This window comes from Hydra vulgaris, chromosome 09, assembly GCF_038396675.1.
Source record: "Hydra vulgaris chromosome 09, alternate assembly HydraT2T_AEP".
NCBI lineage: Eukaryota > Metazoa > Cnidaria > Hydrozoa > Anthoathecata > Hydridae > Hydra > Hydra vulgaris.
In genome coordinates this window covers 7,183,059-7,244,006 of record NC_088928.1, presented here as the reverse complement: position 1 = coordinate 7,244,006, position 60,948 = coordinate 7,183,059, and the positions used below count along the sequence as shown (strand labels likewise).

At 27.7% G+C, this 60,948-nt stretch overlaps 2 protein-coding genes across 3 annotated transcripts; both read right to left on the bottom strand.

Annotated features, from left to right (window-relative positions):
* Window positions 1–13,366: 13,366 nt before the first annotated feature.
* Window positions 13,367–36,680, bottom strand: LOC136084524 (uncharacterized). Of its 2 annotated transcripts, XM_065804615.1 has the most exons (5): window positions 36,115–36,680; window positions 26,147–26,236; window positions 25,698–25,820; window positions 24,860–25,198; window positions 22,809–24,731 (listed from the first exon to the last, which is right to left on the bottom strand). In XM_065804615.1, the coding sequence occupies exons 4-5, from the start codon at window positions 25,048–25,050 to the stop codon at window positions 24,218–24,220; spliced, it is 705 nt and encodes a 234-aa protein (XP_065660687.1). In that variant the 5' UTR covers window positions 25,051–25,198; window positions 25,698–25,820; window positions 26,147–26,236; window positions 36,115–36,680; the 3' UTR covers window positions 22,809–24,217. The 2 variants fall into 2 exon arrangements, with proteins under 2 accessions (XP_065660688.1, XP_065660687.1); XM_065804616.1 differs by lacking the exons at window positions 22,809–24,731; window positions 24,860–25,198 and adding an exon at window positions 13,367–13,800 and having other exon boundaries at window positions 36,115–36,515.
* Window positions 36,681–50,681: 14,001 nt separating this feature from the next.
* Window positions 50,682–54,796, bottom strand: LOC136084523 (uncharacterized). The gene is made up of 2 exons (XM_065804614.1): window positions 54,284–54,796; window positions 50,682–54,111 (listed from the first exon to the last, which is right to left on the bottom strand). The coding sequence occupies exon 2, from the start codon at window positions 53,227–53,229 to the stop codon at window positions 50,914–50,916; it is 2,316 nt and encodes a 771-aa protein (XP_065660686.1). The 5' UTR covers window positions 53,230–54,111; window positions 54,284–54,796; the 3' UTR covers window positions 50,682–50,913.
* Window positions 54,797–60,948: the final 6,152 nt, after the last annotated feature.

Below are 60,948 nucleotides of genomic sequence, written 5' to 3'. Positions count from 1 at the left end.
AACTTTGTTTTTAGTTTATAGCTGTTTTTTTAACGGTAACATTTTAAACTATTAAATTTACTTTTTAATAAGTTAAAAAAAATCAAAAAACTACCCACCAAAACCTGCTTTACTTGTGAATTTTTTTTTCTCATCAAACTTTGCTAATGTATCTATTGGTTCTCTTAAAGTATCATTAGTTGTGAGCCTATTGGGTCCTGCATCAAATCTACTGTATTTAAACAACAATATCAATCTAATATTTCAAATATTAGTGTAAATGTTAACATTTAAAAATATCATTTGTTATGTTTGTTGTTTTCATGTACCACATTAAATAAACATGGTTGATATCGGCAAAACAAACAAACCAAAAACGTCTCGTTTTGCCCCGCAACATGTTGGCATCAAAATTTAGTAATTTTCTGGCAATAAGTGTATAGAAATGAAATATCAATGTATGGAAATGATAGAGCAATGTCTACAGGTGATAGTAAAGCACAAACTTTAAATTTTTTTCCACGGCATGAGATCAAAAACTACTAAGAAAAATAATAACAACAACGCATCGAAATTCATAATTGTCACATAGCCAAGAGATGAAATGGTTGTCCTACTTTTCATCTTCTTTATTTCAACTTGACTCAAAATATTTTTTGTAACAATAAATGATTTTAGAACACTACTAAACTTTTAAAAATCATTAAAACAATAAATTATGAGGTTAGGATCATTATAAATACAATCTGTCTCATTTTGCACCGCTGTCTCATTTTGCCCGTCTTACCTTATATGCTTTTGACATTTACTTATAGTATTGCTTATACTATTAGTATAAGTAATACTGTAGTCTTAATCTTATTATATGCCTTTGACTAAAGCTTAGTCATCATCATTGTGTCATTCTTCAATGAATTTTATTTATTCGTGGAACAAAAAGATGCTAATACAGTGAGATTGTAGAAATGGCAGCCTAAACAGATTGAAACACTTGGTACAGTGCACTTACAGTTTTGTTTACTTAGCGTATTTTATTTTTAAAAATGTAGCACAAAAAAAAATTACTCCGAGTTGGCAAACCATAAATCAAAATAACACCATACGTACCTTTAATCAATCATTTTAGAACTGAATAATTCTGCGACAATTACATTTAGATATTTTGTGTCAAAGTCTTAAAGTCTTTTCTAAACGCAATAAAAGATTAGTAATTCCCTTACTAAATTAACAAAATACACAATTAACAAAGTTTATTAAAAATTACTAAAAAGTTGTTAACAAATTTTCTTATCCAACTGCTAATCTCTCATATATTTTTTCATTAGCAATAAGCATATATACACACACTAATATTTTTTTTCTATTTGTGTATTGATGATTATAGTTTACTATAATTTTTTTTTTTTTTTTCACAACTTTTTTCAAATGTGCATAAAACTACTTTTATTAATTTTCATTGTTAATTTATTAAAGCACAGGAGTGAGCATTTTTAAAAGTTAGTTTATATCTAATCTTAATTTAACTTTTTTTTTTTTTTTGTATCTTGGAATTAGTTACAAATAGTTTCTTTTTTTAGCATCACAGACAGATAAATTGAACGACCCTAAAAGAAGTAAAAAATGAGTTATATGCATTAAACATCTAATATGAAAAAGACCGATTGACCAATAGTAATATGCAAAATTTAAATAGTTAAATAATTCTACAACTGACTTTATGACTGTTGATAAATTTGTTCAAAAAAATTTAAGACAAAAGGAGTCATTATGAAAAATGAATAAGAATAATCAAGAAATAGTTACAAAAAAAACTCTGCTTTATGTCATGGCATTTTTATCAGGCAAAAAATCTCTCGCATTATTTCAATATAATTAAGTTTATTTTTTTTATATTTGTTGTTATCACATACAAATATTCCACTTTTACACGTAATAGAAACTGTATGTATAGTGTGTATGTTCATATTTTAAAACTTTAGTTTTATATACAGTTATTTTATCTCATGTTTGTATTAAGCTTATATATATGTCATACAATTTTTAATTTATATATATATAGTTTTTTGTTTGTTTCATGCATATAGCACTTGTATATATAGTGTACTATAAACAAAATAGTTATATTTGAGTTTTTTCTCAAGTGCAACCCAACCCTCAGCTAGACCTTCATGTTTAGCTCATTCCATATATTTAATTTCCGTATGAGTTTTCTTTTTATACAAACCAATTAGATTTGTGTTTACAAAGTTATATTCGGAGTGTACAAACATCAATTTTTTCAAAAGAAAATGACTTTATGTAATCTTCTTTTAAAACCTTTTAGCAAAAAGTAGTACCAAGAGTTATGCGTGGTAAGTTGCATGGTACTACTTTTCTGTTATTTTTAAAACAAATTTAGTAAATATGTTTTCGCTACGTCCGTAACTAAATGAATTTTAAAACCTTGTAAAACTTAGCAAGTGGGAAAAAAATTTTCAAAAATAACCGCTGCACAGTGGAAAATAGTACTACAAAATCGTACCATAAATGTTTTTTGTTCAAATTTCAATTTCACTTCTAAAATTTTTTTTTATTTTTTTTTAATAGTTTAATAGTCAATCTTTACTATAATGTAGGAATTTTACCTAGTTTTATGTAAAAAGATTATTTTTGAAGCCCTACCGTTTCATATTTTTGAAAATTTTCAATTTAAACTTATTTGCTTCATAACTTTAAAAGTTATTTTCTATAAAACTTTTTATGAATAAGTATATACATACATACATACATACATACATACATACATACATACATACATACATACATACATACATACATACATACATACATACATACATACATACATACATACATACATACATACATACATACATACATACATACATACATACATACATACATACATACATACATACATACATACATATACACACAAACATATACACATAGATGTACATACGCATACACGCACATACACATATTCTTTTCTTTTAAAGTAAATATTTCTTTTAAAATAAAGATATTTTATTGTCCAAATTTTTTATGTGGTTTTTCCATGAGAGATTTTCATCAATATAAACGCCTAAAAGTTTGGTAAAGCTTACTTTTTTTTATTAGAGTATTGTCAATAAAAAGAAAAGGCATGTCGTTTGGCAGTAAGTGTTTTTTAAAATGAGGGTGGAAGAAAATCCACTTGGTTTTATCGATATAGAGAGATAATTTATTTGTCTTGAACCAATCAGAGATTTTAATTAGTTCGTTGTTCATGTTTTCAAATAGATAATTTATGTTGTAGTGAGATAAAAACAGATTAGTGTCATCTGCGAACATAATGGTCATTAAATTTGAGGCTTTATAGAGATCATTGATGTAAATAAGAAGTAGTAAGGGTTCCTAAAATTAATCCATGTGGTACTCCGCATGTTATTTCAAGCAAATTTCTATGCCAATTTAAATCAACGTAGACATATTGCTTGCGATTACTGAGATAGTTTGTATTCCATTTTAGAACACGATCAGTTATTCCATAACATTGCAACTTTTTTATGAGAATTTCATGATCTGTGGTCCAAATGCTTTTGCTGAATTTATGAAAACTCCTAAAGTATATTGGGAATTTTCCAATGATTTAGTTATACTTCTTGAAAACTGGATAACTGCAAGTTCCGTTGAATTTTTTTTTTCAAAACCATATTGATTGTTATATATGAGATTATTATTTAATAGGTGATTATATATTCTATTATAAAAAATTCTTTCTAAAACTTTAAGAAAACGGAAAGAATGGATATAGGACGGTAATTGTTAGTATTAGTTAAATCTCCTCCTTAAAATATTGGCATAACCTTTGCTATTTTTAATTGGTTAGGAAAAATTCCTTGTCTGATGGATTATAAAAATATCTTAAAAAGAATATTTTTTTAAGACATCATATGAATAACAATGTTTCCATTTATATCATCATGGCCAACGGCTTTGTTAGGTTTGAGCTTTTTAAAAGCACATTCAAGTTCATCAAAACTAAGATCAAAGGAGTTAAGATGTGATGTTAGGAAGAAAGAAAGATATTTTCTAAAATTATTAATTGGTTGAATTTTTTTTGGCTAGGTTTTGGCCAACAGATATAAAATATTTATTTTGTTTAGCAGCCATCCTTTCTTGATTAATTAAGAACTCTTTGATTATTTTAATCGCTTTGGGCAAAGACATTTTTGTTTTGTTACTGCCTGTAATTTCTTGAAGGAATTTCCCAAGTGCGTTTAGAATTTGGTTTATATTTTTCTAGAAAATTAGTATCGTATTTATATTTAAGATTTTTTCTTTGTCGCTCAAAGGTTTTAGCGTAGTCTTTATGAACAGTTTTACTTTTTTGATTTTAAATATTTAATATATAGTTTTTGATTTTAAATATTTTATATATCGTTTAAATATTTTAAATATTTAATATATAGTTTTTATGAACAGTTTTACTTTTTTGATTTTTAAATACTTAATATATAGTTTTTGTTTAATTTTCGAAGATTTTCTTAGTTCCTAGGTGATCCATGGTGGTCCACGTTTTTTGGCTTAAGATTAATCTTTATTTGTGGGAAATTTGATTCGAATATTTCAAAGAATGTTTAAAAAAAAGTATTGCAGACTAAGTTTACATCATCTAGAATATTAATATGTTCCCAATGTAGTAAAGTTAGTTGTTCCTTAAATGATGTTAAATTTACTTCATTAAAATACGTTTAATACGAAGAATATTGGAAAAATGATCTGAGATATCGCTTTTTTTTTAATTATTTTATATATATATATATATATATATATATATATATATATATATATATATATATATATATATATATATATATATATATATATAAACTATGTTAGTGTATTCTACAGAGTGCTCAATGTTCTAAAAGAACAGAGCAATAATAAATTAGTAAAAACACTTATCTTTTTATATTTTTTTTATATTTTTTTTTTTTTAGCTGACATATATATTTAGACAGCATAGTCTCTTTTGAGTATTTTTTATGTTTAAAAGATTGTTTGTGATTGGCATAACGTTTTTTCCATTTGCCCTCGGTTAAGCCAATATAATGTTTATCAGGGTTGTTTTGCGAGGAAACAATGCATTTGTAAATAATATTTTTTGATAACCATTTGCCATTCATAGGGCAGTCAAGTTTTTGCTTGCAGTTACAATTTTCAGTATTTTTTCTTTGGGAAATTCATTTTTATTAATCAATGCAAAATTATGGCCTTATAAATTATAATTCTTTCAATATTTTTTGTACAGCTATAGCTTACTTTAATAGTGTTTCTGTTAAAAACTTTGTGCAATTTAGAGGGAGGGAAATTTTTGTCAGCTAATTTTGAAAACGCTTTTCCAATGTTTGTTGAAACATTTTTGCTGTACGGAGGGTTGAACCAAATTATGTTTCTATTTCTATTTCGCATTTTTGCAATTTTTGTTTCAAATTTAAGCTCGAAATTTTTAAATCCGCTTTTTATAAGAGCATCTTCATACACGCGTTTGGACGAGTTAAAAATATTTTCATTAGAGGAGTTTTGATTAAGCCTATTATTAATCGAAATGGGAATTTATTTTAAGATTTGAGGGGGATGATTCGAATTTATATTAATATACGATAATTCATCATTAGGTTTTTTATAAGGCCTATAAGAATTTTCCGAGAGGTTAAATGTGACATCAAGAAAACTCACAATTTTTAAATTAATGTTTATTTAAATTTGGAAGCCAATGTTTTCGAAAAATTCTAAATGTTTTTTCTGACTTTGTCAAGTTGAGGCCCTGATTTTTTTTTGCATTATTATTAGGCCATCATCGCGGTACAAGCCTAATTGATTAAAATGAACTATTTTAGCTAGGGAATTTAAAATATATAAGCCTACAAATTCGCAAATTTCTGCTCTGTCGTAACTTCCCATTGTTACATCAAAGCATTCGTGCGTGGTTTTTTTCTTCCACGTTACGTTATTAAAATAGAGTAAAATTTTTCTGCAATGTTTAATTAGACGAATAGTTTCGTCTGGAATTTCGGTGTGAGTTTTTCCAAATTCTATTGTTTTATCTAAAATTTCTGCAGTAAAATTTCTGCTGCCCTATGAATGGCAAATGGTTATCAAAAAATATTATTTACAAATGCATTGTTTCTTCGCAAACAACCCTGATAAACATTATATTGGCTTAACCGAGGGCAAATGGAAAAAACGTTATGCCAATCACAAACAATCTTTTAAACATAAAAAATACTCAAAAGAGACTATGCTGTCTAAATATATATATCAGCTAAAAAAAAATAATATTAATTTTAAGTTAAACTGGTCTATCCTAAAAACTGCGCCTGCCTATAATAACATTTCCAAAAAATATATTCTATGTTTACAAGAAAAATTTGAAATTGTTACTCATTTAGATCAAGAAAATTTACTGAATAAAAAATCAGAATTAATTTCTAAATGCAAACATGAAAATAAGTTCCTTTTAAAAAATTATAAAAACAAATGACTAGTCCAAATTTATCCTAATTCTAAAGAATTCTTTTCATGATTTTTTAATTATCTAATAAAGCAACTTCCTGGTTGCAAAATACTGCAATTATTACATAATTAATTATAACAATTCCCAACTTCCTGTGAAATAATTTTTCGATAATTTGAAAACTTTTTTTATGTTTAGACACTATTCCTTATGAACCTACTGATGGTGAAACACAGGGTAGAAGAAATCAAAAATTAGATTAGTGTTTTTACTAATTTATAAGGGGCTATTATATTAAAGGGGCTATTCTAGACCGTTTTCGACTGCGCCGACCGTTTTTGGGTGCCGTCCAAACTCAGAAATTAAGCCTTTTTTTTCCCCGGCAGATATTTTTTTTTTGCGAAAAAAATGCACATAACGCAAATTTTCTAACGGTAGACGCCGGCACGGAGGTTACCGTCGCCCAATTTATTTTCCTAGAATAGCCCCTATGTATAATAAATTCGTAAGAAGAAGTAACTTTTTTTTTTTTGTAATTTAGGTATTGCAAGGCTATACTTGACAACAACCGCAACAGTCTCCAACTATAAGCCAATATAAAATATATTTTATAGCAGCATGTTCTAAGAAGAATTTTTTTTATATTTTTAATTTGTTTCTTTTCAGTTTACATTCTTTACACGTCGTGCAATATAAACATATAAACTTGGAATCTGGAAGAAGATCATATTCGATCTTGTCGCCAGAGTCATATAAAAATTACAATATAAATATAATATAAAATAATACAGGTAGTTTGTAACAAAATAACAATCCAAAACATTTGAAAAAATAAATGGTTAAAATAATATATCAAAAATATTTCAATATATTATCTGTTAAAAAAATAATATTCTTTAACTTGTTTTTAAAAACAGAAAAAGAGATCGATGAATCTAAATTAGGCCGGACAATTTTATTCCAGAGATAAGGTGCTCAATAATCTATAGAAAATTGATTAAACTTTGTTTGACAAAAGGGTTCTTTTAAATAGCTATTATTTCGCAAACTATATTTATTCTTTACTTTAAATGTAAATAGATCTTTAAAAAATTTAATAATGGGTTGTTCATACAACAAAACGTAAAACATAAAGTATTATACGAGTTAAGTTCATAAACGTTTAATAAATATAAATCTTTGAATAAAGGTTTTGTGTTTGAAAAACGATTTAAAAAATATACTATTCGCATTGCATGTTTCTGACGGCGGTAAAGACGTTGCAACTTACTTCTACCTGTGATTCCCCAGGCAATATTTGCATAGTTTATATAGCTATGAATAAATGAGAAGTATTGTTGTTTTAAATTATTTTTATCTGAATAATTTCTGGGTTTATAGAGGATTTCAATACTTTTTGCAACTTTTTTTGGTATATAATCAATATGAGTTTTCCATGTCATTTTTTCGCCAAGATAAATAGATAAAATAATCAAGGAATTTTAAGACGAAATCTTTTTTAATTTCTATTTTATCAATATAAAATTTAGGTAATTCATTAGACAAATATCGTTTTTTTGTTGAGAAGTGGAAAGAAACCACTTTGTTTTGTCAATATTTAAGGTTAGTTTATTGCATTTAAACCAAGTAGAAATTTGTATAAGTTCTTTATTCATATTTAAAAAAAGTTTGTTAATGTCTTTGTTTGATAAAAATAAATTGATATCGTCTGCAAACACGATGCTCATAAGGTTCGAGGCGTTATTTAGATCGTTGATGTATGCTAAAAAGAGAAGTGGACCAAGGATAGAACCCTGTGAAACATCACATTTTATTTCCATTAATGTTTTATTTTGAAGATCAATAGGAAACAATTCTTCTCCGTGGTAGACGAATTGCTTTCTATTTGACAAGTAGCTTTTATACCATTTGATCAATTTACCTGTTATTCCGTAGAACTCAAGTTTTTTATGTGACAATTTATCAAAAGCCTTTGATAAATTGATAAAAACACCAAGTGTATATTGCAATTTAGCAAAAGAATTTGATACTTCACGTGTAAACTGAATGATGGCTTGTTCAGTTGAACTATTTTTTTGAAATCCAAATTGATTTTTATATAGTAAATTATTTGAAATTAGGTAGTTGTATGTCTTTTCGAAGATGATTTTTTCTAATATTTTTGAAAACGTAGGAAGGATAGAAATAAGGCGATAATTATTGATGTTTGATTTTTCTCCGTCTTTATAAATCGGGATAACTTTGGCAATTTTTAATAGAATTATATTTGCTAATTAGATTACTTATATTTCAAAATTTAAAAAAATCATTTTTAGAATTGTTTAATGCTGGTTTTTACTAAATCTTAAGTTTAAAAAATTAATTTACATAAAGGTTTTTTGTTTTTAATAATAGGAATGTCCATTTTTTTAAATAATTTTTTGGTAAATATCAATTTGATATTATTTTATCATTTTGAGAGTATAATCTCAAGATATAACTGAAAAATGGAAGGATGAGCCATGCAGACCTACTATGATCCATACACTTGTTATATTATTATGTATTCTTTTAAATCAATACAAGTTTAGTGCAAAATGTCTGTACCGATAGAAACCACACGCAGACAACCTTCGATATTGATTGGTATATTAAAATTTCATTTTTACATGGTTTCCACTTACTATGACTGTGAGTTTGAAAACACGCTCAAACTGGCAATCGGGAGATTTTTGATCAAAAATTAATGCCTTGAAACGGGTTCTACAAGCGCCCCTGAATTTAATAACTACTAATTATACATAATATATATATAAACAACATTAAAATATATTCTACAAAATAGAGTGCTTAATTTTCTTAAAAAAACAGCAATTATAAATTAGTAGAAAATCACTTAACAAAACTTTTTTTCATTTAACACTGTGTTTCATTAATAAAGACTCATCAGAAATGAATGGTCAAATTAATAAAACTTTAATTTGTACCAAAAATTAAATTACAGGAAGTCGCAAATGTCTTAACTACTGTAAATTTTCTCACATTTGTGGAATTTGCTGACACTATTATAAAAAGAATTCTTTAGAAATGATTACTTATGCTTTTTTTTAAATAGGTATTTTTTAAAAGGGGGATTTAATGTAAATATTATTTGAGCTCATTTATTTTTATAGTTTTTTAGGAGAAACTTATTTTCGTGCCTACATTTAGAAATCAGTTCCGATTTTTTTTAATATGCATTCTTGGTTTGCATGTGTAATTATTTCAAATTTTTCTTGTATACATAGTATGCATTTTTTGGAAATATTGTTATATGCAGGCGCTGTTTTAAGGATGGACCAATTCAGTATAAAATCATCAATACTTTTACCTTTTAATTCCCATATATATTTTGAGAGCATGGTGTCTTTTGAATACTTTTTGTTTTTAAAAGATTACTTTTGATTGACAAAACGTTTTTTCCATTCACCCTCTGTTATGCCAACATATTGTTTATCAGGTACATTCTTAGAGGAAACAATACATTTATATACCACATTTTTTGATAAACAACTTCCAGTCATTGGACAATTGTTGTTTTGTTTACAATTACAATTTTGTGTACTTTTTTCATTTAGGATTTCTTTTTTGTTTAACAAAGCATTATTGTGACCTTTTATAATTATTTCCATATTTTTTGTACAACTGTAGCTAACTTTAATTATATTTCGATTAAAAATTTTATGTAATTTATTAGAGGGCGGGAAATGCTTACCGGCCAATTTTAAAAATACTTTTCCAATGTTGGTGGAAAGATTTTTGCTATATGGGGGATTGAACCAAATTGCATTTCTAGTTCTATTTCGCTTTTTTTTATTCTTTTTTTCAGAGTTAAATTATAGTTCAAAATTTTCAAAGCCACTTTTTTTAAGGGCATCTTCAAATATTCGTTTAGAGGAATTGAATACATTTTCATTAGAGGAATTTTGGTTTAGCATGTTATTAATTGAAAGCGGGATTTGTTTTAGAATTTGGGGTGGATGATTTGAGTTAATATTAATATACAATGATTCATCGTATGGTTTTTTGAAAGGCTTATATGAGTTTTCAGAGAGGTTAAATGTGACGCCAAGAAAGTTCTAAATTTGACGCCAAGAAATTTTTAAATTTATGTTTATTTTGATTCGAAAGCCAATTTTTTTAAAAATTTTTATATCTTTTTTAACTTTATAATAGTGTCAGCAAATTCCACAAATGAGTGAAAATTTACAGTAGTTAAGACATTTGCGAATTTAATTTTTGGTATAAATTGAAGTTTTATTAATTTGATCATTCATTTCTGATGAGTCTTTTTTTATAAAACATAGTGTTAAATGAAAAAATAAATTTGTTAAGTGATTTTCTACTAATTTATGAATGTATATATATATATATATATATATATATATATATATATATATATATATATACTTCTTTAGCATTCCTGGCTTTACTTCACTTCTTATAATAACGACAAAGTTACTTTTTAAAGACTTTATATCATGTGACTTTGTCGACGTACATTAATAAAGTGACTTAGTTAACGGTATTATTGCACCTTCTAACATCGTGTGCAATTCCTGTCCGCTTTCTCTATGCAACCTTTCTAACTCGACTACTTCTGTCTTTCACTCTAATATATCTTCGCTCTTCCTAAACTCACCTTACTCTCGGTCCGTAGAGCGGGTTATGACGCTTTTTTGGTAGTATGGCAATTAGCCGGAGGAGGATAAACCATAAGACCACATCTTAAAATAAATATACTTTATAATTGTAAATGTCTGGTAAAAATGGGCGCAACTGATTTTACTTGTGCCTAAATAATAACAAATGCGTGGAAAAAAAATCTTGATACATTAAAATACAATAGCTTTTGGACCTTGAAATAGTGATACAATACACCACAATAGTTGTTGTAATTGTTTTTCATCAAAACAATATAATAGTTAATGTAATCACATAGCGTAATTACATCACAGCAATAAAATACAATAGTTTCAAGATTTTAATGTATTGTTAGATCAAAAACAATACATTAACTATTGTAACTGTTTTTTATCACAACTATACAATAAAAATAATTATTGCTTTAATTACTTCTCTAGTATTACAATACAATATTAATATTTTGTAGTGTGTTATTGTATTTAATTTTTACAACTACAACAGTCTTAACTCTAAATCTACATAGAACTGGGTTGCAGGTTTGAACCCTCCTTATTTAGATTATTTTCTAGTTCTAGTGTTTTACTTCTAAGTAGCTTTATGTTTTTTAAATTATTGTTTATTTGTAATAATGTTTATTATTCAAATTTTCATCGAAAGAGCGCATCAATGCGTACACAAATCGACTGATGTAATCACAGTGGAGTGTACATACATCGCTTGAATTAAATTAGGAATATGCGCAGTTGAGTGTATTTACATCGACTAACTTAAATGGGACTAGGCGCAATGGAGTATACATACATCGACTGACTTATATAATAGAGTAATAGAGGCGCAGTGCAGAGTACAACCATTGACTGAGGGTTTAGATTTGGACAGGCATTCTTTTAAATATAAGAAAAGTATCTCAATATTTATTTAATTAGGGTTTATAATTTAAGTTACAAAAAAAAATTATTAAAGTAAATTAAACAGTAGATTTTTAGGTGAATAGTCAAAATAATTAATATCTTATGTTTAAATAAACACGTACAAATAAGAAAAAATTAGTTGTACGTGCATTCCAATAACGCCTACCTAATTAAAAATGGTAAAAACTAACTTTAGACCATACAGGAATTTTTTAAATAATACAATTTAAAAAAAAATAGTCAAAAAATAAAATTTTCATTAAGAATTTTTCTTCATGAATTTAAAAAATATTGCCGAATAATAGATACGACCTATCAATCCTTAACCTTATTGGTTAGAATCATTTCTATGAGATGAGTTAGCAACTTGCGACCTATAAAAGTAGCGGGCATATGATAAGTATTTAGCAATATTATACATTACAAAAGTAATAAAAATTTATAAATTTTTAATATAAAATTAATTTCCAAAAACGAGTAAAAAATATACAATGTAAAATTAAAATATAAAAATCAAAAACGAATCGTCAAAAAATTTACAAAAATACCATAAATAATGTAAAAACGTTTTTTCGAGGTTATAATAAATAAATAAATAAACTGATTAAAAAATTTGTTATATCAAAGGCTTCTAAGATACACAAAGTAAAACTTTTTTGTCTATAATGTTTTATGAAATAAACAAATAAATGAAAAGTGCAACAAGAAATTTCATTAATAAAATTTCTTGTTGTACTTGACTTTTAATAGGATATAAAAATATTTTTTATTTTTTTATCTGAATAATATTTTCATACCCTATTGTAAATAAATATATAAAATCGTTTTTTTATATATATATATATATATATATATATATATATATATATTTATATCGATTTTATATGTATGCGCGTGTTTTAATAATTTTCTATATATTACATTTTTAAAAAATAAAACGTCAAATCAAGTTTAATTTGAATAAATATGTCAAAATATAACGGTATTATAAAAACAAAATGCTATTTATATATAGTACTTCTAAGTGTTAACCAGCCTCTATACAGTCCATTTAACGGACCATTACTAATGGTATATAATAAAGGACTTTCTTACATGTAAAAATACTACTTTTTTTTAGAGCTAAAACTCTAGCTAAGGCACTAAATAGTTTCCCAATTCAAGAAAAACAGCTGTAAAATTTATATCCCGGTTAACACACTTTACTATTAATGAGTAGTTAATTAAGTTAAAAATCAATATCTATGTAATTAATAATAAGTACTATTAATGTATTTAGTTTTTAGATTAATGTTGAATAAATGTAAAAAAATGCAAAATATATATATCTTTACTTGTACAATAGTAATATATTTTGTAGCAACTAAACAAAGAGAAACAAATAATGTAATAAATAATCAAAATTTTGATCCACATAATCAAACATGTGATCCACTAAAAATCCACATAAATAAGTAAGTTATCCTCTAAAAATCCACAGGAGCAAACATATAACCCGCTAATGATTAGAAGATAACTGGAACAAAATCTGTCAAAAAATTGATTTTTGATATCTTTTAACTCAACGTCAAATTTAATGACGCTTTTTTTTACGACAGTAATGCTTCATATAAAGCATACATTAAATAAATAAGAATACATATCAAACATTTGTTTCCTTTTTAAGGAATGCTATATTTTCCACAGTGACGGCTTTCGACTCTCTACGACCTTCACAATCTGTAGTAACATTTGAAGTATGAATATCTATAACAATGAAAATCGAAGTCATTGGTAAATATTATAATTTATTATGCAAAATATGGTTATATTTATTTAAAAATATATTCACATGCAGCTTACTACATGCTACACCCTATCTATATCCATGCGATATCTATATATACCTTTTAAGCTATTTATACAGGAGTATGTTCCAGAGAATTCTGAACTTCCACTTTCAGAAACTAGAACATTCTGTTTTCAGACATTACAATACTAAAATACTTTATATAATCTAGAGCCAACAAGATTATGATTAAACATTCTTATTTACTATTTACTTATTACTATTTCAATTATTGAATGTTTAAAAATCGAGAATAAAAAAAATAAATAAAACTGCTTAAGGTAGGCATTATCTTAAAATTTGAAAAAAGAAACAGCATTTTACCACTTTGTAAAGAATCTAAATACAGATATGTAAACGTAATAAAAATGTCATTTAAAATTACACAAATGTAAAAATTCCATTTGTGTAACAAACGTCTGTAAGTGCATAGCAATAAGTTGAGTTTGTGAGCGGTATATGGAACGATCGTGTATAATATACTTTAAATAATATAAAAATTACGTTAAGGGGCGGATTTGAACCCTTGGCAAACGACTGATGACAGTACACTAAACTACTGAGCTATTAAAGATATGCAGGTGGTCAGCTAGTATTTAAATAAAATATAGTTTTGTTTTGTTTTTATTTTAATTATTTTATTAAAAATTAGAATAAGGCGCTGACTTTTTGTTGTTGACTTTTCCTGTTTTTTTATTATTTTATTTAGAATTTAATTAGTAGGTTTGCTTTTATTTTACTTATTATATATATTTAAATTCTAAATAATTTATTTAAATCATTCATTTTATTGTTTTTATTTCAATTTTAGCATTTAAAATTTAAGTAAAAGGTTATTATTTCTGTTTTTATTTAGAATTTAAATAAAATGTGATTTGCAGCTTATTATTTTATTTATTTTATTCAAAATATAAAAAAAAGTGTTTTGTCTTTCTAAGTTAGGTCGACATGGCCGAATGCCAACCTAACTGCCTTTTATATATATATATATATATATATATATATATATATATATATATATATATATATATATATATATATATATATATATATATATATAGATATATATATATAATTTTTAATCTTTGGGCTCGTGGTTGTCAAGCAAGAACTTGTTTTTGTGACGGCACTTAGAAATAATTTCTGCTTTTTTATTTAATAAAGTTTGCGTACCTTTGTATGATATTGTGCAAAGTTTTTCATGAAGGCAAAGTAAGCATTTTTTTGTTAGGTTGCTGTAGGTGGGGACTTGTTTAATTATTGACTAAGTTAATTTTGGTGTTATTTTCAAGTTTTCTTTTATCTGCTATATATATTTTGATAGGGTGGTTGAGTTTTTCATCTTTTTATTTGTGAATGAGTGTTTGTGGTTAGCCCATCTTTTCTTCCATTCACCTTCTGCTAGGCCAATATATACTTTTTCTGGGGTGTTAGGGGGGGATACTATACATTTATAAATAACATTAGAGGCTCTACATTTTCCTATTATAGGGTAGTTTTACTTCTTTATGCAATTGCAGGGTGGGTATTCTTTTGGTCTTTCTGAACTAATTTTCTTGTTGTGGCTTGTAATAATGCTCTGTGGAACACAACCTCTTGGTTGGATGTGGACTGTATTGATGTAATGAAACACTTGTTGTATTTCACTTCTTGTATTGATGTTCTTCAATAAAACACTTTGATAAAACTCACTTCGATAAACTGTCTTGATAATACTGACTGATTGACTTCCATATACTGACTGAATTACATTGTCTGAATTACATTGTCGATTTACATGTCTCTTATATAGTAAAATGAACCTGTGTGAACCTGTTCTGGAAAATTCTAGATGCTTCTTTTTGATGCTTCTGGATGCTACTGAATGCTTCCAGATGCTTCTTCTGGAAACTTCTGGAAGCTTCTGCATGCTTCTAGAAAATTCTGGAAACTTCCTTTAATTATTAAAAAACTTCCGTGAAGTTGACACGGACAGACTTAAGAAAATGAAACAAACCAAAAAAGTTGCACTTGTTTTGTCCGCTGCAAAATGGCACTTGTCAACGAAATTCTGCCTGTGTGCTGTCACCTGTCAGCTGATTGCTTATGTCATGACATGCTATGACTCCAGACTCCTGAACTGTTTGCTGTGGTAGTATAGTTTGTTTTGTTTTTAAAACATGTAAAATTAGGAACACTTTTTAACATTGTTCGATGTTGGTTGCAAATGTTTTGTCCAATACTGTATATATATATATATATATAAAAAAAAAAAAAGAAGTAATAAAATAAATAGAATGAAATCATGTCTGAATTTATGCGTATCTGCAAATATATGTATATATGCTACTTTTGGAGGTCAACCATCCCTTGGCAGTGGTTTGGTGTTTTTGTCAGCAGAAGCGTAAACGCACCAACACTTAGTAATCAGGTTTCATATACAATGACACCATCATTTGACTCTTTAGTTTCTTCTGCACAACCTTTTGGATAATCTAGATATGTATTTGGAAGTACACCAATACAAAAATATTTTTAATATGTTCGATAAATAAGATTTTAATAATCCTGTTTGACAAATAAGATTCCAATGAATATATCTGGCAAATAAGATTAAGTGGGCAGAAGACAATATATTTGTTATGAAAATTATAAATGTTTTTATCTGCATTATAATTTTTTAAACTATTGTCATTTTAGATATGATATATGTTATCCTCGTCTATATTTTATCAAACCAAGCCCCGGCTAAGTCATGTTTCAACTCCAGTTGCTCACTATTTGTATGGTAGAAAATACTATAATATAGCCTATATTGATACCTGTTATTTAAAAATAATTATATAGTTTTTAAACAAATTCATTTTATAGTGGAAAAGGGCAACCCAGTAGTAACCGAGGCTTTGGCTAAATAATAATATTAGTAGGAATTGTAAGCTGGGTGCTAATGTTGTAAGCTGGGATATAATGTATAATATATTATACATTAATGTGTATACATTTGTATGTATATATATGTATGTATGTATACATATGTATACATTTTTTATTTATTTAAACACTAACATTATACTAGAGAGCAGAAATTCTTGTACTCTCAAGGATGCTGAATCTGAATATCACATTTAAAAAACTCCTAAAAATGGAGGCTTAAAATGACATTCGTAATGAATATAAGCATGGTTTGCAAAGTTCAAAGCACATAAAATATAGTAGATGTTATGAGTATTGATTTCCAATATATAAATATACTTAAATAACATATATAAGTAACATTTTATTATACATATAACAAACACATAATAATACATAATATAATAACAGATAACATGCCAATATATACATATACATATACATATATATATATATATATATATATATATATATATATATGTATATATATATATATATATATATGTATAAATATATATATATTAATATATATATTTATATAGATCTATAGTTTGTTGTCTTTGAGAAGAGCGGAAGGAAAAAAGTGATTCTTACGCCAACACATACGTCACTTTTAATTACTTTTGACTTTCGCCCAACATTTGCGTGTTGGACGAAAGTAAAAACCATTAATTTAATTACAAATAAATTGTTTTTAAAAACAACCACAAAAACGCAAATTTAATTGACCAGAATGTTTTAAAAACATTCTGAATGTTTTTAACAATATAAACAATGTTTTTATTTTTATTTTTTTTTACTGTAAATCATGCGCGGAGTGTTGCTACATCGACTATCTTATAGCCTGACTCGCAAGGGAGTGCTGCTACATCGACTGACAAATAGCCTGACTTGCAAGGGAGTGCTGCTACATCGACTGACAAATAGCCTGACCCACAAGGGAGTGCTGCTACATCTACTATCTTTTAGCCTGACCCGCAAGGGAGTGTTGCTACATCGACTGAGGGTTTGGTTGGGGCAAAATATGGAAAAAACTTTCGGACAACATCTACGGGTTGTATATATATATATATATATATATATATATATATATATATATATATATATATATATATATATATATATATATATATATATATATATATATATATATAACAAAGATCCTAGTAATACATTTAGAGAGTCCAATACGAAGTGTTTAATAAACTTTATCGAAAGATAAACACTTCGAAATTGTGAATATGATAACTTTTGCTTTAATTATTTGAAGCTGTTTTAAAAATGGTATTTTAAATAAGTTTTAAATATGTTTTTAAACACCTTTAATTTTATATAAATATATGCACAAAAAAGAGTTGCAAGCATTTTAAGTCTTAAATTTTATAAATATATAAACTTTATATATATAAAAATTTTATAAATATATAAATTTTGTATATATAAAAATATATAAAAATGTACTAAATAGTTACACGCATCAAATTAACAGTTTTATTTAAATTATATAATGTAGTTGAACAAGAGAAAATTAATCTTGATTTCTTTTATTTAAAACATTTGAACACTTTAAATTCCCAAAATTAGAGAAAGTTAAAAGGATGAGATAAGCAAAAAAATTATATTGGACAATTGGACAATGATCTAAAGTAACTGAAAAACTATGGTTTAAAGTCGTTAAAGAGTTAAAGAGGAAACCGTTGTTCATCATTAAATTGAATAATGCATTATAAAACAATGTATGATTGCAAAAGTCAAGCAATGTTTCGCGAATTGAAGCCATCATGATTAAAAAAATTCCAGAACATTCTTCAAAAACTTGCATTTCTATGCAAAAAGAACTATGGGTCACACATTTTTTGTTTTTCAAAAAGATAAAGATCCTAAATGTACTTATTTAAAATCTACCAAAACTATATCACACTAAAGGATAGCAATTTTGCTAAATGGGGTCTCGTTGAATCCTGCATTATTTCAGTGCATGCAAGATCCTGAGTCATCTAATGCAGGATTGACATTAGATTTGTGGAATTTAAATTTTGCAGTTAATTTACACAAAAAAGAAAAAACAAAAATTAAAGATGTACCAATTTGGTTTGGTTTACTAGCCAATGCTGATGCATCCGCCAATGTATATTATTCAATCAATGTCATCGGCCATTGGTGAAGCCGATTAATTGGTTGCTGGTTTTTAATCAATTGACATAGGTTAGTAGGTGAGTCACTGGTGATGTATAGGTGCATGCTATATATGTATTTTACATTCTTAATATTATTATGATACCCTTATATAAATACATTAATACCTATTATTAGCCACAATCAGCCATCAGTACATCATTAACAAAAATCAAATTTAAAACTTAATAGCGCAAGAAATAAACACACTCCATGAAAATGAGGCAGGCTTCATAAATATGAAACTTTATATGTAAAATATAAAAATTTACAAAATATATGAAAAAATATAAAAAAATATATAGAACTATTTTAAAAACATTTTTAAAAACATACAAAATATATGAAAATATATAAAAAAAATATATAGAACTATTCTAAAAACAATAATATACTGAGTAAAAGTAAAATTTTATAAAATTTTATAAAGTACAAACAAACAAAATATAAGTTTAGTTTGTTTTGATTTTTACATATCCTTTAAAAAATTTCTGTTCTTCATCAGAGATATTTATATAAAAGTCTATCCAATGAAAATTATGCTGATAAAACATGCACTGCACTCAAATGTGTTGGTTGATGTATGATGTTACTAAAAACTGTTACATTTGTGAAGCGTCTAAGAAACAATGTTTTTTTTACTTTTATTTTAAAATAAATATGCAGTCTATTTGAAACTATTTAAGTTTTAAAAAATGTTTATTTATACTACTATTATTTGTGTGTATCACAGTGAAATTATTTTTTAAAGTTTTAAGGTCATTTTAAATGTTTCAGTATATTTAAAATATTGCAAATCAAAACTTATTTCTATGAAAAATTTTAACAAGTGTGTTGTAAAAATTATTTAGTGAAATATTTGTAGAAGAACAAATATTTCACAAACAAAAAAATAAAAATAAAATATATGAATGTCCATGAATAGAATTTTTGTGGATAAGTTAAAATTGTGATAAAAATGCAACAAACCATATGTACATACGTATGTACGCATGCATGGGAAAAGGAGAGAGATGTATCATATATATACAGGGTTAGTCAAAAGTTTTGTCTCCCCGTAGTGGCACTTTTTTTGAAGTACATTTTATCTCTTGTCAGCGTTGTAATTTATAGATAATTATTTTCAGTATCTAACCTTGACCTTAATACTGTTGTTTACTGATGTTATTTTTAAAAATATGTTTTTGATATAAAAACTATTTAATTTAATATACGAAGATTTTATTATAAAGCAGGAAGGTAAGAATATTTAATAAGGTGCTGTTATTAAATAAACGTAGTTATTTTATAATGAGCATTATTATTATAAAATGAAAACACGGATTGTTAGGGTTTAGTTTAATGTTCAAAATTTTAAAGGTGAAATTTTCATCATGCATGTCAAAAGTTTTGTCTCCCCCCACCCTAAAATTAAATTTCAATTACAAGCGAAGTATTCTGGAAAACTTATGTTTTGTATTATTATTTTAGATGGGAAAAATAGCTGGTGTCACAAATACAGCTCCTGCTTTAAGAAAAAGAATGGCGGAACTGCAGGTAGCCGGCATGACGAAGACACAAATCGCCAAAGTGTTGGGGTGTCATCAACAAACGGTTCAGCGGTACTGGACAAAATCACCATCATCAAAGTTTAACGACAAGTTTCGTTCTGGTCGTCTGAAGGCTTTGTCACCAGCGTCAAAAAAAATCATCACCGAAACTATAAAAAATAAGTGGGGTTCATCTCCAGGTGCTTGCGCAAGAAAGCTGAACATGTCGCATCGATATCAGGAAAAAAATAAAATCGTATCAGAGTCAACTGTACGAAGATTCGTTCACGAACAACCGTGGAGTAAAATTGCTTATAAACAGCCAATAAAACCCCTACTAACTGCAAAAAATAAAGACGATTGCTTAAAGCTGTGCCAGTGGTTAGACGAAAACGGGTATCTGGACGATAACCATTTGGGGCGTATCAAGAGGAGTCACATTCTTTGGACGGATGAGTCGCCCATCGAACTTTTCCCGACTCCAAACCGACAAAATGTCCGCATTCGCACTGACAACAAAACTAAAATTATCCCGGCGCAGAAGCCAAAAAATGGACTTAAAATTATGGTTGCCGGTGGAATGTCAGGGTATGGTTTGACAAAATTAATAATTGTCCCAGAAAAAGTTATGATCAATGCTGATTATTACATAAATAATATTCTTCCAGTTTATAAAGAAGCTTGTGTAGGAAAACAAGCCGGTAATGATGCTGACTGTCGCCAACTTGTGTTTAGCCCTCAACACGTGTTATTTCAGCAAGATGGTGCTCCAGCACATTCTGCGAAGAAGACCCAGGAATTTTGTCGTAAAAATTTTGCCGCCTTTATCCCAAAAGGTCGGTGGCCAGGTAACAGCCCTGACATGACCTGTATCGAACACTTGTGGGCAAAACTTCAAGACAGTGTGCTGCTTGAACCATGGCCAAAAAATAGGGAAGAACTGGTACGCCGTGTTCAAAAAACTTGGAAATCGATGGATGGTGATTATCTGAAGGCTCTGGCGGAATCTCTGCCGAGTCGTGTTGAGGCTGTTCGAGCTGCAAATGGAGGACATACTAAGTACTAAGCATGAATTATATTATTATTTTATTGGTTTATGTATTGTTGTGTTTAATAAATATGTATTTCTTGCAAATCATTACTTGTTTTTGTATTAAAGTTGAAATTGTTAGACCAGTGGGGAGACAAAACTTTTGACTAACCCTGTATATATATAATATATTATATTATTTTAATTTTTTATATTTTTTTTTTTTTTTATTTTATTTATATTTATATTTTTTATATTATGACTATATTTTATTATTTTTTTATATTTTATTTTATTATTTTAAAATTTCTATAAGCAGTAAAAACTTTATAGCACTTTGTCAAATTTTTTATCAAATAAGTAATGTTTTTAATAAATGAATGGATAGCTAGTGTGAAAACATAAAGAAAACGCTTGTCTAAAGAACTTTTTCATGGTGTAATAAATGACGCTTGCTATGTATATATTCTTGTAACAGTAACATTACAAACATATGCTTGTAACAAGTATAAAACCAAATTGTTTATTCAATAAGTAATTTTTTGAAAAATAAACAGATAGTTTGTGCAAAAACTATCTGTTTATTTTTCAAAAAATAAACAGATAGTTTTTGAAAAAAAAACAGATATATATATATATATATATTTGTGTGTGTGTTTATATATAGAGAGAGATAGAGAGTGGGAGAGGCTTCGGCAGGAGTAAATGAGTGCAAGAGTGGAGAAAAGCTCCCCTAAAATAAATATGGCGAGCCATATTCATTTTAGGGGAGCTATATATAAACACACACACAAATATATATATATATATATATATATTCATATATATATATTCATATATATATATATTCATATATATATATATTCATATATATATATTCATATATATATATACATATATATATACATTAGGGTGGGGCATAAAACACCAAAGTAAAATAAATAAAATACCATAATAATTTTTCTGGTTTATTTTGATATGTGTATTAAAAAAATGTAATTTTTTTTTATGGGTACCCCTATGGTCAGTCCCAGCAGTCCAAAAATTAGAAAATTTATAATTTTTGTAAATAATAATGGGTAGGGTCACTTACAAATATTTTAAAGATATCTTAAGGGTTATTTTTGTAGCCTGATATATTTATTTTTATGTATTAGTTTATGTTTTGTTTTATTGCAAAAGATGATGGAAATGGTCAGCCCTACCCATTTAAATACATGATGTTTATATTTCGGAGGTGGAGGGGGGGGGACGTATATATATTTTTTCCTATGTATTATAAATAAATAATATTTTTAGATTTGCATTTATTTTTTAAAGAATGATTATTTTAAAGTTTTCAACCAAGATTTTTTTTCTGTTGTCTGAAATTTTAGCCAATGATCTGCAACAACTAATAAATTAGCTTTGCTATCTTCTTTGTTTCTGAAAGTTTCAATGAAGTCTTGACCAAGTATAGCACATTCTGCACTATCATTTACAACAAGAAGACCAGTGACATAATTTTTAAATCTAATGTAACCCAAAAATTTTTCCCAGTTTGATGAACTGATTTTAAGCCATTCTGTCTCATGTAATGTCATTTTTAATAAATCAAATAAAAACCAGCTTTCAGGACCAATAAAATCTTCAATATTTTTTGTTATTTTTTTTTTGATTGTCAGTAAAAATTTCGGAATTCAGTTTCCCCATCTTATAACTGTGGGCTTCGCTGTTTGAGCTAATTTAAGAGCTAATTTTTGTAGCTGATCTACAGATAAACATTTATCAGGAAGACACATAACCACAAATCTTTCATTTAAATACTAATTGTGCTTTTAAAGTGATTTTAGTACGGCTTCTGCTGGTTTAAAACTGAATTCAGAATATTGCATCATTTCATTAATAGCTTTTAGATCTAAAGAAGGTGCTATGGCAGGGATTGGAGCTTTAATAAACCATGGAACATAAAATGTGCTGTAAATGAAGCAATTTCATAAATCAGCTTTCCCTCTTGCAATGATATTATGTTAGGACCTAAGTTACTGAATTGTGGCTGAAGAAGATTATATGTTAAATAATAAACTCCCTGTGCCACAAACCTGACATGATGTGAAGCCATTGGAAATCTAAATTGAAATTTTGTTACTTTGCCACCTAACCAAAGAACTGCTAATTGAATAAAATACTGGTAGTCATTTCTTGGAAATATATCATTATCTAATTTTGAAGGTGATGGCGACAAGCCATCCAAATTAAAGCTTTTCCGCTCCACTGCTCAATTAGAGTACAGACTCCTTTTAGTCAACCAGTATTTGTAACTGTGGTGTCAAAGGACAGACAATTAACATAGTCAAATAGCTCTCAGTCTTGTAAAGTTTTTTTGATTGCTTTCCCAAGAGACTCAGCAGTGCCATCTTTCACAATTAAAATACCCAAAAGTTGGGATTCTGAGAGATCTGGTAAACTGATTAGTACAGGTACTCTTTCAACTTTTTCTTTACCAAGTTCTTTCATTTCTAACATAATTTTTGAGTCAAAATGCACAGTAAGACTTTTACCCTTAGCCAATGTAATAAAGTTGTCTTTAATATTACAGGCAGTTTTTCTTATACTTAATTTTTTCTGCCTCAAAATACTTCGTTTAGAAATAGAAAAATCATCTGTCGTTCCAGAACTATTATTTATAAGAGAAGCAAGAGTTGCACTCAGTGCAGTCGAACTTATTCCCTATTGTGATGCTGTTGGAGCTAAATCTTTTCCTATATTTTTTGGAACAATAAGAGGAACAACATAAGATTTTCTAATTTTTCTAGAAGACTGTAGATACTCTTTATCTTGGTTATCATCTAAAGTATTTAAAATTTTTGTTGTGTTTTCATATTTCTCAGTAACTAACTCTTTCTGTTTTCTTATGGACTCTTTCGTTCTTTGATTTTTTATTTTCATTTCTCTTTTTGTTTTGTTTTTTAAAAATTTTTGTGAAATTTTATCTTTACCTAACATTTTCTGAACATGCACTCCTTTCTGGTCGTTAAGAAAATCTGCATCTTCTCTTCTAGTTTTTATATCTTTAGTTTTATCTTTCATAATAATACCTTCACAATTCTTTTGACTTATAATATCAAATACCTCCTCTAGCATTCTTGAAAACTGTTCTCTTTTTAAAACTAAATTTGTACTTGAATGGTTTCTGTGTTTGTTTAAATCTTTTCTCTTCTTTTTTAAGTCAACAATCTTGTCTCTAAAACAAATGTAGAAGAATGCATTAAAATTAATGTAATTTATTATAAATATATAAAATTGTATGAATTTATAATTGTTACTTATATAACATAAATTTTAAATTGGATTAAACTAAAAATTAAAAACCTGATATGCTTGTCAGTATTAATAAAAGGAATTCCTGCTTTTTGCCATATTTTCTTCAACTCATAAACAACGCATGGTAAACATTTTTGGAGACAACTGCCTATTTCAGCACATTGTGCCGTAAAGAAATCACCAAGAGGACATGAAGCTATACTAACTGAGGAAATGTTTGGAAAATCAGCTCTTAGCATAAGATCTCTGTAATGGTAATATTGCAATACAGTTTTTTTAGTTGGCAATTGTGTATTAGGTATTGTTCCAATTTTTTTTCCAACAAGAAAACTTCACGATGAGATATTTTTCCAAAACTATTGCTTGTTGACATTATTTTCATATATGCTAAGATAAAAATTTTTAAAATTACCAATTTTTTTAACTTAACCCCTACCTCCCAAATACAAACATCATGTATTTAAATGGGTAGGGCTGACCATTTCCATCATCTTTTGCAATAAAACAAAACATAATCTAATACATAAAAATAGATATATCAGGCTACAGAAATAACCCTTAAGATATCTTTAAAATATTTGTAAGTGCCCCTGCCCCTTTATTATTTACAAAAATAATAAGCAATCGTGAAACTTAAAGTTGAAGAAAAAAGTTAGATAAGCGTTTTTTACTGATTTATTATTGCTCTGTTCTTTAAGAACATTGAGCACTTTATTTATAAAAGACACTAACATAATTTACGCGCACACACACACACACACACACACACACACACACACACACACACACACACACACACACACACACACACACACACATATATTAAAAAGCATTTTGCATTGTCGAGCAAGTATTGTATGCAAATATAAAATAATATTTTACTTACATCGAATAATAAACTGTTTCAACCGATTTTTGGATAGAAAAATAAATATGAAGGTTCCAATAATTACAAGTAATACAAAAGTTACTAAACAAATTGCTATGATGAGAGCAGTCACTGTGTTTTCTATAAAGAAAGTTGAATATTTTGTATATAATTTGTGGAATATAGCAGAGAGCATAAAATTTTACTGAAATGTTAGGGTTTAGGCATCTTATTATTATTATTATTATTAGGCATAGGTAGGATCTATGTATTGAAAACATTTAAACAGCAAAAAAAGATGTACTTAATTTTATTAATTAAAATTATAGAAGAACAAAATATAACATAAAAACTTTCATTTTATTTATAAATAAATACTAGTAGCAAAATATATATTTTTATCAGGTATTTATCAAGTCAATATTAAAAAAATTTATTTCTACTCTCATAAGTATAAAAGTACAAACCTAATTGGTTAACTGTTTCTTCACTTTTTTTCTTTAGATTTCCATTATCTTTTATTAGTTTTTGATTTCTATGCAGTGTTGAGTTAAGTCCTAAATTAAATGGTATTTATACCGTTATTTAACACATTATTTATACCGATATGTATAAATAATGTGTTTAAACTTCAATGTGTACACACTAAACTATATATACCAATACACAGTAGGGTGTCAAAAAAAAAAAAAAAAAGACTATACCCTCAAGTGTTTAGGATTTGTAGGATTTGATCTGTAGAAAAAGAAAATACCCATATGTTATGGTTCATTTAGTCAACAATTGCAAGATGTATATTTTGAAAATTTGGATTTAACAATTTTTTCCGTATTTTTGTTACTGTCGCTTTAGTAATAATTGTCATGAAAAAAGCATTGCTGTTAAAATCATACAGAAAGATTTATTAGATAGCTTAAGAATGTTTATAAATTTTTCTAATAGATTTACTTGTTAAATAATTTCAACTAGTGCAGAAGTGTTCACAATATCATTTTTTTTTTTAATATGGAATGTTCAAAAATGAAAATAAAGCAAGGTTCAAAGAGAAAATCCAACTTCTCTATTAGTCCTAGAAGAACTGTTTACCTTCTTAATTATCCTATAAAGAAATTGCCAAAAACCCAACTGCCTTCTGAGGGAAATGTGTTGAGATATTACCTATTTTTAAACTCTGAAAAAAGCTGCAGATTCAGGCCATCAAAGTTTCATATTGCGTGTCCACAAAAACGTCTTGGATTTGAACTTGTGTGTTTTAAAGAAGTTTGTGTTGATCATGTTGGGATCAATTGTGTTGTTGCCAAAGTTATTTTTGTATGGATCAAAGCAGGTTTTGGAGATTATATTCAGAAGGGAGCTCAAGTAAGGTAATTAGTAACATTTAAAATAATGAATATTTTTTCAGTTTGTACTCGTTTTTTGTTAGCAATAAAACAATTTTTTTTATTATTTACTTAGGGACAAATTAAAGAAGTTCATTAAAAAATACACTAAAATGCTAAAAATGAAATCACTTGAGTTCAAAGATAAAACAAAGCACAACATTCTAGTAGAAGAATTTAAATTCGAATTAAGTAATCTTTTTAATATTTCAAAAATGGATCTTAAACAGAAAATAAGAGCGTCTAATAATGATATAGAAGTAGTTAAAAATGACCTAGAATTTTTTAAAGACCAAATGAAGGAAAGGAAAATGTTCATTGAAGAAAAAGATGATGCAGCTTACAGAGCTAGAACTGAAAAGAGGAGATTCAGCTTTCTAACTATTGAAAAACAAAAAAAAAAGAGATTCATAGAGTTCAAGGAAGCCTGGAGATAGTAGTATATCAATATGTAGTGAAAATTGGGTTTGAAACAGCTGACTGCAAATTTGACTCTTCTGATTGCATTTGACTCAGCTGACTGCATTTGACTCTTGAAACAGCTGACTGCAAATTTGACTCTTCAACAGATGATGAATTTAACAAAAACTTATAAAGAAAAAAAAAAGGTAATTGTGAACTAGTACATTATTAAAAATAATTTTTATTTATAATCAAGTATTGATTTTATTTCCAGAACAACTTTATAATTATTAGAGGCATATTAACTCAACAACAAATTTAAATAAAAAATTAATTCATTAAACATTTTTAGATTAAAGAAAATGACTAAAATAATCATAGAACTTACTCCTGATGGGCTTATTGAAGCAACATCAATTGTGGCAGCAAAATATAATATTGAAATATGACCTCAAACCGCAATTATGTCTGCCATTCTTTCCAAATCTAGTGTTAATTTTAAAGAAATAAACATCTCTAGGTCTTCTATTCACAGAAAACGGTTTCAGATAATTTAGTCAACAGGGGACCTTCTGAAAAAGCAAACAACTGATTTACTAAAAGGTAAAAGCCTAGTTTACATTTTGACACTAAACTAGTTAAAGAAATTTCAGAAGACCTTCAAATATCTGTTGTTTATGACAGATTGGCTGTGAGCGCTAGTTCTCCAGTTGCTCCAGATTGTGACAATATATTGCTTGGGATTGTCCAATTAAAAAATGGTACTGGAGCATGTCAAGCAATTAGAATGAATAGAAATAGAATATTACGAGTGCGTTAATCAATTGTTTGCTTGCTGCTGCAATACAACCAGTAGTAACACAGGGATATATGTTGGAGCAATTCAATTGCTGAGCGTAAAACTTTACATCCCTTTAACATGATTATTATGCAGGCATCACATATATGAACTGCATATGTATCACTTCATTGAAATACTCACAAGAAAGAAAAAAGGTCCCCATACAGCATTATATTTTATAGTTAAAAAGAAAGTGGAACAAAGTTCGTACTGAAGTGAACACTCTAAATGAGTTGAACCTAGAAGTTGCTTCAGTGTTGCACACTCTTGCAAAAGATGGCCTTACTTTCTGTTCAAAAGCTCTGCTCAAAAATACTTTTGCAAGAGGTAATTATAGAAACCTTTGCCAGCTTGTTATTTTTTATCTTGGTGGAAATGTAAATAATTTTAAATTCCATCAACATGGCACTTGTCATGAGGCACATTTTATGGCAGATGTACTTTACCTCCTTACATTGGAAATGACAAAAAATGTTGTTAAAATAATGACAGAAAAGAAAGAAAATGAGGTACAGAGGGGAAGTTTTTTTACCGCTATTCTTTTTGCACAGTAGTTCTTAAAATACAAGAACAATATGATGACCAGTTAGGACAGTCTTTAACAAAGAGTATAAAACAACGCTCTTGGTACTTAACTCCTCAGCTTGCTGTGTTAGCGATTGGAGATCATAACGTTAAAGACAATGAAAAAAAAAAGAATTCATAATCTACTTAAATTTCCTATGCCTACATTCCATATTGGGTACCCTCAAATTACTCCAGTTCTTGATTCCAAAACAACATTATCTCTTCTGGATGGTCCAGAGTCTTGATATCTACTAAAATTATTGGAATTTTAAAAGTTGAATCAAAGGCAAAATATAAGGCTAGTTGCAAAAAATCATAGAAAAAAATTACAAGCAAAAATGCCAAAAGATCAACTCACAAAAGCATATACTTTATAACTGTTTTCCTATGCGTTTAATTTAATAAAAAAAAAGGTTTCTAACAATGTGATTTATTTTTTCTCGCTGTAATGGTTGTTCATTTCATTTTTTAATTCTGCTTACAAATTTAAATAAATTTGTAAGTTGGTGTTTTTTATGTTTATTGAAGGAAAATTATCTTAGTAATATGCGCAATAAAACCGTAAAAAAATATAAATCTATATGAATTTATAATTACACATCTAGCAAAGTTGCTAACTTTGGATCAAAATTTTTTATATATTCTATCTTTATAGACCAAATCACATAGTTTGGAGGGTATAGTCTCTTTTTTCAAAATTTTCATTATTTTTTGGGACACCCTAATATACAGGGGTTAAAGTGAAGCAGTGAGAGACGGGATGAGGCAGAATCTATCGAGGCATATGCTTTTATGAAGCACTTGTGTATGCCATACTTTTTACTTTTTTAAAACAATATTAGCATTTTTATCATAAAAATTGAAATTTTATTTCAAATTATTTGCAAAAAACATTAAACTCATGAATTCTTATCAACATAATACAAAAAGAAGTAATTGATCCTATTTCAAGAAAATCAGAAACATTTATTTTTTTAAAAACATAACTTGGCATCAAGTACTTTTTGAATACAGAGGAAAAAAAATTTCAGCATTAAAAAGTAAGAACTATAAAATAAAAAAATAAATTTAACTGAAAATAAAACAATTACATTAAGTAAACCTAAAACAAATCTAAAACAAAACACTTATCACTTAAACGCATGAAATACATTTTAATTATTATGGAGATGTTTATAGATATCATATCAATAACCATCTCCATGAGACTTTTTGTCTCTTTTGTAATGTTCAGATACCTGTGTCTTGTGTATAACAATTCTAATAAGTGTGAGTTGAAACTTAATGAATGTATTTTACTTTCTATATTGTGTATCTTTATATTGGAAGGTTGTCTTGCCTCATGCCCTCAATTCCATTTGTTCTTTAATCAACACCACTACTAATCAAATTCCTCATGAACATTCTGCTACAGGACACTCAATCTTGTCATGGCTCGCCCAACCTGGCAAGATGTTATTGAGATGTTAAAAATTCGAAGTATGAAACTGATATACATGAGGTATTCTAATGGAAGCAAACCCACAATATGTGTTTATTAAGCATGTCAGCAGTTGTACATCTACAGTTTCTATTTATTATCTTACACTACTAACCCAAGACTCACTTACAGTTATCATGGAAACACCAAATCTAAGCTCATTGGAAAATTATTAATAGAATCAGTTGTTACAAGTTACAAACCAGTTACAAGAACAAGTGAGTCTGGTCATTGGATATTCCTACAATATCCAGTGAATCAATTCAACATCAATTCAACATCAATTGATTTTCACCGTTTGACATACAGTAAGCTCTGATCTGCCATGTCCAATTAGGTTGAAACTGATATTTTACCAAGACAATCAATTCAAAAGCACATAGCTTCAAAATCGGTTTGATTTTTAAACAATGAACTTAGCCCAAGTAGCCACTACTTAAAGGTGTTGGGGAGAATGCGATGAAATGGAATATTATTATTGTTGTTTTATTAATATTTCTTCTTATTGTTTTAATTTTAAAAAAATTTAAAAAGTAATGAATTAATTACATTAATTATCTGTCTTTTGTGGTTGATAACAATAATATATATACATATATATATATATATATATATATATATATATATATATATATATATATATATATATACATATATATAACTATTATATATTATATATATATATCTATTATATATATATCTATTATATATATATATCTATTATATATATATACATATATATTCATATATATTCATATATATATATATATATATATATATATATATATATATATATATATATATATATATATAAAATATATATATATATATATATATATATATATATATATATATATATATATATATATATATATATATATATATATACATATATATATATATATAAATTAGTAAAAACACTTATCTAATTTTTTCTTTCTTCTACACAGTGTTTCTCCATCAGTAGGTTCATCAGGAAGAATCTGATTCTTCCCAAATTATTTTCGCTATGTTCTTTAAGAACATTGAGCACTCACTTTGTAGAATACACTAACATAATTTATATATTTATATATATATATATATATATATATATATATATATATATATATATATATATATATATATATATATATATATATACTCTAGCGCTATTTTTTTTTTGTTTGTTTGTTAATTCACCTCCCCAAGGCCCAGAAGGCTACTACAGACAACTAGGCTACTTAATTGTGGTTATAACCCTCTCTCAACTCTATAACTCCGAAACACGAAACTTGACAAACAAGGCCGTTGCGCGAAGAAACAAGTTGAGCGCGGTACTACCAGGGACGTGGACGCACTTTTCCTACTTTGATTTTTTTTATGACCCAAAACAGCAATTTCATATATTTTGAGTGCGTCTAATAATGCTTCCATTATTTTATATTTATATAAACTTTTTTTTGGGTAGCGTCAGGCAAGATTTTGTGTAGTTTCTTTTTAGAAACATATACACATAGATATTTTTTTGAAAGAAGAAAAGTTAATCTGATTTTTATATAACTTCTATGTATAGTTACTAAACTTTATAATGGATTGTTTTGTTCCTAAAAATATGGTTGATGTTCTCACATGAATTTGTAGTCGAGAAAATATTGAGCCCCCTTTTTTTATTATTCAGATAGTTTTCTACATGCATTTTCTATGCACATGGCAAATTTCACCAAAAAAGAAATGGGAACAGATGGTTTAATTAGTATTATTTTAAGTCTAACCCTTTTTTTAGGTCGCCCTAGGCAAACTTTTTCTTTGTGGTAATTCTTTTTGGAAAACATATATAAATCTAGACTACTTTTTAAAAGAAGAAAGGTTAAGCTTTATTTTTATATGGTTATTATGCATGGTTACAATACTTTTTGATGGGTTATTTTGCTGAAAATAATGCAAGAAAATTTGGTTGATGTTCTCATGTGAATTTGTAGACAAAGAAATGTTGAGCCCCCTTTTTTTATTGTTCAGGTAACTTTTTACATGGATTTTTTATGCACATGCCAAATTTTAAGGAAAAATAAATAGGAGTAAATAGTTTTATTAATGTAGCACTTAAATAATGTAGCAATTAAATAATGTAGCACTTTTGGTATCTAATTTCTGTTTTTCTGTTGTTTTTTTTCGGCAAGAAAAGTAAGGGGACAGATCGAGGAGCCAATTTTATAAATAAAAATTATTGCAATAATGTATTATTTTGATTTTTGTTATTAGATTTATATTAAAATGGAAAAAAATTTATAAAACTTTATTGGATTCTCTTGCAGATAGTGAGTTTATTGGATTCTCTTGCAGATAGTGAGTTTAATTTATCTTTTTTCATAATACTATTATTAACAACTATTTCTACAACAAAAACAATAATGATAAACATAAAACGTAATATTATCCAGTGACAATTTTATTAAGACACTGCATATAAGTCATAAAAAATCACACTCTTAATTGGTTTATTCTTAACAAAAAAACTTGTGTTTTTCAAATATAATAAAAGATATTATAATTATTATTATACTTTATCATTTTCAGATCGCATACTTCTTTATCTTTGGATTATTGTTTAAATCTTTATACAAGCATGCCTAATGTTTATTTCTTGTTTAGATTCTAGCACACTATTTGAGGATTTTTTAAGATTTTGTATGTATAAATCACACAATTTATGGGTTAAATCATAAAAAAATCATGTTAATCATTAAATACAAAGATAAAGTAGTATACAGTAAGTAAATTTAAATTAGTAAATAGACTATTTAAAGTATTTTAAATACTTTAAAAACATTAAGTCAATGTTTTTTATTTATTGTGCACTACTTTATCTTTTACCTTTTAAGTCTTTATGTTTATTGTTTACATAATTATATAAACAATTCTAGTGTTAGCTTGTTGTTTAAAAATATAGTTCCTTTATACGTTCATTGTTTATTTTCATTTTGTTAATATAGTTGTTGCACACAAAACTGATTTGATGATTGTTACTTGTGCAACTGTTGATAATTTCATTGTGTTTTGTGTAATTTTTGTACATTTTTTATGTTATCTTTAGTCCAATCTACACAGCCTACAACCGGTAAGTTTGTATAGCATAACTTTTGGTAATGATTTTAGAATTACAAATATAAGCATGTATGCTTTGGTTTAATTTATATTATTTTTAATCTTCACTCCTTTAATTAGTTGCAATGGTTAGTAATTTTAAAAGCTAGTACTTTTTAATCTGTGAATAGATTTAATACTAATTTCAAATAGCAATATTTATTTTTTATTACAACTTTTAAACTTAAGCTGCATCTTCATCTGAAGCAAGTGGTAAGTTTAACAATTTATACTTTTTAATATGTATGCATTTCTCGACAATTGCAAATTTATTTTTTATTAAAACTTTTTAATCTTAGTTCCATCTTCAACTGCATCGGGTGGTAAGTTTAAAAATATTTTTATTGTAGACTACAAAAAACTTGTTCATATATGTATGTTTTTCACATATATTCTTATATTTTATTACACCTTTTTAACCTTAGTTCTAACTAAATCTGCTGCAACTGGTATGTTTACAAAATATTACTTTCTAATATGTTTATGCATTGCTCAGCAATTGCAATATTTATTTCTTATTACAACTTTGTTAACCTTAAGTTACATCTTCAGCTGCTACAAGTGGTAAGTTTAAAACTATTATTTTCTAATATGTGTATGACTTATAAATTGTAAATAAACTATTATTACAACTTTTTTTTACCTAGTTCCACAACCTTCACAAGTTGCACAACCTTCTGCTGGTAAATTAATTATTTAGAAATATTTCTCAATGATTATTGAATTCCCGGAGTCCTTGCCGCCATTATACCTAAGGACTCCAGGTTCAAAAAACAGTTGTTTCTCTAACCTAAAAGTCTTAATTTTTTTCTATCAGTAGTCCATAAACATATTTATATTTTTAGAGCTCCTGAATATCAAAAACTAGGATAAAGTAATCTTTTTGTGACTCAAATCCAGAGTCCTTTTTGGGACTCCGCATCCCTGATTTATACTATGCTATCCCTAAAAGTGTCATAAAAGAGGAATCAATAGCAGTATTTAAATTTTTACGTGTATAAACATTTGTTAAGCTATCATCGATTTATTAGTTGTTTGTTTTATTTTCTCAGCTACAGGGATTGGTTTAAATTAAATGTAACAACATTCAGTACTAATCTTTTTAAGATTTATCATTTAGAGTTTACATATCAGGCCTATTGTAGATATAGGTCCCAGCATCTTTGACCCACCATCAATCATTCATTGCAGTGAGTCGAATTAGGAGGGCAGGATAATGAGTTGATTTGATGGCCCTATCATCCTCCAAACAAAAGTGCTGGAAGCAACAGCAGAAAGGGTAATGAAAGAGGTCATGACAGCAGATGATATCAAAGACTTATTGTTTTTGTGTGTGTGTTTTTTTTTCATAAAGGCAATTTATACACCAGTTACAATTTTGTAAAGTGTTGAAATATATATTTTATTTTTTATACTAGATTTGATCATTTTTGTAAAGATTAAATACTTAAAAGAATGAAATTTTGATAGGGTGTGTTAAACCTTCTTCACAACACAATACCCAACTCTCAGATAGACCTCTAATATTCGCTAGTGATCTGAAATAAAAAAATATTAATTTGTTCTATAAATATTACCATAATGTATAATATTTCATAAAAAAATACTTTTTTTTAAAAAAAATTGTATTTTTGTAAGGCATAGGTGGTGGATTGGCACACCCCCTGTTGCCCTCGATGTGTCCTTTAGAAGCTTATATAAAATTATACCCCATTTTTACATTTATCTTTTGATACCAAGTTATGATATTAGAACAAAAATTGACAAAGTTATAACAATTTATGTAGAGAATATATATATATATATATATATATATATATATATATATTATATATATATATATATTATATATATATATATATATATATAGATTTGACCACAGTTTTATCAAGAAATCTGTATATCGAAAATGTGCTAATAAAAACATCATAACTTTTTATAGAATCGTTTGATTTTTATAACTTTTTCACCTTTAAAATGCTGTATTAAAGGGCTTCTTGATGATATATAACATTCTAGTATGTGATCAATTTAAAAAAATCAGTCCACGTACCTAATATATATATATATATATATATATATATATATATATATATATATATATATATATATATATATATATATATATATATATATAATAGTAATAATTTATATATATAATAGTAATAATTTTATAATATATAATAGTTATAATATATATATATATATATAATAGTAATAATTTTGTTGATAAATACCGGGATATTATTCTCAATACAGAGTAAAGCAAACTATATTATGTAAAATTAAATAATAACGCCTGGTATTTCAAGAAATATGACTCTGAGTTTCACATCTAAGGCGACCATCAGATGTAACATCTTTGTTTCTTTAATTACCAGGTGTTATAATTTTATTTTATATATATATATATATATATATATATATATATATATATATATAAATATATATATATATATATATATATATATATATATATATATATATATATGTATATATATATATATATATATATATATATATATATATATATATATATATATATATATATATATATATATATATATATATATATATATATATATATATATATATATATATATATATATATATATACATACATATATATAAACATAAATATACTTTCGGTGGTCTCTTGAAGAGCTTTTTCAATACGTTTACAATTGATATCAGGACAGCAACATTTTTCACATCCGACGTAAACATTGCGGACTTCTTTTTGATCGTCAGATGAACAATGACAAGATAGTTTGCAATCTAAATCGCCAGATGGAGTTGAAAATTTCTCCTCATTTAAGCATGTCATGAAATTTTCTGGAGAGAAAGAAATTGACAACTGTACAAGGTAAACTGAAAAAAATGTTTCAAAAATCATTCCTTGTTTGTGAAATAACTTCAATAAAATTTCAAGCAATAATGCGTGAAGTGCGACTGCGATAGTCTATTTGAGTTAAATATTCAAAGTTAAATATTCAAAGTTACTCATGACTATACGTCATTAAATGACTATGTATTTAAAGACATACGCCATAGGCTATCACATATATATAGAAATATATGGAAAATAATTCCAAAGGAATTTTCTAAAGCTTTTTAGAAAATTCCTTTGGAATTACATTAACTTTAAATACTATGACACATGGCCTACTTAAATACACGGCCTTCTAATCTGCTTAAATCGAAAAAAATAGAAGGCCGGTTGATGCATGTTTCCATACCGCAAAGTCAGGTGGCGTCTTAAGGTCCGCAAATTTTGTAAATATTTTAACATAATTATTTCAAGCATGAATAATTTATTTGTTTTGATAGACTTACGGTATTTGTTTTGTATAATTACGGTACAAAAACATTCATTACGTAAGGAAATAACATTGTGAAAAACGTAATTTTCATATTTTTTCATAACTTTGCCTTTAACTTTTGAATTAATAAACTTAAATGTAAATGTTTATTTGGATTTATGACGAAAAATATCCAATTTGCTGTAATTTTGCATTTCAAAGTAGAACGAAAAAAAAATGAAAACGGTTATCAGTAATTTAAATTTTTAAAATTTAGTTTATTATTTATTTTTCATAAATTATCCATACATATTGTTCTATTATTTGTTATTAATGTTAGCATTATTTCTTAAATTCCTTAAATAAATTTATTTTAGCAAATAGAAATAATAGTAATCAAAACTGTGATAATAAATTTTCTATTTTTTCTAGTATTATTAGCTATGTTATTTTTAGCTACTTTTGAGAACTTTCTTTTACTTTAGAACATATATTTGATGTTCTAATAAGATACCAATCAACCAATTGAAGTATAAATAAAAATTACAAAAAACTAATATGGTTAATTTAATTAAAAAATTTTTCCCATTTTTAAAATTTTTTTTCAATGTTTTATTTTTCTTTTTTTATATACTAAAAGTTTTTTCTACCAGTTTAAAAAAATTTTAAACTAATACTTTGCCATGTTAATGCAAAGAATGAAAGCAGAAATAAATACTTTTTACTGCTACCTTCTTTTGCAATAAAAATATCCACTGTTTTTTATGAACAAATTGTGGATGCATAACTTTAATATCAAAAGATATTTCTGTGAAAAGTATTTCACAGAAATATCTTTTGATAAATACTAATAACAAGTTATTGAAAGTCATCATATTTAATATTAATGTATGTTGCATGTAAATTGTTTATATTAAAGTTTCTTATAGTTTAAAATAAATTCTTTCCTTTATCTATTTATTAGAAATTAGGCTGATGCAAATAACTATAAAGATTCTTTTTTTAAACTTTTTTGTAAATAATACTATACAATTTCTTTGTTTCTTTGACTTCAGTAATTTCAAATTAAATATAAAGTGAAAAATTGCATTAAATCATTTAAAGTTTGAACACCAAATTAAATTTGGTAGAAATATTCAGATTTTTTATTATTTTTCAAACCAAAAAACTTTGTGATGAAATTTTCATTTAACTGTTATTGTTAACTTATTATTTTAACAATGTTTTTGTTTAAATTTCATTTTAATTTCTAATAAAAAGCAAAGGAGTTTTTTTGTTCCACTAGCTTTTACTACATCCTGTATAACTGAGCATAAAGAAAAAGTTAGCTGTTGATGAATTTTATAAACCCTGTTTAAAAAAGTAGAAGAAATGTGAAACTAAAGTTCTGTTTTTTAGCCTTAGCTATAAGCTATGTATAAGCTTTGCTGTTAAGTTCAGTTACACAAACCTGTAGAATCTAGATAGAACAATTTAGATCATTATTCCCAAACTAGCTATCATTTAGTTTCATATTTGCAACGTTGTCAGAGATTACAATGGTACACTTTGTTAGTTGGTTACTTGTCAATTATATTAAAGAATTCTTAAAATTCTTCAACATATTTACAACATTTGAAAGCCTGTAATGTTAAGTTGAGTTAATCTATTGTACTGCTAATGAATGAAAGGATGCTGTGATTCAACTGCCAGTTCATTTGTTTTGCTACATAGTTCATATTTTTTATTTCCAATTTTTTAAAAATTAGAAGAAAATTTAATTCATGTATTCTAGAAAGGTTGGTGTATCTAAGTTTAAGATGCCTTATTAGTCTGTTAAATACTTAGTCTGGAATTAAAAAGTAAGGTTATATATCTACATGTATTATTTCTCCTGAAGCTTTGATTAGTTTTTGTTGTCTTATGTAAGTGAAAAATTAATTTTTCCCTTGGTCTATTTCTTTTATCACATTTTTATCACAGTCTATACGTTTTGAAGTTGGTACAAAAACAAGTTTCTTCTGTGTTAATGTTTTTAAAACTTAAACATCTTTTATTTTATTTTAAACTTTTAAATAATTTGCTTTCACATGCCCTACTATACTAATGTAGAAATTTTTTTTACCAGGTTTTCCTACTTTTAATAATATATATTTTGCAATTTTTTTTGTGGCTCTGACTGAATGAGAATGTAAACATTTTAACATAGATATTTTATAAACATTTATGTTCAATCAAACTTATTTGATTAGAAAGTTTACTGTTTTATTAAAAAAAAAAAAAATTTAAACTTTGAAATTTTTGAGCCTTCACTAAAATATTATTCATGTTATGCTTGCGGTTTTAAATTTATTTTCCTGACCACACACCACATCAAATTAGGGGTTATTTATATATATATATATATATATGCAATTTAGAATTTATCGAATGTATATATATATATATATATATATATATATATATATATATATTTATATATATATGTATATATATATATATATATATATATATATATATATATATATATATATATATATATATGTATATATATATGTGTGTATATATATATATATATATATATATATATTTTTTTTTTTTCATAACATAGATGCAACTTTTAAATGTTCTTTTTTTTTTTAAGGATCTCAGCTATCTTAACTTACCGACTTTCAAACAATATGACTTTCTCAACTGTTAGAAATGATTTTGATAGTTGAACCTAGAAATCTGATGTTTAACTATAGAATCATAAACTAAGAGCTAAGTTGAATTCAAAAACATTTTCATGTTTCTATAGCAAAGAAATGCAGAATTATTTGATGGTGAGTTTTGATCAAAAATTCTTATTTTTTATTTTGATATTCCTTTTTTCTAATGTGTGTAAATTTTATAATTATTTTCATTATTTTATAGTATTATTTAAGATGATATTTTTGTTTATTACTTTTTGCCAAGCTGCTATGTATTTTTTACACTCTTTAATTTGCACCTAATAAAGCTGAAAACAAACAGGTTTAAGTTGGGAGTTACTAGAAAATAAAGAATAGTGTTAAATAGCGAGAAAATGGTTGACAGAAGACTTTAAAAGTTGAAGATTGTATGAGTTAACAAAAGAAGATGTTGGGAGAGAGTCCTTAAGCTTTGGTGAGCAAAAAAAAAGTTGAGTCCTTGACAAATAGAGTCAATTAGATGAAAGATTTTCAGGAAAATCATTAATTTAGATAAAAAAAAGTACAGGATATATTATATCCCTGTAGTTAATTGGAAATGAAGAGGAGTGTTGGCTTTTAAAGATAAATAATTCTGTGATCAGAAAGAATTGATTTAATAATTTCAAAAACAATCAGCATGTGACATTTTATCAAAAGCTTTTGATATATTAGCAAGTCAGCCATAGAACCAGACGATTGAAATCCATATTGATTGTTGGAGAGTAAGATATTAGATTTGAGTTAAAATGTTAGCTATTGGTTGGTTAAAAACTCAAAGAGCTTATTATAAAAAAGAAAACTTATTGAATGATAGTTGGATAAACTAGTGTTCTCTAGAGTTTGTAAAAAGTAGATCCACAGAAGCCATTTTTCGGCAGTCAGGAAAACAAGATTCAGTCAAGCACTTAATAATATTTCAGAAAGGATTATAAAGAGTTTTGGAGAAAATTTTTGTATGACAGAAATTTTGTCTAGACCACAACCCTTAGAATTTTATTTAAATTAGTAGATTAGGTAGTAGAGTTTACTTAGTAATGACTTAAGCAATGGAAGCCCAAATTACTTGGATGTATAACAATGGGTTAATCAGTTTAATATGAATGGCAGAAAAAGGTGTGGCCATTAGGTTAAGCAGAAAATTTCTTCGCAAATACTTCTGCCTTATCCCAGGGATAGGTATTAAGAACGGACCTACAAATGGGAGTTAAAATATTAGTTTTACCTTTGTTAATCACCCTGTTGAAGTTTTTCCAAAAGTCTCTAGAACCTAAATTCTGGGATAAGATACAAGATTTTGCATACTGATATTTGCATACTTTTTACATTGATTTCTTGTAATAATAAAATACGTTTGTTTTTTAATCATTTTTTCAAAATCTTTTTCACAAGAAAATTGTTCTTTTGAAAAAGATCTTTATTTTAAAAAAAATGATTACAATTAGATGTAACAGCTTCACAAGTAGGTAAGAACCATGGAGAAGAATGAGGCTCGGCTTGCAACTAACAAGAAGAAATAAAAGCTTCCATTGTTGCCTGCTTTTCCAATAGTAACCATTTTTGTTACATCATTTTACGAATTTCTGTCATCAAATCTCTTTTTATTAAAGCAAAAAAAAGTTTGGATTTCTCGTTTTGATAAAGAATAAGATTTTTGTCAAGATTAAGTACAAAAAAAAAAAAAAAAAAGTTATTATCTGATGCATTTATAACGCAATTCAACAACTTACTTTCTAACAATCAATACTGTTTCCGGTCTTAAGGTTATACTGCTGATTTCTTAAGTTTTGGTAACTTTAATAATCAATTGCTTTTACTATATCTTATATAAAAAAGGTAAGAAAGTTCTGGCTCGAAGTATTCACAAAACTTTTGCTTTGCGCATTAACAAAAGTTATCAAAATCTTTTCTCTCCATTTTCAGCATTAAAGTTATCCTAGATAGGCAGCACTCTTCTTTATCCTACCACAAGATTTTATCTTTTAACCGAGAACATCTATAAATACCTCTGAACCTTTCTGACTGCTTTATTAAAGTCATACTCATTACATTCTTCTTCATTTCTTGTAACTTCTGGGTACCTCAGGGATCTATCCGTGGTCCTGTTTGATTCTTATCTATATTAATGGTATTCCTGATTACCTTACATCTAAAGTGGCTCTATTTGCCGATAACTTAATTTTATACGTCTTGACAAAAAGTCTTCTGTTTTCTATTGGTTAAAACAGGTAGCGGATCTTGCATCTGATCTCACTTCTGTATCAGATTGGGGCTTGCAATTACTTTTTATATTGAAGAATGGGTACCCTCTCACTGAGTCCTATTCTTCACTGAGTCTTATTCTTTCTTCTTGGATCATCCTTCACTTCTGACCTCTCATAAAAAACGTATATATAATCGGTTGCTAAGTTTGCAAAATAGAAAAACGTCTTTAAAAAAAAAATTACATATCGGGAAAATAAAATTACGTATCGAACATATACGTATCGTAATCAAAGGTAAGCATAAAAATGAAAGCCTTTATATACTAGTATTATCAGGTTTTTAACCTAAAGTGGAATTGAGTTTGGTAATATTTGTTTTTAAAAGCTTTATTTTAAAAGAAGCCATTTTAAGACTTTAGGGGTTATATAAGGGTTTTTGTTTTGTTGCTAAGGCGTTGCTGAGTCTCAAACCCATGAAAAATGCAATTTTTAAATACTTTATATTATCAAATAATACAATAGTACAGATGGTTATATCAAATGAAAGAGGATAAAAATCGTCTTTCGTTTCCAATGTGAGTCCAAAAACTAAATATTGACATTTTACTCCAAAATCAATATTTTTTTTTAAATAAACACATGAAAGTGTCATAGAAAGCTGTTAAACCATTTTTAATTTAGCATTAGTATTAGATAGGGATATATGAAGGAGTTTATTTAGCTCTCTATATACATATATATATACATATATATATTATATATTTTATATATATATATATATATATATATATATATATATATATATATATATATATATATATACACTGTATATATATATATACTGATACTGTATATATATATATATATATATATATATATATATATATATATATATACACACTGTATATATATATATATACTGATACTGTATATATATATATATATATATATATATATATATATATATATATATATATATATATATATATATATATATATATATATATATATATATATATATATATATATATATATATAAATATATACAGTATCGGACAAAACGAGTGCAACCAAATAATGCTAATTTAGTTTCTTTATATAAAAGTGCTGCATTTTTTCAATTTAGAGAAGTAACTATGTAACTGCTTAGAGACAAAGTTCTTCAAGTTTTATTCATCACAAAGTTCATTATTTGTACACGATAATTAATAAATTAATCCAAAGTATTAAAACAAGTTGATTTCCTTCTGGACAAAACAAGTGCAACTCGACAAAATGTTGACCAAGCTGTATTTCGCTATCAATATTTCGTGGCGAATCCTTTGTTGTTGATCACAGCCTTGCATCTTCGAGGCATAGATTCGATCAGGTAATCAATGAAACTATGTGCAATCGCTGCCCAGGCCTTTTGGACTTGTTCAAACAGTTGATCCTTATTACGAACACCTTCACGATTAATTCTGCGGTTGACGATCTCCCACAGGTTCTCAATAGGGTTGAGATCCGGATATTGAGGCGGCCAATTTATCACCGATAGGTGATTGTCTTGAAACCACTGCTTGACTACATTTGCAGTGTGTTTCGGATTGCTGTCTTGCTGAAAAACCCATTTTATTGGCATATTCCATTCAGCACGAGGTAACATAACATCTTTCAAGATATTTTTATACATAAAACGGTCCATTATTCCATCGTTTCGATGTATTGGACCTAGACCGTTAGCCTAAAAACACTCCCAGACCATTACATTGCCTCCACCATGCTTCACGGTCTTATGGCAGTAACGTAGATCGAGGCGTTTTCCGGCCGGTCGACGTACACGGCAAGTGCCATCGCTCCCAATGATGTTGAACTTCGATTCATAACTGAACAGGACAGTTCGCCATTTCTGCACATTCCAGTCAATATGAGATGTAGCAAACAGGAGTCTTTTTTACTGGTTTTTTAGTGAAATCAGTGGTTTCTTTGCAGGGCGTCGAGAAAACAATCCGGCTTCAACAGCACGTCGTCTGGATGTTCAGTGCGATACAGGCAGCTCTAATTGCTTTTGTATCTCGACTGATGATGTCCAGGGATCCTTCTTGTCGGATCTGAAGATCATAGAATCCTCTCTAGAAGTGGTGGAACGCGGTCTTCCACCTTTGTTATCTGCTGCCAACTTCTCCGTAGAACGATAACGTTGGAACATAGTCTTGACACGGTCCATTTTTTCACAATATTTATCACAAATACTTTTTTGTAACATTTCACTTACGTAATCGCCAATAATTTTCTTTCTTAGTTCCAATCCAAGACTGTCGGGAGCCATTTTTGCACTTGAAGTCATAAAAATAATAAAAATAAATAATCACGCTTCTCAAGGCTTACCGTGTTACATTTACCTTGTGATGATACAATAATGCTCTGTGGAACACAACGCCTTGGTTGGATGTGGACTGTATTGATGTAATGAAACACTTGTTGTATTTCACTTCTTGTGTTGATGTTCTTCGATATAACACTTTGATAAAACTCACTTCGATAAACTGTCTTGATAATACTGACTGATTGACTTCCATATACTGACTGAATTACATATTGATTTACATGTCTCTTAATAGTAAAATGAACCTGTGTGAACCTGTTCCGGAAAATTCTAGATGCTTCTTTTCGATGCTTCTGGAAGCTTCTGGATGCGTCTGGCTGCTTCTGAATGATTCTGGATATTTCTGGATGCTACTGGATGCTTCCAGATGCTTCTTCTGGAAACTTCTGGAAGGTTCTGCATGCTTCTGGATACTTCCTTTAATTATTAAAAAACTTTCATGACGTTGACACGGACCAGACTTAAGAAAATGAAACAAACCAAAAAAGTTGCACTTGTTTTATCTGCTTTAAAATAGCACTTGTCAACGAAATTTCGCCTGTGTGCTGTCACCTGTCAGCTGATTGCTCATGTGTTGGCATGCTATGACTCCAGACTCCTGAACTGTTTGCTGTGGTAGTATAGTTCGTTTCGTTTTTAAGACATGTAAATTTAGGAACACTTTTTAGCACTGTTCGATGTTGGTTGCAAATGTTTTGTCCGATACTGTATATATATATATATATATATATATATATATATATATATATATATATATATATATATATATATATATATATATATATATATATATATATATATATATATATATATATATATATATATATACATATATATATATATATTTAAACAACTTTAAAATATATTCTACAAAATAGAGTGCTCAATGTTCTTAAAAGATCAGAGCAATTATAAATTAGTAGAAAATCACTTAACAAAATTTTTTTTACATTTAACACTGTGTTTCAGAAAGACTCATCAGAAATGATGAGTCTTTATTAATGAAACACAGTGTTAAATAAAAAAAAAATTTTGTTAGGTGATTTTCTACTAATTTATATATATATATATATATATATATATATATATATATATATATATATATATATATATATATATATATATATATATATATATATATATATATATATATATATATATATTTGTGCAATTTCTAAAGCGGCAATGAAATTGGTCCACCCAAAAAGTATTCAAACACCTCCGATGTGTTTTTTTCTGGCTACGGGACTGCAAAAGCTTCAACAAAACTCAGCTGTTTTGTTTGAAGCTTTTGCAGTCAAAATTCGTTCAAATAGAGTGTATTTGATTATTATTATTATTTCATTTATTTAACACCATATTTTAATTCATTAATTAATTTACAATGTAATATAGTAATTTACATAATAGTAATTTACAAGGTAAAAAAAAAAATAAGAAAGTTATTTTTCTTGATTTTACTTAAGAATTTTTTCCTCAAGTTCAATTCGTTTCCTCTTTGTTCTTTTGCATTCCAGCACTCTATTGCATACTTCAAAGTTTGTTCAACTTCTGAAAATGGCATAGGTCCTGGATATTGCCAACAAACGAATGTTTAAATAAAGGGTGTTTCAGCTGTGAAAAGAAAATGTGTGCAGTTGTTTTATTATCAAGAAGACGAAGGAACAAGTTTAATTTATTTTGTTAAATACTTTTTGAAATTTCCTGAATTTTGAATAGCGAATTTGTATATTTCTTACTGCGTTTCGAAATATTTAAAAGAGATTTTAGCACACTCCTTCCAAATACATCTAGCTTTTTCATCAAAACAGAATTATTTTCACTTAGCTCCATACCTTAAGGTAAGTTAGGTATTGCCAACACTTTATATATATAGGATATTGAGAAACTTAACACATTACAGATATTAATTTTTATGTATAAGTATAACAACAATCTTCTACCAAGCGTTTTTTCAGATAACTTTCTGATATCATTTTCTGAAAAATATAATCTGCGTTCAAATACCAGGAACGACTATCAACTAGGAAAAATTAAATCACAGCAGTCAAGTTTTCTAATTACAAACCGTGATCCATCAATATGGAATCGTTTCCAAAATAAAAATATTAAAACCTAAAAAGCATTTCATCGTTTAAACAACAAACTAAAATGCATCTCCTTAATTCCTGAGATATATTATAGTTAACAGTATTTGTTTTCAGATTTTTTTGTATTTTTTCTTTTTATTTATTTTTTATTTTTTTCTTCTTCTTATGTGTTTTAGTTTTTTTTTTTTTTAATTTTTTACACACAAAAAAAAAAGAAAAAAAAAAATGAGTTTTGCTTTATTAAATTTTTATTTTGCTTTAAAAATTAAATTGTTTTTTTATTTTAATGAGTGACTAAAGGGGCTCTATGAAAAGGTTGTGATGATAAACACATTATCCTTACCTTCTTTAAGTCCCTAACTGATTATAACAGTATATATATATTATAAATTAAAAAGATTAAAAACATTTTTTATAAAGGTTTACGATGTTATTTTATATGAAAAATTGTAATATTGTTTAATCAGCGAAATAAAAGTTAAATAACAATAAGTTATCGTATTGGTTTGTACTTGTTAAGTCAACATAAACACTTATTATTATATGCTTTATCACTTCCAAAACGCACCAGACCTTATATTCTATATAATGCCAAGTTATTGATTGTTCTCAAATATACACCATTGCATGAAAAAAAATTTGTTCATTAAACTGCCAAACAATATCTCATAATTATCTCAAAGCAATGAAAAATGACTTAGTGCGTTCTGGAAGTATACCCTCGGTATACTACCAGTATAAAAGTACTACAACTCACACACAAGTTGTCAAAAAGTTTCTGTCTGGAAGGTATTTGTTTTAAAGCACATGAACCACGTCAAGGTTCCTTCCTAATCACATGTACGCTTTTTTTTATGCAGAATGATTGAAAGCATATGACAGAAAAATACACAATCAATTAGCAAACTGCTTTTTCTTGCACATTCTCATTTCTATTAATAAAATTGAACATAAAAGAACAGGGAGTGTAATAAAAATGTACTCTAAAAAAAATCTAAAAAAGTAAGCATAAACTTTTAAACATATTAAAAGTTAAAAAAGAAAATTTTGGAAATGAAAATAAACTTTAGATGGCAATCTTCTTGGAAGGATAATTCTTATATCTTCTATGGATTATTGTTGTCATTATTAGACTGGTTCTTCTAATAATGCTCTTTATATTTCAGACTTATTTGAAAAACGCATTGAAAATGTAATTGGACCAAACCAAGCTCCTAATCTTTAGCCTTAATAGCCTCAAAGACGTTAAGTCTATTACTCTTTTCTACAAATACTATCATGTTTGATGCTTAGGAGAGCTATTATCTCTTATTCAGTCAAAAAAAACTTGAGACCACCTAACTCATCATTTTGCAAAGTCGCATCCTTTTACTGGAACTGTTCTTTCACTGCTATAACACAAACATAAGACACAAAAAAAAAATGCATTAAGTATTCAGTTGAAATCAAATAACATTATGGAAAACTGTCTTTGAAATCTCGTATCTCATCTCAAAAATTAGGCTCTCGTGACTTCTGGAGAATCTTCAATAGTATCAATAATAAGGGCAAATCTTTAATTCCACCTCTCTTGTATGGTTCAGACTTTGTCACCTCACCTAAAGACAAAGCTATATTGTTTGCTAAAAACTTTTCACCAATATCATCTCTTGATTCCACTGGTTGCGTTCTACCTGATATTACCAACAAACAGGTTGATCCATTGCCTGACATTCGTATCACTCCAGCTTCTGTATCTAAAGTGATTTTCTGCCTAGACTCTTCTACAGCTTGTGGCCCAGACAGCATACTTGTTATTGTCTTGCAGAAGTGTTCTCCGGAGCTATCGTCTATACTCTTAAAACTATTCAACAAGTGCTTATCAGAGTCTTGTTTTCCAGCCTGCTGGAAAGAGGCATCTGTTATCCCTATCTTCAAGAATTTTGGAGAGCGATCTGATTCGTCTAACTACTGTCCCATTAGTATTCTTCCTATCATAAGCAAAGTTTTTGAATCTTTAATTAACAAACCTATACTCTTTTTAATTTACATAAACAATCTTCCAGATATTCTCACATCTAAGATGGCATTGTTTGCTGATGATACTACCATTTACTCTTGTCGTAATAAGAAACCAACAATCTCCGATTGCTTGGAAGGGGCATTTCAGCTTGAAAAGGATCTCACTTCTGCTACAGCATGGGGCATGAAGTGGCTAGTGAACTTCAATACAGATAAAACTCAATTTTTTTCAGCCAATCGTTATCGCATTAAGTTAGATCTTCCTATATTTATGAACGGTGATGTACTCGATGAGTCATCCACTCTTAATCTTCTAGGATTAACTTTACTTCCAAACTTTCGTGGAAACCATATATCAAATCAGTTGCAAAATTAGCATCCGCTAAGGTTGCATCTCTTGCACCAAACCTATTACTTGATGCTTCTACAACAATCTCATCCTCATCTTCGGTGCTTCCGACGGCTGAGCATTCAACTTCATCTATAAATATATATATACATATATATATATATACATATATATATATATATATATACATATATATATATATATATATACATATATATATATATATATATATATATATATATATATATATATATATATATATATATATATACATATATATATATATATATACATATATATATATATGTTTATTTATATGTATGTGCTTGTATATAGATATGTATTATATATATATGTATATATATTTTTTAGGTGCCCCAAAAAGTCCTAACGGTCTTGTCACAGAGCACCGCGGAAGTGCATTTAACCAGGAAGTTCACGCCTCCTCCCTTACCGTGACGCGAAAATTTGTCCAGAGCTCGTATATATAATATATATATACATATATATTATAAATGTGTGTACATATATATGTGTATATATATGTAATGATAGTCATTGTATGTACTTTATGCTCTCTATAAAAGGTGCTTACGGGGACATTTAAAAAAAAAATTGATGCTTACGGGGACAAAAAAAATAACTGGCACACAAAGGTGTACAGGGTACACAGGTGCTCTTGATAATCCTAATGTCCCCGTAAGTATTCTTTCTTTGTAAAATCTGTTCCTGTAAGTGATAATATAGGTATTGTAATGAAAAAAGGTATTGTAAAAATAGTTTCAGAGAAGGTTTGTTAAAAGTTAACATCTTTTAGTAATGAGCTAAAATAAATTAAATGATTTATTTCCAAATTAAATATAAATTTAAAAAAAATAATAACTAAACATCATGTTTAATTTATGTTGGATATCTGAATGTCAGTTGTGGGAGGTCTCTTTATCTTCTTAAATCTAACATTTATGTTTATCCTTAATTTTTTTTAATGGATTACTTCTAAGACATATATTTAAAAAGCAGTGATTAAAATGATTAAAAATTAGTTATGATATTTTTCACTGTCCTATGCAATCAGATTGGAACAAAAAATGCATAAGCAAAATGACACGTTATCTTAAAAAGTGCAGGATTGTCTTCTTTTTTTTTTAAAAACAGTGAGTATCTGGGAGCCCTGTTTTAAATACATACTTTTTCGGAAAATATAAAACGTTGTCAAAATAAAAGAACAATTATTTACATAGTGTATTTGAATTTTTTTTAAAAGTATTCACCGTAATGTGCACTACAAAAATATTTTATAAAAGCTTATTATTTAAATATAGTGTTTAAAATATAGTATTATTTAAGCATGCACAAGGAACACAAAGAAAAAAATATAAACACATTCATTTTTGTATATCTTGATGAAAATTGAAATTAAGTAAAGAGTGCTCACAGTAAAATATTAAATACATACAATTTTTATTTATCCCTTTAGGTCGAAGATAAAATTTTCTGTGAGGAGTTTCAACTTTCCATTGTTCTACCTTTTTTATAAGACATTCTTGGTCAATGTTTGAATACCTTTTCTTTCTTACTGCTTCCAACATGTAACACCGAATAGTTTTTTTCGATGGGAAGAATCTTTTATTTGATTTAGATGGACAAATATTATTTTTAAACATTTCTCTTGTCACAATGATTTCTAATCTCCTACGCATTTCATCAACACTAGTTATAAATTCAGATGATGTAAATATTTCTTCTTTTAATCTTGCATCAATTGGCTGTGATATACCAGCAGCCTTAAAAAAAAAAGAATTATCAGAAAATTTAAATAAAAAATGTAAAAATCTGTAGGTGGTTTAAAGGTTGATTGGTTTCAATAAAAAAAAAATCAATTAATTAAAGGGAAAAGCCACTTGTTAAGAGCCTATAATTTTAAAAAAAGAACTTTTAAAAGAAAAATGTTTAAGCTATAAAGTAAAAAAAATAAAGAAATTAAAACATCAACAATTTATACAGCTTGTGATTAAAATTGGTTATTGTTAAAATCAGATGTTATAAAAAATTGTTTACATCTCCAGTAAAGTGACCAGTGTGAGAACTAGTTGATGGAAGAAAAACTGAAAACATTTTTTGTTCCACTGCTTCATTTTTTGAAATTGCTTTACGAATTTTTTTTGAGAATGTTACTCTTTTCCATTTACTATCTTCTATAATCTAAAGAGGTACTGCATTTAAAAAAAATGCACCAACATAAGCTAGTATTTTTTCAAAAAGCTATATAATATTTCTCAGAAAAAAGAAAAAAAAGAAATTCGTTTATTAGTTTTATAACTACTCGACTTATTTGTTATAAAACTTGTTGGTTATAGGCAAAGGAACTTTTTTTTTTTTTTTTTTTTTAAACATCTTCGCTTCCAACAAGGCTGCAAGCAGCCACTAATTAAAGTTGGAAGTTACTGTAAGAGAAAAGATGAAGATTGTAGAGCAAGATAACGATTGATGGACGATTTAAAAGATTGCAAATTATATGAATCAGGAAAGCAAGATGAAGGAAGCGAATTCCAAAGAGCTGATGTTCGAGGAAAAAAACTAGACGAATAAGCGTTTTTGGAGCACTTAGGAACAGTCACAGAAAAAGGATGACACTTAATTGAATGACGAGTAACACGAGAATGAATTTTAGTAGATGGCACAAGAGACGTTAGCTCTTTCGAGCAGTGCCCATTATAGTATTTGTAGAAAAGAGAAAGAGAAGCAACATTACGACGATGTGATAATGGTTGAAGGTTGGCTGCAAGAGCAGGTCCAACTATGTTTACAATGCGTTTTTGCACCTTGTCTAAAAGAGAAAGGGCATCATTAGAAGATCCGCCCCAGATATGGCAACAGTATTCCATACAAGGCCGGATTTGAGATTTATAGAGGTAGAGAATAGAATCCAGAGTAAGAAAGTGGCGAGCTCGATAAAGAGATGCAACCTTAGCAGATGCTAATTTTGCAACCGATTTGATATATGGTTTCCAAGAAAGATTGGAAGTAAGAGTTAATCCTAGAAGATGAAGAGTAGGTGACTCATCGAGTACATCACCGTTCATAAATATAGGAAGATCTAAATTATTGCGATAACGATTGGCTGAAAAAAATTGAGTTTTATCTGAACAAACAAACAAACAAGACTCTGATAAGCACTTGTTGAATAGTTTTGAGAGTATAGACGACAGCTCTGGAGAACACTTCTGCAAGACAATAACAGGTATGTTGTCTGGGCCACAAGCTGTAGAAGAGTCTAGACAGGAAATCACTTTAGATACAGATGCTGAAGTGATATGAATGTCAAGCAATGAATCAACCTGTTTGTTGGCAATATCAGGTAGAACGCAATTAGTGGAATCAAGAGATGATATTGATGAAAAGTTTTTAGCAAACAGTTCGGCTTTGTCTTTAGGTGAGGTGACAAAGTCTGAACCATACAAGAGAGGTGGAATTATAGATTTGCCCTTATTATTGATATTATTAAAGATTCTCCAGAAGTCACGAGAGCCTAATTTTTGAGATGAGATACGAGATTTCATGACCTGAGAATAGCGGGTTTTGGCGTTAGACAAAACCTTTTTACAGTTGTTTCTAGCAGTAATAAACAAACGTCTGTTTTCTGGAGAATTGTTTTGCTGATAAATATGGAAGTAACGGTTTCGATTGGCAATCGCAGCAGCACAGTGTGAGGAAAACCATGGAGGAGAGTGAGGCTTGACCTGGAATTGTCGAGAGGGAATAAAAGATTCCATGCCACCCTGAATCCACGAAGTTATATAAGAAGCACATTTGTCGACAGGAAGTTGAAAGATTTCTACCCAAGGGCCATCACGAAGAAAATCACGGAAAGAATCCCAGTCAGCTTTACTGTAGTTGTAAAAGGTTCGATAGTAGGGGTATTCAGGTGATGAAGAAGAATGAGATATTAGTTTTAGAGAGATCAAACTGTGATCAGAAGAACCTAAGGGTGAATGCGGAGAAACTGAGCACTGACTAGGATCAGAAACAAGACATAAGTCGAGTAGAGAAGGTAAATGATTAGGGTTGTCAGGAAAGCGAGTTGGAAAGTTGACTATTTGAGTTAGGGATTGAGAAAGGCAAAAGTTGTGGGCTTTAATGCCTGCAGAGTCACTGACACTAGAGCCAAGCCATTCAGAGTGGTGAGCATTAAAGTCACCGACAACAACTATATTAGCTGATGGATAAAGAGAGAGGGCTTGGTCAATATGATCAGAAATAACATCAAAAAGAGTACAGTCTTGAGATGAAAGAGATCGATATAGAACAAAGAGAAAGGCAATAGAGTGAAGTGGTGCTAAACGAAAGCACATGAAAGAATAGTCTGTGGATTCAAACCTAGTTTCACGACAAACAGGTGAATTCTTACGAATGTAAATGCCCAGGCCAAGCATGTGACTATTGGAGTCTTTACGAATCAGAGGAAGATAACCATCAACACTAAGATCACAAGATGAGACAGCCGAACTCAAATTAGTCTCACAAAGAGCAAGTAGGTCTGGTGAACTTTGCAAGAGATAAGACTCAACAGAAGAAAAGTTACTTCGAAGACCACGAATATTAGTGAATGATAGGTTTAGAGAACTTGGTGATGATGATGGTTTTTTGTGTTTTATAGTTTTTGGTACTTTATTCATTTTTAAATTAGATTGAAGAACTTGACTCAAAGCATAGATAGCACTCAGAACACTGTTTAATAGCCCAAGCAATTGCCTCATTACTACTAATAAACCCTAAGCCGTAACAAAAGGCTCCAAATGCGGCCTCCGCAATGCACACCAAAAGTACAAACAGGGACACCATCCATGCGCAACATGGCACTGTTAATACTTTGATATTTTTCAGCTGTTGATGGAATCAGCCTCTCTGAGAGCTACCACAGAGTTCGGGAAACCTGACTACCAGCCGGCCTCAGAACCATAAAACTGAGTTTTAGAGCTGTACCCTCATAAGGAGATAATAGAATGAGTTGCCTAGTCATAAAAACAGAGACACAAGCAAACCCATGCATTGAGTCAAGAAGATCCAGCATTCAACATCCTAAACTGGAAACAATGTATTAAAAATACATCTGCGCCAGCCTAATAGATGAAGAAGGGGTGCGAGGCTGGTCAACAGATAGAATCTGTTTACCCCTTAAGTCTTTGCCTAGGAGGCCTTCTACAAGACAGTAGCTGGGTGCATTTAACATCTGCCCAAGATGAGTATTTTTATCGAGACACCATCTCTAGCCTTTACTCAACCAAGAGCCCCAAGGCAGGGGGTGTTTTAAATTGGAGTTGGCATCTCCTAGCCTTTGCCTAAAAAGGCGTATCCTACAAGGCAGCAGGACATGAAGCAGATTGTACTGGGTTACATGTTACCAGTAGCAGGATAACCTGATCTGACAACAATTAAGAACCTTTTTCCTAACTTTTATTAGTCAAATATTTATTAATGATAATTTATTATTTTCTATATTAAATAAAACGAGCATAATTTAAAAGAAAACCTTAAAACCTGGAAACTTTAAAACTTCTTTGATCTTTATTTGTGAACTACAATTAAATTTCTTTGTCCTGGATCATTTCATAGTTTTTAAAGTATCTGTGATCAGATACCTATTATTGTTATAAACATGTACTGTATTTATATTTTATCTATAATTGAATTATTAAAGTTTTCAAGTTTATTATATACTTATATAATATATAACTATAAATAAATAAGTATATGATATACCTTATATAAATATAATTAAATATAAAAAAATATATAGCACATTCAAGATACCTTTCTATCATTGCAACACATTTTATATTCTTCTTTAAAAGATACTTTTCTATCTCTTCCATGCATACAATCAAGAACTTTACTTCCTACAATCATGAATGGAACACCATTAAAAGATACTGAGTCATCCTCCCACCTTATTTTGTGGTGTTTGACAGAAGCTTCTTTAAACATATAAAAAAACATATTTAAAAACAATAAAAACAGAATATTTACTAGATTTTTTATTAGTGTTATTTATTACTCGTTTTGTTTAATATTACAGACAAAACTAAGTTAACTTGTCAATTGGTAAATTTGTTTCAATTTTTAGTCAGTTATGCATTATTTTCTACTTAATCCTTTAAGTTAATATAATCCTTTCGGCAACATAGAACAAACAAGAAAGCATGGCTAAAATTATTTATAAATTTAATTATATCAAATTGAATAATTATTCATGTAAAAAATAATTTTGCGGAATAGACTTACGAGTTTTGCGGACTCTAAGACACCACCTGACTTTGCGGTATGGAAACATGAACCAACCTAGAAGGCCAGTTAAAAAAACGAATATTCCATTATATGGACTAACTTTCTCAAAATATTTTAAATATTGCGCTATCAATGTTAAGTAAGTATATCTGGAACAGGATAAAAATTTTCGCGTTAGATTAATTGACATCTCTACTAAACTTCAACAACTTAGTATAGTTATTTGTGGCTACTTTTTAATTGTTAATAATAATAATGGTTGATAAATGCTGTGTTGTTGGTTGTACCTCCAATTATAATGGTGTGAAGTAATACCAGTCTTGGGTTTTCCAAAAGATGATGACTTGAGAAAGTTATAGGTTAGATTTGTAAATAGAAATTGTTGGACTGTTACTAAATCATCTGTGATCTGCTTTAAACATTTTGATGAAAGTTTAGTATACAAAGGAGCATCAGAAAAACGATTTCGTTTGTTGTATAATTTGAAGCCTGTTCCTACAATATACCCGACCAACATTGCAACAGCTTCACTTCCAGCTATGTAGGTACGCGGAAATCGCGTTTTACGGAGCCGATTTTTGTGCTAAAATTTTGTTCCACGTTTTTTTCACTTTTTTTAAGGTAGCGTCAGACAAACGTTTTTTTTGTGGTGTTTTTTTTTAGAAACATATATAAACCTAGATATTTTTCTGAAAGAAGAAGGGTTAATCTTGATTTTTATGTGGCTTTTAATGTATGGTTACTAATTTTTCATGGTTTGTTAAGGTCCTGAAAATATAGTATATGTTCTCACATTAATTTATAGTAGAAGAAATGTTGAGCCCGCTTTTTTTATTATTGATTTTACTTTCTACATGCATTTTCTAAGCACATGCCAATATTCAAAGAAAAAAAAAAGGGAGCAGATAGTTTACTATGTGTTATTCTACAAATACCACTTGTTTTAGGTAGCCTTAGGCAAACGTTTTTTTGAGGTATTTCTTTTTAGAAGCACATATAAACATAGGATATTTTTTGAAAGAAGAAAGGTCAAGCTTGATTCTTATACTATTTTTAAGTATGGTTGCCTAACTTTTTTATGAATTTTTTTGCTGACAATTTTCTATGAAAATTTAGTCGATGTTCTCACATTAATTTCGTATCAAAGAAATGTTGAGCCCGCTTTTTTTATTATTTATTCTACTTTCTACATGTATTTTCTTTTTACCTGCCAAATTTCAGCCAAAAAAAAATGGGAGCAGATATATAACTAAGTGCAGCACGGAGGCGGATAGGGGGGCCAGTTCTTAGAAAAACAATTTTTTTTTCTGCATTATTTTTATTATTAGATAACAGATAACAGAAAAACAGATAAAATGGAAAAAAAAGACTTACAAAATATATAGATTCACTAACAGATAGTAAGCAAATTTTTTTTTTCATAATTATATTATTGCTAACTATTTTTAAAACAAAAACATAAATGTAAAAACCTTACTCTTTTTGTTTATCTTAGTAAGATAATCTTAAGTATAAAAAGATTAATGTATTACTAATACATTTTTAGTAATACATTTTTAATAATACAGTTTTAATCTAATACTATTAAATTAAAACTGTTTTGATTTTATTGATAGATTAAAGTATCATTTTACAGGTTCATTAAAACATCATATAAGTATAAAAATTTGTTAATACACACATAAGTATTAATAATACTTATTTTTATATTAACAAATACTTTGTTAAAAATAAATTACTTTACGATTTGTATAATTTGCTTCTTTTCTTTTAAATTCTATAGAAGTCTACAAATCGAATTTATACTGATTTATTCTTAACAGATATATTTTTTGGTGTTGAATGGTATAAAAATTACACTCATCTACTTTTATTATTTTCCTGTTGTATACTACTTCATCCTATAAATATTATTTAAATAATTATACAAACATGTCTAATATTTGCTTCTTGTTTAGATCCTAGCACTATCATTATAGATTTTTTGAGATTTCGTAAGTATAGTTCCCATAACATTTTTGCATTAACTTAATGTTTCTAAAGTTTTTTTAAATATAAGATATAATTATTATTGTCTATACCTTTTTCTTGATGTATACTAGTGTATGTTTATTGTTTACATAAGTACATACCCATTCTTAATGTTAGCTTCTTGTTTATATACATATAATCTTTATATTTTAATTTTTTAGTTGTTATTTTTTGAACTTACTTTTGGCAATTACAAGGTGTTATTTTTTATCGTACAATTTTTTTGTTACCTTTAGTTGAATCGACAAGGTCTACCATTCATAAGTTTGTATATTATAACTTTTGTTATGAATCATAGTAACAAAAGTTTAAACATGTGTGTCTAGGTTTAACTCATATTTTGTTTAACTCTCCTTTCATTACTTGCTATAGCTAGTAATTTTGAAAACCAGGAATTTTTATTCTGTGAATATATTTAATGCTAAACTTATTTTTTTTTGCGGTGTCTTACTCCTTTTTTAACTTTAGAACCATCTTCATCTGGTACAGTTGGTAAGTTCTAAAAACTTGTTATGCATTCCTTATCAAATGCAACATTTATTTTTTTATAACAATCTTTTAACCTTAGTTCCAACTTTAACTGCAACAAGTGGTAAGTTTAAAAACTATTACTTTTTAATATGTGTATGCATTTCTCAACAAATGCAATATTTATTTTCTATTAAAACTTTTTAACCTCAGGAACATCCTCATCTGCTACAATTGGTATATTTTAAATGCTTTACTTTCTAATATGTTTATGTATTTTTCATCAATTTCATCAATATTTGTTTTTTATTACAACTTTTTTACCTTTTTATTGTCATCTGCATCAAGTGGTATGTCTAAATAATATTATTTTTTCATATGTGTATCCATTTTTCATCATTTGCTGTATTAATTTTTTATTACAACTTTTTAACCTTAGGACCATCTTCATCTGGTACGATTGGTACGTTTTAAAATTTTTACTTTCTATTTGTGTATGCCTTTTTTTATCAATTGCTATTTTTTCTTTTTTAAAACTTTTTTTACCTCTGTTTCATCATCCTCTGCATCAAGTGGTATGTCTAAATAATATTGCTTGTTAATATGCGTGTCCATTATTCATCATTTGCTATATTAATTTTGTACAAATATGGTACAGCAAGATTTATGGCTTGCAAATTTTTTTTGATAGACGGCTCTGGCTTACCTTCACGTGGTGTCTATTGTTAAAAATGATTTAATTTTATTCATTAATGGAATTGAAAAATTAAATCATTCACTAAAAGCCAAGACAAAACTTAATTACATTTTTTATTTCAAAATACTTATTGTTTTTGTGTATTTTTTGTTAAGGTTGGAGTGGGTAATCGGTCCCTTTAAAGGACAAAATGGATATTCAAACTCAGCTAGTAATGTGGCAAATTAGTTTTTTATTCTAATTTCTCTCTGTTTAAGAAAGCATTTTAACATTTTTTGTGAAATTGTTGTTAATTTTTTTTTCAGGTTTAGGGCAGCAGAGGGAGGGGGCGGCATACGCCCCCTCCAAAAAAGGTAATTTTATACACCACTAGTTACTATTTTTCAAAGTATTAAAAGGTTATATTTATTTTTTATAATGTACTCATTTTAGTAAATATAACAATATTTAAAAGAATGAAATTTTGATAGGGTGTGTTAAACCTTACCCACAACCTAACACCCAACTTTACGATAGACCTGTAATACTCGCTAGTGATGTAGAATAAAATAATACCAAAATGTTATTCATAAATATTATCAATTTCATAAAAAAAACACTCTTTAATGGAGAAAAAGTGTTTTTTGTGAGGTGTCGGTGGTGGATTAGCACCCCCTCTGGATCCCTTGATGGGCCATTTACCTAGAAAAAAGTTTAAATTAAAGCCCATTTTTACACCTATCTTTTGATATCAAGTTATAGATTTTTGAATTAGAATTGACAATGTTATAACAATTTATGTAAAAAAAAAATTTTTTTGACCACAGTTTTATCAAGAAATCCATATATCGAAAATTTGCTACTAAAAACGTCATAACTTTTTATAGAATTGTCCAATTTTCTTAATTTTTTCACCTTTGAAATACTGTATTTAAGAGCTTTCTAATGATATATAACATTCTAGTATTTGAATAATTTAAAAAAATCAGTTCACGTACCTAAGCTATGTTTATACCAAGAAAATCACCAACTAAAAGAATTTTTCAAGAAGATGAATATCAGAAGTTTTTATCAAATGATATTATTGAAGATCTTAATTCTCTTACAGTTGCTGATTCACCAACAGGATATTCATTTTCCAAATTCGATGATTGTGTCGTGTTCCATAAAATTATTCAAAATGAACTACACATACCTGAAGTTGCTGAATGTATTCGTATCGACAAAAATCTTCATGTCAAACTTTTTTACAAAAATCTTCCAGTTTCTTAGCCACCTTGGCTCAGAGTAACCCGTCAATGTATGTTAAAAAGAAAGAGTATGCTGGAAAACTTTGATTCACATTTTAGCATCGAAGAAGAAAAGTTGTCTTCCATTCTTGAAGAACATAAAAGTCACCAAATAAAAAAAAATCAAATTTATTCTTCAAATATGCTTCAATTTGCCTTGATGTTGCGTTACACATCATTGCAAACTTATCATTTACTGCTGAAGGAATTCCCTCTTACATCTATATCACTGTTAGGCAAGCTTAAAGCAGGTGAAATTGATTCTATTAAAGTTTTGAAATTGTTACATGAAAATGGAAGCTTATCAAATGATCTTATAATATTTTTTGATGAAATGTATTTTACAAAAATGTGCAGAATATTCTGGTGGAGATGTAATTGGGATTAGTGAAGAAAATGAATGTTATAGAAGCATTGTTTCTTTCATGGTAGTTGGTTTAAAAGAAAATACCTCTTGTGTCATCAAAGCAATTCCAATTATAAAATTAAACAGTGATTGGTTGAAAACTGAAATTCTCAGCTTGATTCAATCTTTAATAAAATATAGTTTTAATGTTCAAGGTGTTGTTTGTGACAATCATGCTTCAAATGTTTCCTCTTTTACAAAATTGCTTGATGCATATGGTAAAAAACCAGATGATTTGTTTATTAATGTACAATCACAAAAAATTTACCTATTCTTTGACACAGTGCATCTGATTAAAAACATTTGAAACAACTTACTAAATAAAAAAAGGTTTATTTTTCCAGAATTTCATTTTTAAGCTTTTAAAGAATTCACGTTCAACCAGGAGAAATATCGTGGAAAATATTTCATGATTTATTAGAAAATGACAGCCTGTTGGATGCAAGTTTAAAAAAAGCACCAAAAATAAATAGCAAAGTTTTCCATCCTGGAAACTACAAGCAAAATGTCACTGTTGCTTTAGGTATCTTCGATGAAACTACAGCAGCAGCAATAAAATCATATTTTCCCAACCATTTAGATATTGCATCTTTCCTAACTCTTTTTAATAAATGGTGGACAATTACAAGTTCGAAAAATCAGTTTTCTAATAACTGTCTTGGAAACGCTGCTATTATTAATGATAAAAAACCTGAGTTTTTTCGAGCTTTCGCTGAATGGTTAAATAAATGGAAAAACACCAAAATCCCAAATTTTGAGAAATATACATTATCTCCTTAAACATCATCAGCACTACAAAGAACTTTATTATGTCAAGCTTCTTTAATAGAAGATCTATTGGAAGATAATTATAAATTTATATTGACTGCTCGTTTTCAAAGTGATCCGTTAGAAAGAAGATTTGGACAGTACCGCCAAATGAGTGGTGGCAGGTTTCTTGTCAGTTTGAAAGATGTTATCTATAGTGAGAAGATAATCCAAATAAAAAGTCTAATAAAGGAAGGAATTAAAATATTTGAAAATGATATTAATGATGTTCAAGATACACAACATGCTAGATCCTTGATGGATCAGATGAAAGAAAGAGATTATGATTGTGTGATTTTATCAGATGATTCGCGTGAAGTTGCTACTTATATTGCTGGTTTTATTGCCAAAAAACTGATTAAGAAGTTTAAAATATGTTGCAAGTTGCTTTGTAGTCAATATTGTCAACAGGAGTCGAATGACTATAGTTATTTAAATAAATTGTCCAGAGGTGGGCTAACAACTCCATCACTAGCCCTTTTAGAATATGTCTGTGATAGTTTTGCTATGTTAG

Bases quoted from the DNA above. Each gene is read 5' to 3' on its own strand.
- LOC136084524 (XM_065804615.1), bottom strand. From the start codon at position 25,050: ATGCTAAGAGCTGATTTTCCAAACATTTCCTCAGTTAGTATAGCTTCA. The intron at 24,732-24,859 runs GTTTTTAATTTT...CATTTGTTTTAG, and splicing joins AATACTGACAAGCATATCAG to AGACAAGATTGTTGACTTAA.
- LOC136084523 (XM_065804614.1), bottom strand. From the start codon at position 53,229: ATGAGGCAATTGCTTGGGCTATTAAACAGTGTTCTGAGTGCTATCTAT.